We start from the raw sequence: 56954 nt of genomic DNA, 5'->3' as shown, positions 1-56954 counted from the left end.
ATAAGAACAACTACATCCACCAAAACATCCAGATTTAGATCGTTATGATGAGCTACAGATTATAGATTCTTTCTAAAATAATGAAAATCTATAATAAATTAGAACAAGAAATGAATAATTTAGAAAGACACAGGCAGCCCAACTCATCAAGCTGGATGAGCATGTAAAATGCTCTTTGTCCTCTTCATTGAATACCCTAAATTTAGTGATCTTAACTAGGAAGTAAAATAGGTTAGAAAGATTTACCAAGAAAAAAGTTCTCCATAGTATGAATTTCTGAGGTTTTAGTTGGTTTTATTGTTTGTTTTTGATATTTTGAAACTTTTTAAATAAAATTTATATCTATAAAAAAAATCTCCATTTTTAAAGGCATTTCCCTATCTGTGAACTAACTTCTATAACAGGAAAGATAGAAACTTAAGTCTACATAACAAACGTCATTTTTTACCTTTTTCTCCTTAACTCCTTTTATCAGAAAAAAATTATGTTTTTATCCAAGTTTGGTATCTTTGAGTTGAAATTTTTCTACCTTGTTTCCCTTAGTAAGAATGATACTTCAGAAGTGTCAATTTAGGGCTACTGATTATTTAGGGTAATGAAGAAGAATGATAGCCTTAAGAGGGAGGAAAACTATTTGGAAAAGGAAATGAAGAATCTAAATAAATGTTATAAGAAGATCTTTATTGTCTGTTTGCATTTTGATTATGTTATAACTACACATGTGTTGATTTTCTGTAGATGTGTTTGTATATTGTGTATGTGGTATCAAATTGCCTTAGAAATAAATAAGTACTCATAAATCCAATAAACCCAAATACTTTTCAAATTTTACATAACTTGGTATAATCATAAGTAAATAACGCCTAGTATTTCTCTAAAAAACTGATGTATCTTGTCATCAAGAAAACACCAATTTATTTAACTTTATTGTACTTTTCTAACATCCACATACTGTTAAAATGGTAAATAGGGAAAAACACTTTAGATGATAGCTAGGTAACAGCACATAATGTCTCAAAATTTTGAAGAGCAATTCAGATATAATTGTTAAGAACAAGTAAATTGTTAAGAACAAGTAAAATAACAAATGTAAATGGAATAAACATTTATAAATGAATTCTCTGTAGTTTTCAAAAAAAAATTTTCAGTAACTTAAAATGTTATGGATTGGATATCCCTCCAAATCTCACATGTGAAATAATGCAAGAAAGTTTAGAGGAGAAATAATGGGTTATAAAGAGTCTTTTTTTTTTCTTTGCTTTTCTTTCTTTCCTTTTCTCTTTTTTTTTTTTTATTGGTCGTTCATAACATTACATAGCTCTTAATACATCATATTACACTGTTTGATTCAAGTGGATTATGAACTCCCCCTTTTACCCCGTATACAAATTGCTGTATCACATCAGTTTCCCTTCCATTGATTGACATATTGCCTTTCTAGTGTCTGATGTATTCTGCTGTCTGTCCTATTCTCTACTATCCCCCCTCCCCTCCCCTCCCCTCCCCTTTTCTCTCTCTACCCCTTCTACTGTAAATCATTTCTTCCATTTGTATTATCTTGTCTTACCCCTCCTTTCCTCTTATATGACATTTTGTATAACCCTGAGGATCGCCTTCCATTACCATGCAATTTCCCTTCTCACTCCCTTTCCCTCCCACCTCTCATCCCTGTTTAATGTAAATCTTCTTCTCAAGCTCTTCGTCCCTACCCTGTCCTTGTTTACTCCCCTTATATCAAAGGAGTCATTTGGTATTTGTTTTTTAAAGATTGACTAGCTTCACTTAGCATAATCTGCTCTAATGCCATCCATTTCCCTCCAAATTCTATGATTTTGTCATTTTTTAATGCAGAATAATACTCCATAGTATATAAATGCCACATTTTTTTTATCCATTCATCTATTGAAGGGCATCTAGGCTGGTTCCACAGTCTTGCTATCGTGAATTGAGCTGCTATGAACATCGATGTAGCAGTGTCCCTGTAGCATGCTCTTGTTAGGGCTTTAGGGAATAGACCGAGAAGGGGAATAGCTGGGTCGAATGGTGGTTCCATTCCCAGCTTTCCGAGAAATCTCCATACTGCTTTCCAAATTGGCTGCACCAATTTGCAGTCCCACCAGCAATGAACAAGAGTGCCCTTTTCCCCGAATCCTCTCCAGCACTTATTGTTGTTTGACTTCCTAATGGCTGCCAGTCTTACTGGAGTGAGATGGTATCTTAGGGTAGTTTTGATTTGCATTTCTCTGACTGCTAGCGATGGTGAGCATTTTTTCATGTACTTGTTGATTGATTGTATGTCCTCCTCTGAGAAGTGTCTGTTCAGGTCCTTGGCCCATTTATTGATTGGGTTATTTGTTATCTTATTGTCTAATTTTTGGAGTTCTTTTTATATTCTGGTTATTAGGGCTCTATCTGAAGTGTGTGGAGTAAAGATTTGTTCCCAGGATGTAGGCTCCCTGTTTATCTCTCTTATTGTTTCTTTTGCTGAGAAAAAACTTTTTAGTTTGAGTAAGTCCCATTTGTTGATTCTATTTGTTAACTCTAGTGCTATGGGTGTCCTATTGAGTCAAACCAGCAGCTGCCAGAGCCATATTCGCTTTGGGGAAATTTCCTCATTTTTTTCTGCCCAGATTGAGCCAGGAGGATATAGACAACCTAAACAGACCAATAACAATAGAGGAAATAGAAGAAACCATCAAAAGATTACCAACTAAGAAAAGCCCAGGACCGGATGGGTATACAGCAGAGTTTTACAAAACCTTTAAAGAGGAACTAACACCAATACTTTTCAAGCTATTTCAGGAAATAGAAAAAGAGGGAGAACTTCCAAATTCATTCTACGAGGCCAACATCACCCTGATTCCGAAACCAGACAAAGACACTTCAAAGAAAGAAAACTACAGACCAATATCTCTAATGAACCTTGATGCAAAAATCCTCAATAAAATTCTGGCGAATCGGATTCAAATACATATCAAAAAAATTATACACCATGATCAAGTAGGATTCATCCCTGGTATGCAAGGTTGGTTCAATATACGGAAATCAATAAATGTTATCCACCACATCAATAGACTTAAAAATAAGAACCATATGATCATCTCGATAGATGCAGAAAAAGCTTTCGACAAAGTACAGCATTCCTTTATGTTCAAAACTCTAGAAAAATTAGGGATAACTGGATCATACCTCAACATTGTAAAAGCAATCTATGATAAGCCACAGGCCAGCATCATTCTGAATGGAGAAAAATTGAAGGCATTCCCTCTAAGATCTGGTACAAGACAGGGATGCCCTCTCTCACCACTTCTGTTCAACATAGTCCTCGAAACACTGGCCAGAGCAATTAGGCAGACGAAAGAAATTAAAGGCATAAAAATAGGAAAAGAAGAACTTAAATTATCACTATTTGCAGATGATATGATTCTATACCTAGCAGACCCAAAAGGGTCTACAAAGAAGCTATTAGAGCTAATAAATGAATTCAGCAAAGTGGCAGGATATAAGATCAACACGCATAAATCAAAGGCATTCCTGTATATCAGCGACAAATCCTCTGAAACGGAAATGAGGACAACTACTCCATTCACAATATCCCCCCAAAAAATAAAATACTTGGGAATCAACCTAACAAAAGAGGTGAAAGATTTATACAATGAAAATTACAGAACCCTAAAGAAAGACATAGAAGAAGACCTTAGAAGATGGAAAAATATACCCTGCTCATGGATAGGCAGAACTAACATCATCAAAATGGCGATATTACCAAAAGTCCTATATAAGTTCAATGCAATGCCAATCAAAATCCCAACAGCATATCTTGTAGAAATCAATAAAAGAATCATGAAATTCATATGGAATAATAAAAGACCCAGAATAGCAAAAACAATACTAAGCAGGAAGTGTGAATCAGGCGGTATAGCGATACCAGACTTCAAACTATACTACAGAGCAATAGTAACAAAAACAGCATGGTACTGGTACCAAAACAGGCGGGTGGACCAATGGTACAGAATAGAGGACACAGTAACCAATCCACAAAACTACAACTATCTTATTTTTGATAAAGGGGCTAAAAGCATGCAATGGAGGAAGGATAGCATCTTCAACAAATGGTGCTGGGAAAACTGGAAATCCATTTGCACCAAAATGAATCTGAATCCCTATCTCTCGCCGTGCACAAAAGTTAACTCAAAATGGATCAAGGAGCTTGATATTAAATCAGAGACATGGCATCTTATAGAAGAAAAAGTTGGTTATGATCTACACGCTGTGGGATCGGGCTCCAAATTATAAAGAGTCTTAACCCAATTTATGAATTAATTAGGGATTAACTGAGTGGTAATTAAAGTAGTAGAGTGTGGCTGGAGGGGGTGGGAATTGGGAAATGGCTTTGAGGTATATATTTGTATCTGGGGAGAACAGACTCTCTCTCTGCTCCTGATTGTCATGTGAGCTGCTTCCCTCTGCCACACTCTTTCTCCATGATGTTCTTCCTCACCTACAACCCCAAGAATGGAACCTATTGTCTGTGGACTGAAACCCCTGAAACAATGAGTTCTTAAATAAATATTTCCTCCTCTAAAATTATTCTGGTGGGGTCTTTTTAGTCACATCAGTTGAAAGCTGACTAAAACATGTTATATTATAAATTGTACAGGTATATTCAACAGATGGTTAGCTCATTTTTCAGGAGAAGGTGTGATACTGGGGTTTGAACTCAGGGGCACTCTACCACTAAACCACATCCTCACCTCTATTTAGTATGTTTTAGAGACAGGTTCTCACTGAGTTGCTTAGCACCTCACTTTTGCTGAGGCTGGCTTTGAACTTTCGATCCTCCTGCCTCAGGTTCCCAAGCCACTGGGATTACAGACATGCACCACTGTGCCCAGCTGTTAAGTCATTTTTAATTCAAAATACTAAATCATCAACTATTTAAACTATGATTTAAAGAAAAGAAGCTAAATATATTTGGATCTATTTCTACATTTAAAAAGTTCATAAGGAGGAATTACATATTTATACAATTTATTATTCTATAAAATTTAAATTGCTAAGAATCAATAGCAAAAACTAAAATCACAAAGGTAAAATGAGGTAGAATAGAAAAGATAAGCCTAGGTAGATAGGAGAATAACATAAAAGAACTAGAAATGTAAAAACTCATGAACACTTTTACTCCCCAAGCATGAATTCTTAAAACAACCTAGCACAATGTAAGTTCAGATAATGAGTGCCGATATATTTTAATTTATAGAACATATTTTTAGATAATTAAATTAAGCCTAGGGAAAGACATTGTCAAAACCCATGAGATGCTATCTTATGATAGTATCAAATCTAAAGATTTTGCAATGAACCAGATGATTTTACATGCTGTATGCTCCAAAAACAGAAGAATTAAATTCATTAAGCTGACACTACCCTACAAACCTCTCATATTCACAATTTACAAAGTTTCTTTCAAAGGAATCCTGAGACTCCAAAAGCTTGTTTCATTTTTAAGCACCTACAATCCCTCTCCCTTTGATTGTGTATCCTGCTGTATTGTTTGCTTTCCTGAATAAATTTTCTTGCTTTCCTAAATAAATCTCTGCTTGTGCCTCTTTTGATACAACCCAAAATTCATTCAGGGCTGAGGTAAGGTCATAATCTTCCTTCTGGAAGACCTTCTCAGGCTTCATCCTATGACATTTCTGTAATGAGACAGCCAAGAGGTAAATTGAGGCACAATCTTTGGTTTACAATATTGCTTCTCCTTCTGCTTTGTGTTTTGGCTCTGACTTATTATATTTTAACACCTGTACACTTCCCCTCTCTCTCTCTCTCTCTCTCTCTCTCTCTCTCTCTCTCTCTCTCTCTCTCTCTTCCTTCACGTTCAAAGACTAAAGAGTATAAAATCCTAGAGTAGGATTTTCATAGAGACTACTACACTCATGTCCATAATATGAATACTGACCTCATAGTGAGTTTTTTTTGGAAAAAAGAGTTCTAATAATTTTGACACTAATATTGAGATAAGAAAAAAATATATTTAACAGGTGCAATGTGAAGTTTTGTTATCATGATATTATATGCAGGTACACAGACATGAAAATTTCTCTCTGTCATTTACTCCTTTCCTTGAAGAATCCCTCAGTCATTGTACACACTGAAGATGATTCAGGAAGAAATATTAATTTCTAACAGAACTAGCACAAAAATATTAAGCAGGTATTTAAAATAGACTAAATTTCCTCTTGCATTTTAGGCTACCTATGGAATCTCACCCTCTTTACTCACCCTAATTACAGAATAGGGGACTTCAGTGTGCCTGTTCAAGTCCCCACCCAGCCATACAGATTAAGAGAAAGAAAATATCAGCCTCCCCCTTTGGATTGGATTCTCCTAATGTCTAAAGTGGAAAGATGTAAGAGAATGGTGGGGATGGGTTTCTATCTTTGTGGTGAATCTAATGCATTTTAAAATGTGATCGTTATGGTTTAGTATGAGGTGTCTTCCCAAAGCTCATGTGTTAGACAATGTAAGGATTTTCAAAGGTGAAATGATTGGGTTATGAGAGTCTTAATTTATCAGTGGATTCACCTACTGATATAAATTAACTGGGTGGTAACTCTAGGCAGGTAGGACTTGGCTGGTCACTGAGGGTGGGTCTTTGGGATTTATATTTTGTTCCTGATCAACAGAGTTCTTCTTCCTGGTACCATAAACTTAGCTGCTTTCCATTCTATGCTTTTCTTCCATGATGTTGTGCCTAACCTTGGTTAGACCCAGAGCTAAAGAGTCAGCTGCTGATGGACTGAGGACTCTGAAACTGAGTCACAATAAACTTTTCCTCCCTAGTTATTCCTGTAAAGTCTTTTTATCACAAAGATGTCAAAGCTGGCTAAAATTTACAGTAGGCAACAAGGACTTTGCTTCCAACCCACAAGACTAATACCTCCTCCCAATTGAGGAAGGAAAGGGGAAATAGAAAGGAGTCAAACAGAAGTAATCTTTAAATGGGAAAATTCCCCCATCCATAAAATATAGTATTACTAATTTTCCACTTTGTATAAATATTTTTTGAGTATTTATGTACTACTGAACCTAGAATAGTTTCCTATCAGATATAGTTTTATTGTAATCACTTATGCTAATTATTAGCTCATAACCTGAGGATATTTTTATCATTCACACAATAAGTAGAAATTAATTGCATATAAATGTTTCTCAAATTTATGAGAATTGCTTGGGAATTCCAAAATCAAAACCTTTTTTTTTTTTTTTTGTAACTGGGCAGGGAATGGTTTGGCAATAGTAAACCATATTAATCTGTGCTATAAATCTTTATAGTAATTTGTGGAAGAGGAAATAGTTGATGGAACAAAGTTCAGTACCACTACAATTTTCTTCTTCTTCTCTCTCTCTCTCCCTCTCTCTCTCTCTCTCTCTCTCTCTCTCTCTCTCTCTCTCTGGCATCCGTGAAGAATTTCCAAGCTTAGAAATAATAGTAATAATCTAAACTCCTTTTGAAAATGCCACTTGAAATTTTTCATGGAAATAGTGTTAATAACTTGTAATTTAATAAAAGAGATATGTTAAGTGCTAAGTAAAATTGATTTCTCATGAAGAATTGATTACGTAAACTTTTTTGAATAACAAAAAATGTGACACTTAAAACAATAATTTGTAGAATAAAGAAATATATGTAAACTCATTTTATTTAAAAGTGAAAATATTAATATTGAACTTGGAAGATGGGAGCAAGTACAGTAAACATATAAAATATAAAGATACAAACTATTAATAATTTGTTATTTTTGCAAGAAAATTATGATTGGAAAACAATTTCTTAAACCCTTGAATTTATTATTTATTTTCTATTTTTGCCCAAGTCACTCTGTGTGAAAAATATATTGCATTTTACCTGATTAAATGGGGGAAATAAGTAAAGAATTCATAAGTGCTTTATTTTTCTCTGTTTTTTACTAGTTCTCGTTGCTTAATCACTCTTGTCCTCATTTCCTCATGTTGTGTGTTTAATAATCATGTAACTAAATGATCTCTGAAAACATTTTGGAATTCTAATATGCTGAAATTTGACATTTGATTAATATAATAAAGTATTGTCTCTCCCTAAAATTTCTTTGGAGATTTGACAGTAGGAATCCAGATACGTAGGATACTATTCTCAGGTGTACAATGGGGATCCCTCAGAATGAGCTACTTGCTGAACCTTTGGAAGTAAATCCTGAAAATCTTAGTAACAGTCAATAAGGTGGATAATGATTCAATAGGTAATAATCTAACTGGTAACTTATTATTAAAATACTAAATTTTAGAACCAAACTTCTTTATGTTTATTTTAGAGTCCTAAGAAAATTTCATTACACCTTCATTATTCTTTATGGTCAAAGAATCTTTATTTCAATCAGTTACCTTTCACACAGAATTTTCCAAAATTACCTAGATTGCATCCCTGTGCCATAAGTGTATTTCAAGTGCCACTGAGAGATAACACCTTTGTTTTATTATGAATGACTATATTTTCCATGGGGAAAAATAACAGAATCTTTATCATGAAGTGATAACACACTTTCTCTGATCCCAAGACCTCTCTTTGCTATCTTGAATAACCTTCATATCAGGCCTAGTGATTATACTATTTTTTTTTCTTTCCACATTTTTTGCACTCTTTATTTTAGAAAAGAAGTTCTAACAACTACATAGTCTTTCTTTGGCCCATGGCTTCTTTAGTCTGTTGTTTGCTCTTTCTATTTGTTCCCCTATTAATCATGGGTTCATTGTCAAATCTCCAGTCATACACTGTGTGATATATGGCCTTCATGTATATCTCCATTGGAGTTGGTGCTGTTTGCACTGAGATTAAAAATATTTAAATGCAGTTTCATGGATGCAATATTATTTGTCTAGACAATACTGCCCCTTTTAGTGTCTCATATTATGCAATTCTCATTTTATGTCTAAGATTTATTTAAGTGAAAGAGATTAAAATTAAGATAAGCACAGATTTGTTGAATGCACTCAAGATTGAGTCACGAACAATAAAACCTTCATGGGTGTAACTGTGTTTTTTAACTACATTGTATTTATAGATTAATTCTCACCTGAAGGCCAAGGGGGCTGCAGTGAATTTGAATGTGAACCTAATGATGAGAACATATTCACTTAATAGTAGATGAAAACCATCAGTATTGTGTTACCTGTCTTTTTCAGTGGTTTGTCAGAGGTTTAAGTCCACTGTAAATGTTTTTAATAATTAATAAAGGGAATTAAGAGGAATCATTGAAAGTGGCTACAGAATGATTACAATGAAGCATTAGGGAAACTTTGAAACACAAAAATATGAATGTTGTAAAAGTACTAATGTTCAGTTTGGTTATAACTTTCAGCAAGAGAACTCATCATTATTTTGTAAATTTTATTGTGTATTTTAAGGTATATAACACAAAGCTTTGGAATACATATAGAAAGTAAAAACTTACTATAGTGAAGTAAATTAACATATTTATAATCTCATTTAAATGTGTTCAATTTTAATACTTTTCTAAAATGGTTTAATTTCATTAAATCATTAAGATGTAGTCAATCTCCAGTTCCTGTGACATTTAAATCTTCCCAAATTTGTTATGCTCATATTTTCAGCCCAGCAGTGATAAATGGTAAATGATTCTTGTTTTCAAATTTGCTTAGTTAAAACCATTGGAGGTAAAGAGGCCTCTATTTATACATGTGGGTATATTTTTAGTGCTTATGATTGTGGTTGTTTTTGTTTCATTTAAAGAATTGCAAAATCAAAAAATAATTGCCATGTATAAGATAGGTTGGAATGTTTCTATATAATAGACAAAACTTGCGAGTGAGAAAGATTTGGTCCCCAAATTATGTTAGAGGTATATTAATTTGTTATGCTATTATCATTATAACTTAATATTATTAATATTGTGTATACATTTTCTCCTTTCATAATGACTTTCAATGAAAATAAAGCTTTTGGGGGGGGCGAAGTGTTAGTTTGCTTTCCATTATTGTAACAAAATACCCAAAATAAAAAAGGTAAAGAAGGAAGTCTTATTTTAGGTCACAATTTCAGAGGTAGAGTCCATAGTAAAATATTAATTTGTTATGCTACAATCATTACAATCTTAGTATTATTAATATTCTGCATATATTTCCCCCTATCATAATGTCTTTAAATGAAAATAAAGCTTTTGGGGGGGAAGCAGTGTTAGAGTGTTTTTCATTACTGTAACATATCTGAAATAAACAAGGTTTAAGAAGGACAGTTTTATTTTAGCTCACAATTTCAGAGGTCTAGCCCATGGCCAATTGTTCCTGATGATTTTGGACCTGTGGCAATGCAGCACATTTTGACAGGGTTTATATGATAGACAAAAAAAAAAAAAAAAAAAAAGTTATTCACCCTATGGTAGTCAAGAAGCAAAAAGAGAGAAGGAAAAAGTGTAAGATCCCACTATTCACCAGAAGGTGTCACCTGAAGTGACCTAGGTTTCTTCCATTAGGCTTTACTTAAAGTCTGTACCACCTCCCAAATGTACCACAGTCTGACAACTAGAGTCTTTTAACACCTGGACCTTGGGGGACATTTAGTCAAACCATAGATTTCTTTTCTAGGTCCCCAAAGGCTCATTTTCATCTCATTATGAATGATGTATCTAGTCCTAATCCAAGAGTCCCCAAACAATTAATTATTTCACAATTGCACAAAAGTCCAATTCCAATGTCTCTTCTAAGATTAAAAGCAAATTTATCTGTGTGCCCTTATAAAACTTAAAAACATAAATAAATAAATTATTTACACACTTTCAAGATACCATGGTACAGGGTAAACCTTCCCACCAAAAACAGAATCTGTTTTTTTTTTTTTTTTTATATAGAAAATAAAATGCATGAGGAAAAAAGCAAGACAAAAATTCAGCAAGGCAAACATTAAATCCTTAATCATCATATCCACTATCTGGGACACATGGTGACAGAATGTGAGATTCTAATATCATGGGCAGCCCTGTCCCTGTGGCCTTGCTGGATGCAACCCATATGGTCACACTTTTATGGCTCTGCTCCTGCCCTGCAGTTTCCCTTGGCAAATGTTCCAGGTTCCTGGCATCTTAGCTTCCTGGGGTCTCCATTGCAGCATAGGTTTCATTCTGACAGCTTCATATATTGCATATAAATGGTTGCTTGCAGGACCGTCAATACTGCCACTTACTACCTAGCCTTCCAGGATTTTCACTGAAGTCTCTGTGAAAACCTCCGTGAGCATACAACTCTTACATTCTGTGTACACACAACCAGCATCATGTGGATGATGATAAGATCTACTGCATGTATGAGTTGTATCAAGCCTGGTTGAATTATGGTTGTAGTGGCCTCAGAATTCTTTGATGAGCTAAACACAGAGAAGGAAATCCAGCAGGAATAAGTGACCCTGTGCAAGCAGGCATCCCAGGGATCTCTTTCTCAAGTGAAAGTCTTAGAAATGAAAAGTAATACTTTCTGTGAATCCTGTGATGAGTGGGGTCTTGCTGATTCCTGACATGCCCTCAAAGCACATCTTTCCTATTTTCCCAGTTAAAAGTATTTGTTTGGTGTTTTTGTTGTTGTTGTTGTTTGTTTGTTTATTTTTAATGGAGTTTGTCTCATTAGCATCTTAATCCTCCTTGGCAAAAGCCTTAGAAGCTCTTCTTTTCTCACCAAAATGTGAATTATTAAAATCTTTCTGTTATCTTTTTTTGCTACTGATTCTCACCTTAAATATGGCTTAACACATCTGGAAATTTCATGTCAGAGCCTAAATGCTTTGCTTCCTTGAAATTTTCTCTACCAGATTAACTATTCTATCAACTTTAGAAAAGCTCTCACTGTCTCAGGTTATGGACAAATCAAAGTTTTGTTTTATTTTGTTTGTTTCTTTCATGATATAGAAAATGGAAATCCTGTAGTCCATTTCAAAATGAACCCATTAATTCCATCTGAAACTCGTGGGCATATCCTTTACTGTCCACATGTCTATCAGCATTTTGGTCTTATGGGTTCTCACGAGAATCACCCATTACATTATACTACACTTATAGTATTTTAGGGTTTTACTAGCCTGCCTCTCCAAACTCCTTCTGCAAACCAAGTCCAAAGACTTATCCAAATCATCATAGGAATTGTCACAGCAATGTTCAAACTTTCTAACAGTATTTTTCTGTTCTTCAGTTTTCTCTTACTCTAATAAAATATCTGAGACAAATAACTTGTAAGAATGAAAGTTTCATTTTGGTCCATGGTTTAAGAAGTTTATAGTATATAGTGGTTGGCTCCATTGCATTTGGGTCAAAGGCAAAATGGTACATCATGGCAGATGGGCCAAAACTGCTCACATCACGATGGACAGGAAAAAGAAAGAGAGAAATAGGTGGGGTTCCCAAAGTTTGCTTCAAGGGAATCCCCACAATAACCTAACTTCCTCTCCCTTCTTAAAGGCTCCTCCATTTCACAGTGGTTGGTGTCCAAATCTTTAACAATGTGTTTTTGGGGAATGCTTATTCAAAATATAGCAGGAGTATATTGATAGTAATAACACAGGAGAAAATCATGTTTTAAAAGCAATGCTGTTTTAATTTTAGTACAGCTATTCTTCATCCTAAAGAATATTGTGTCAAGAATATATTCTGTTTATTTTATTTTATTTTGAAAAATAATATATCTTTCATATGATGTTTTAAGATATTGAGCTCTCTCAGAATCTAATATTATGATATTGAGTAGGAAAACAGCAACAAGGATAGCAAACATTTATTGAGAGGCGATAGCTAACATTTATTGAGAGGCTACCAAATATTATAAACAATTCAAAATATTCTAAGGATTAATATAATATTGTTCATGATGATCAGCAAAGAAAGCCACTCTTCCTAGACATTGCATTAAACAATGAACAACTAGAAACAATTTTATAAAAGGACAAGAAGTAAGTGTCAGAGTCAGGATTGAATCTGCTTTCATTGTTTTAATCACTAATCCATGCACAAAATTTCAATACCAGTTTCAGATCAATACAATCTCTTTATTATCTTTCAGACACATATCTGAAAGTAGCCATGGAGTTGCCTCCTATCTACAAATTGTGATGCTCTTTGGACCCTGTACACATAGTCCATTAATAGTTGTTTACTAGATAATTTGAGCTCTGCATGATCAAATGATAGATTTGTTGTTCAGGTTCATTTTGACTTTCAAATGTAACTAATCTAATCTGTACTTTAGAAAGTACTTCAGCTCTCCCATCTTTTTTCTTCATTTCTAAATCCTATGTGTTGAAGAATTTCCAGCATATATACTACAATTTTTGGAATTATAATTGAAGAAAATAATTTATTTCCCTTCCATGTTTTTTGCACTTGTTTTCCCACATATACAAAAATTTCATGTCTATCTTTGATATTTTATGAATCTATCTCTACTGATTTTCCTTTAGCTATAAAGAGAATGCTATATGTTTATCAACCATTCACAGCAACCAGTCTATGAAAACCTTGGACTGATCATGTTTGATATGACCCACAAAGGAGTCAAATACCTGTGGCCACCTGCTCATCACATCACCTGGTTTCAGTACTACTCTCTGGATCAGTCACTAAGTCCTAAAGGCCCTGTGTGGCAACTGCTACTTTCTTGTCATAAAATTTCTATTATCAAAAGTTTATGAAGACAGGTAAAAGAAAAAGACAGAGTAGAATTATTGAGATCTAAGGTCAGTGTGCATGATAGGCAGACTGTCCCATTTAATTCAGCCACTCTGAATTAAGGTGTGGCAAGATTATGCTCCATGTTCTACAAGATTTTTGCCTACCTGATTTACCTATTTATTTTCTTCCTCATTAAACATTAATGATTATATAATTCTAGTTTCAAAACTCCTTAAAAATTCTACCTTATTACTATCTTGTATATCATCATAACTGAAAAGAAATGAGACCATGGAAACCTTAGCTTATTGATTTAAGAATAATGGGAAACCGGATTATTTTTTATTATGCATTTTTAGGAATATCCTTTGTTTGAATAAAATGCAATCAAATGTACCATTTGTGTGTCTGTCACAACAAACCAGAGCCAGAACTTTGCTAAAGGTGGACAGACCTAATTTATTTAGACTACTGGCATAAGGGAAAGAGATTACACTATAAACTGAGCTCAACTCCTAGTAAGGCAAAGATGACTGTGTTTTCATAGAAGGGAATCTGGGGAGGAACCTGTTATGAGTAGAAGGACCAAAGAGGACTATTAAGCTACATGTAAATGGAAAATTACAGAAGAAGAAGTGGAAAATTACTGAAAATGGCCTAGCAAAGAGGATTAAGCAATATGTACTTTGAGGCTTGAGAGAACTACATTTTCATGAGCAAAGACATATCATGGAGGTTAAGGTCACCTGTAAGGACACAACCCATGAATTACTACAGATGGAAGCCAAGCTAATTTTGTTCAAGTCTCTTAACACATTGTTAAAGAAAGCCCTCTGTGCTACATGAGAATTTACATTATACATCCTCATGACATAAAAAATATTTCAATGTGGAACTTTCTTTGCCTCAAAAATTTTGGGTGATTTTCTTTTTTTGTAGTGCTAGGGATTGAACCAGGGCCTTATGCATGTGAGGCAAGCACTCTACCAATTGAGCTATGTCCCCAGCTTTCTGGATGATCTTAACAAGCTTCTTACTTGAAACTATGCAACTTGGTAAACTCTTTGGTTAGAAAGACATAATGTCATTTCCACACAAGGCCTTGAATATTCTTAAATTTCTATTTTTACTTTGTTGTTGATCCTATACCATTTAGTCACAATACAGAAAATAAAAGGAGTTACTATTCCCTTTTGTTAAGAATGAGAGTTGGGCTGGGAATGTGGCTCATGTGGTCTAGGGCTTTCCTGGCATGCAGGAGGCACTGGGTTCGATCCTCAACACCACATAAAAATACAATAAAGATATTGTTTCCACCTAAAACTAAAAAATAATTTTTAAAAAAATAATTTTTTTTAAAAAAAGAATGAGAGTTGAAGATTTGCATGTTTAGTTCAGTTTCAGATTATAATGTAGTTTTCCCTCCTGCTACAATAAGATCTCCCATTTCTTGCCTTACTTCTCTAATTAGATTATTTTAGCTACTTTAATATCCAGAGTAGTGAGGATGTGAAAAAACAGAAATTTGTATTTTCTTTTTATTTATTTTTCTCCAACAATGCATAGAAAAATAAATCAAAAATTGAATAAAGAACCAAGATAAATTGAAATTTGATTAAATTAGAATTCAGTAAAAAACCAATATTGTGTGAAACAATTTTTAAAGCCTTTGCAAGACTTCAAATCTTGCCTTTGAATATAGGCAAATATTGTCTTTAAAGTCAGTTTGCAGGTGCCAGGGTTGTGGCTCAATGATAGAGAACTTATCTAGCATGCATGAGTCAGTCATTGGATTCAGTCCCAGCATCACATAAAAATAAAAACAAATAAAATAAAGGTAATGTGTCCATCTACAACTGAAGAAAATAAATTTAAAAAGAAATAAATATATTCAGTTTGCAAAGTAAACAACAGAGAGAAAAGCAATTAAGTTAAGAGCAGTTCTTCTGCCTGACAACAGATAAGTTTAAATAGTTGGATGAAAGAGAGGCATAATTATCACTTTTGACAAATGAAAAAGATTTTTAAGACACTATTTTTTGTTGAAAATTTTGGAATAATTGTTAATGAAGCTAATTATCATAATAATGTTCAGACAAATAGGCAAGTAATTATTTTCTTATTAAATATACCATCATATTAATAAAAAGGAAAAGTCAAATAAATGATAAAAAACAAAAAAGGGAAAAGTAATGCATTATATTAATGCATTGAAAAAATACAGTAATGTACTTTCAAAAATGGGAAACCATGTATATATATCATTCTAAGGCAAATGAGGCTCTTTTTTCAGATAAAGCAATGTTTACACACTAGGAAATACGCAAACATGAAGTCAGACTTAACAGAGTCATATAAATCCAATGTTATCCATGTGATTGTTTCTTCAATATTGAATCTTACAGATTCTAAATCTCTCAGCAATCAAAAATATAAGTACAAAAATTCTGAGTGGTCATTTATAAAGACAGAATTTGAAAATGCTTCATCTTCAAAATCTCTGGGATAGTCTTATTATTTTAATTATAACATTTAAGATAGGGTTTTACAAGCATGACAGAGATTGGAAACAAGCACCAAATAATCATGAGTTTTATTTTGAAAATAACATAAGTAGCAGAGTTACCTTTCCCAGGGACTAATTGTTTAGGAGTTTTCTGAATTAATTTCAATGTCAAAATGCAATGTTTATTAAAAGAAAAGTAATACAAATAGACCAGCTAAAAGTTTTCTTCCTACATTTCTCAAGTATAACCTATAATTCTAAAATATATCCTATAACAAACATATTTATAAAACCCAACAATGACCACAAATATTACTGAATAATGGTTAAGAAAAGTGGACATTGGGGGCTGGGGATGTGGCTCAAGCAGTAGCGAGCTCACCTGCCATGCACGAGGCGCTGGGTTCTATCCTTAGCACCACATACAAATAAAGATGTTGTGTCCACAAAAAACTAAAAATAAATATTAAAATTTCCTCTCCCCCCCCCCACCTCTCTCTCTCTCTCCCCCTCTCTCTCTCTCTTAAAAAAAAATAGTGGACATTGGAGTGATCTGTTTTGCTGCTGCTATACAACCATCCTGAGTAATTCCATTTTTCTTCTATTGACAGAGCTCAGCATTCAGTCATCTGGTAAAAGAGAAACATTTTGCAGCACATAGATTCAAACTCTGTCTGAATTAAATGAAATGATACAGCAAATAACAAAATTTCAAATTTTTCATTTATTAGTATTTGAGTAAGAACTGACTGCATCACGGTGAAATTCCCATGAGAGACATAGCATTCTTCTGAAAATGAAGTTCTCAAATGAGGGAGCACATAGAGGTTCTGACAAAGATGAGATTAGAGTTGGCCCATTGAATCTTCAGCCACACTGGTGGTCACTTCCTGATGCCTAAACATATGATAATGGACAGATTATCTGCATTGGATTTGTGGTTTCTGTAGTAACTAGCTAAACCTTGGTTAGAGAGAGTCTATGCTGTTGTGCACATTTGTACCCTTCAAACAGAACCACTGCATCTGTACCACCATCAAACCATCACTGGAGTAGCCAGTTATTTGGTGCCTCACTATGGTGGACAAATATAATTCCCAGTACAAAGTATATGTAAATATATCATTAATTTTCTTGGAAAAGTCTGCTTGGCCATTTTTTTAAGTTTATAATTCATTCTGGGTTTTTTGTTGTTGTTGTTGTTGTTGTTTTTGTTAGCATTATGTAGTTATCTTGTGAAGTTTTTCTACTGGCTTTCCTTGGTATAGAAGAGTTAGATAGAGTAACTGGGAAAAGAGTTGAAATCCTGAGTCATGATGACAGGGCAGTGGGGGCAGTCAGGTGTGTGACTAAAATTGAAATCAATATAGATTAGATAAGATGGAAAAAATTAACTAGAAATTATAGGTCAGAGAAGATGTGTTATGCAAGCATCTAATAAGTATACACACATTGCAAGAGTTAAGCTAAAATGAAATAAAAATCGAGATGAACACATTGAATAAGTTAACAAGTACTTCAATAACATATAAGATGGATGGTTTTGGAAAAGAAAATTAGAAACATGACAATTTTAGTCCTAAATCAGGAATGCAATGGGCCATAATAGAGGGTGCTTAAAATATCACACTTTCAATCAGTTAATTTACAATTCCTAAAGCACATACAAGACTCCTATTGGAGGTTCTAACAGTCAAGTTACACACAGAAAAACAAAAAACTCACTAACTCTCTCCACTGCTGATCTTGCTCATTCTTGTGTTCATCCATGCTAATCCATTTTATTTCATATGTTCATTTTTGTTTCATGTTTGTGAATATGTGCTCTATTTTAGCGAACAATCCTTCAGAACAGTGGATTGCTTCTGCTTTAGCCTACAGAGATCTTCAGTTCCAAAATGTGTTCTACTTTTTTAAGCAGAAAGTCACTGCACCCCATATAGAGTAAAATATTTTCCCTACAGTTAAGGCCTATGTTTTATTTGGATTCCAAGAACACACTAATCATCAGTGAATATATTTCTTGATTACATATTTTGCTGTTGTATACTGCTTTTTCTTTAGGATATGTGTTTTGGGAGCAGAAATAGTGAGAAAGTATTGAGTCATTTATGAACAATTTAGTCCACTGCAATAAATGGAACCACAAATGTAAGTATTTAAGAGTAGATGGGGTACATTCCCTTTTACTTCCATTGATTTTTTTAGTTTTATTCAATTATAATCAGATTTATCTCATATAAAAACTTCAAATTTGTTCAGATTTTAATCTGTGACCTTACCTGAGAACTCTTTTATAAAAGTTTCATGTGCACTTGAAAATAGTATATGTAATTTCAAGAAATTCTCTTCAACTTTGCAAGACAAATTATGTTGTTTGACTTTAATACTCATCTGCCTGCTGTTCTCCATTTTCTGTTAATGGACATGGCAAAATTACCAGCTCACTTCATTTCTCAATGGAATACTCATAGAATTAGAAGTACCTCAATCAGCTTTCTATAGCTTTGAGCTATCTGGAAAAGTCTTGGTTCCACTAACTATTTTTTCCCCCTCTGAGACTTTATAAAGATTTACCTGGTTGATTTCATTCTCATATTTAAATATCGAAAGTAAATAGAATGTCTTGAATTGTAGGTTTTGATAACATATAACCTGTAGTGTAATAGGACATAGTCAATTTACATTCTTCCACAGAGACAAGTAAACATATATGCTCATTTCTTTCAGGAGACAACACAATACCATGCAACTACCTTACAGATATTCTGTGATGTTAAATGTGTTTGGAGAGGAGTGTTTAACAGAATGGAAGTTGTTCTATATGGCCATGCTTTAGTGACCATTCCTCCTCATTACTTCTTTTTCCTCATGAGACTCTTGCTTCATTTTCTCATAACCCCAAAATAGAAATATTAAATATTCTTCATGGCTGAAAATAATTATAATGGCCATTTCATTTTAGACCTGGACATATTCTGGTTTACCATAATCAGTAACAACAGTAAAACAACAACAAAAACTATCAAAAATCTATGAAAACTTGACAGATAAAATGAAAGAGATTCTGAAGATCCTCCTGAATACTGCACATCATGGAAGCTCTTTAAAATTAAAATAGTCTAGCTTAGGAACAATCTATTAGTCTTTATGGGCAAAGAGAACATTATCTAAGGCGATATATATATATATTCTCCAGCCTAAGGCATGTTTTTGTCATAAAAATAAAACTTCAATGGTAGGGAAAGTACAGGAATAGTTTTTAACAGATTTTTCCAAGCAACTTGTTTAAATAATTAACACAGTTTTAAAGAAAAATTGGGTCAATATAGTACAATTGAGGATAGTAACATTAAATCATGGACATACATATGAACTAATTTTCATCAAACTTATACTGTAACAAATGTATCAAAAGAATAGTGTTCATTGTGTGATGAGCATGAATGCAAATCATCAGTCAAAAAGATAAGTAGTTCAATGTGAAAATATATGCAGGATATAAGGAGGCAGTTCAGAACTAAAAATATTCAATATCATATAAGATGAAAGAAGTCATTGATACTTTGAGAAATAGAAATTATGTCAATAAATTGTTTCCCCACAGAAGACTTTCAAACTTTAGGAGTCTATGAGAGTTATTTCTGAGGCCCTGTGATGTGATAAAATCTTTTTATGTAAAATTTAAATATTCTGTGTCATCCTAGAATTCTACATCTAAACATTTGTCATGGAAAAAATACTTGAACACGAGCATTTGAATGTATGGACATTTCCAACTGCACAAATGGCTTCAAGTCAATGAACTTAGAGCTACGTGAAGGGATACAGAAAATATAGCAATTATCAGGAATTAATAGATTAGAGGCAATATCATTGAAAGTTCTTCTTGTCATATTAGTACCAACATGTCAACTTCCAGAAAAATAAAAATAAGCTGTGATGAATTTCTGTAATCACAGAGGCTCAGGAGACAGGAGGATTGCAAGTTCAATGCCCTAAAAACTTAGAAGAAAAAGAGTATAAAAGTCTCAGTAGTAAAGTACTCCTGGTTAAATCCCCAGTATGTATATCTTTAGAAATAAATAGAATATATGAAAACTGTGGAAAAACAGGGGAGTCAGTCCTGATGAATACACAAAATTTCAAGGACTGGAATTTTAAATATTACCCTATGTAATTTTACAGTGCTAAACTTTTCACAATAATGTTTTACATATTATGTGAGTTGAAAAATTAATTGGTGAAATAAGCAAATTGATTCATGATAGCAGGTTCCAAGAACTGATATATTGTCAGTTCTTTAGTGTCATTTAGAATATTTCAATTGACCAAGAATCTGGCACATAAATATTTGATCCATTAAGGGCCTGTTTTTAACACACTCATTTCATATTTAAAATATGTATGAATAAATTCTTTACAATGTTTATTAAAAATTATGATATTTATGAAATTCTGAGTTCAAATAACTTTATTGATTTTATTGTTTTAATGTCAATATTTACAGCTGCTTAATGACTTCCACTGAATAATTCAACAATTATATTTTGTTGAGAGCTATCCATGGGCTGTGTGTGGAGTGTCCCTCCTGGAAACCTAATGAATAGAAGAATCAGGTGTTTGGGAACTTCCTCTGGTTGACTGCCCAGACACACTGTGAGTCCTATTGAGCTCTTCCCAGGTCTCACACAGCATTGGAGATGGTGTGACCTGCTGTGCACAGACTCTCTGAGTTGAGTGTGACCTTCCAAGATGCCAATCAACCTGCTGACTGCAAACATCACAAAGCAAGACTCTGTCAAGGTAACCTTATTCCTGCTTTAGTGTACCCCCTTAAATAAACCACAGTAGCTATTTTCTAATTGTCTACTTCCAGCTCCTCTGTAGGCTGGACCTATCAGGGGCTCCAACATTTTGAAACTATCTTTCTAACTTTGTCTTTTGTTATTCACTAATTATTATAAACTTTAATTTCTTAGAAGAATTATCCCTCTAAGCAGGCAAGAATTCCCTGGCAAGGTGCTGGCCACCCCACATTAATATTTGTGGATTTTTTAAAAATGTAAACTTTCTATTGCAATATAACATACATATAAAAAGTATACAACATTAAGTGTACAACTTGATGACATTTTCATTAAGTAAATCCATTTATGTACCCACATTTGGATCAAGAAACAACATTATTGACTTCATGTTATAAAATCTAAAAGAGCTTCCTATTTTTTAGGGGTCTTGAGATGGGAATATACATTTATTCACAGTCTTTCCATCATACGTGTTCCCTCCTCTTCCACTTGGTAGTCTTGTGTGGCTCTCTTAATCAACACAACATCTGATTATAACATAGCTTAATTTCCAAAACTCAATAACAAAAAGCTATTTTGTCTTCCTCTTTGTTTAAATCTGTCCCTGTCTCTCTCACTCTCTCTTGAGACATTCTGGAGCCTTGTGCCATACTCAAAGTCTTGCTGATCAATGATGATTTGATGGAGAGTTAAAAAACAAATATGCCTGAAAAGTCACGGTTATTCAGCCAGTAGATGCCATTCACCAGGTATATGAGTGAATGACTCTCAGATGATAACAGTCCCAGCAACCATAGGACTGAAACCACTTAAAAAAAAACCTATACAAAAACCACATCACTGACCCCAGCCCACACCTGGATTTCAAGAGTTATGATTAAATGATTATTGATGTCTTAAGCATAGTTGAAGACGGCTTGTTATAAAGTGATGGGTAACTACAACAATATTTTCAAGCTTTTTATTTAAAGTATGCATTTGTGATAATATAAAATGGATAGAGAGCTATAAAAATGGAAACTATATATGCTATATTTTGAAAATAACTGGAACCTAGAAAGTATGGTGGTTAAGCCTGGAGCACATACCTTGGATTCACATCCTTGCAGTTACACTACAGAATCATGTGAGGTTCAGCAACCTATCCTCTGTGTCAGCTTTTCCACCAGTGAAATGGTGATGAGGAAACATCATTGCCTATCTCAATGGTTTAAGAAAATGAGTGACAGATATCTTAATTTGGTAACACCTTAAGAACAGTCCTTCAACATAGCAAATTAAATATTCATTAACTGTAATCAGTATTAAGTGGATAGAAAAATTTCCAAAATGATTGCAGTTCTCACCTAATTTACTTAAAATGTTGTGAAAAATAACATGTTTAATCCAGTTGCAGTGCTGCACATCTGTAACCCCAGTGGCTTGAAGGATGAGGCAGAGGGATCATGAGTTCAAACCCAGCCTCAGCTGCTTAGCAAGTCCTAAGTAACTCAATGAGACCCTATCTCTCAGCAAAATGTAAAAAAAAAAAAAAAAAAAAAAAAAAAAAAATTGGGTATATGACTCAGTGGTTAAGTACCCCTGGGTTCAATCCAGAGTATCTAATAATAGTAATAATAATAATAGTAATAGCAATAGTAATAAAGATAAGATGTTTAAGATGTAAATGATAAAAATAAAAGTATTTGCTATTTTGAATATGTAGGAATTAATTTATGGTACAAGCTATAAATAATAAATTGGGGCCTCGGGCCAAATATGGCCAGTAATTTATTTTTTTAATAATGAAGTAAAAAATAACATTTTACATTTTAAGCATTTTAAATTAATAAGTGTATTTAACAATTCACAGTGTTGTGCAACTATTACTACATTCTGTATTAAAAGCATTTGAATCACCACAAAGATGTCTATCAGTACTTTCCCATTCCCCAGCTTCCAGCCATGGATTACTAACTGGAGTCATTCTACTGCTTATTAAGTAATTAAACAAACAAAATCCTCCAAAATCAGATATACAAATCTATAACTTCAAATGGATTTCTTTTTTAATTTTCACATGTCCTCTTTTTTCTTAAATTGCAACTTCCTGATATATAAAATTTTCCTCTTAACTCCCTAATTGTTTTGTTTTGTCCTTCAATATCTATAGGAATTAGAGATATTTTACAGGAAACTTTTTCACCAGCCATTTTTTTCATGTGGCAGCATGAGGAGGAGCTCCCTGGACTAGCTCCCAAGAATAAAAGAAGTTGTAATAAGAATCTAATATCTAACATTGAAGATACAAATAGTGATAGTTATTCTATTCCTTAAAAGAATCAAAAGAAAATATTAAAATTGAAAATTACTATATTGAAATTAAAAAGTTCATCATAAGGGACCCAATTGTAGACCTGAAACAGCAGCTGATAAAAGTCAGTCAACATAACAGGTTGGTAAACAGTAATTATATGATCCAAAGAATAGAGAGACTAAAAACATGAAGAAAAAATGAGTGAGCCCTACAGAATTATGGAGCACACTTAAACACACCAACATATGTGAAGTGGGGGTATAAGAAGAAAAGAGAATGATCTGAAAAAAGACCTTTTAAAAAATACTTGAAAACTTTTAATGTATGATGAAAGACATTGATTTATAAAATCCAGAAGTACAATGAATTCCAAGTAAGACACACACAGAGGTCCAATCACAGACACATCAAAGTAAAAGGTAATTAGTAAAGAGAGAAAATTGTGAAGTAGCAAGAGAAAAACGCTTCATGACATATGAGGCACTCCATAGAATAAAAACTAGGATTAAAATATACAAATTTCAAAGTAGGATGGGGAGTATAAATGAATCCCATTTTATTTTTTATACTTTTTCGCAATTTTCTGAATTTCCTCAAATTGAGTTTGTACTATTTTCATAAGGATGTCACATAATTAGAGAAAACACATGTTGATAATTAGTTCACCAACATAGGTTATACTACTCTACCTTTATCATGTAATATTATCTACAGCATGGATAGCTTTGGACTACAAACTAGTGAGACAGAGATTGAACATTAGTTTACAATTATTGGATACACAAAGTACCTTGATGCCCCATGTGAATCACAGAGATAACTCTCCCTACAGAAACCTACAGACTCTCCCTACAGAAACCAGTATCATCCAGTTAAAAATTATAATTTTGAAGAGTGCTCTGGATAATGTACAGTCTGCATGGTCAATATTTCGAAATTTTTTATCTTGTTTATCTCTTGTTTAAAAATTATTTTAAATATATGCTTTATATTACAAAATATATATTTTATATTCAAAAGTTTGTCATATTTATACAATGGGAAAATAATAAATTATTCATTAAAAAAAATTCAATGAAGGAGGGCTTGGGATTTGGCTTTGTAGTAGAGCACTTGCCTAGCATGTGTGGGGCCCTGGGTTTGATTCTCAGTAGCACATGTAATAAATGAATAAAAAAAAAAAAAAGGTCCACCAATATCTAAAATAACTTTTTTTTTAATTCAATGAAGGTAAAAAAAATGCTAGTATATGGTTTTAAAGACACAAGTAGTGACATTTTGTCTCCTCTACGTTTTCTTACTTTTGGGGAGAGAGGCGTTTATACTTTGGATCTTGAATGTGTCCCAAAGGCCCATGTGTTGAAGGATTGATCCATAGTCCAAGGCAACACTGGGAGGTGGTAGAATTTTTAGATCTAGGCCTAGTGGAAGAAATTCATGTAATTAAGGGTATGCCCTTGAAAGGTCTAAATTGGAATTTAGACCCCTTCTCTTCTTTTCTCTCTCTTTTTTAACTCCCAGCCAGTTTCTCTGTCACAGGATCCTACCATTAGCCTCTTCACCATTAGCCTCCAAAACTGTGAGCCAAAACAAAATTTATTTCCTTATCACTTCATTATCTTGGGTATTTTTTTAGCATAACACAAAGTTGACTAACACACAACACACAGGGGAGAGTAAATTGAATGATATGGGATTGCTATTTTTTTTAGATAGTAATTTAGCTGTAGATATGTATTGGTGATCTTAAGTAAGAATAATTCTGAAACAATTCCAACCAAACATGTCTTTATCAGGAGCTTTCTAAAAGTTGAAGTGATTTGATCAAAAGTTTGATCCGATCTCCACTGAAGAAATGCCTGTTGAACCTCTTTGTGGTACAAGTTCTCTCTGTAGGATACAGAAAGGTGATGAGGAGGGCCCCTCATACCCAGTTATACATAGCACATTCTACCAGAGTATCAACTTGAGAACAGAACAAAATATGTCATATAGAAACAATGACCTAAGAAATATGATAACTTAAACATATAACTATACCTATATACTCCTAGATTATAAATAGGACATTTGGAACAATTTCATTGAAATTCTAAACCATAGCACCATAACCCCAAAAAAATCAGCATTTCTTAACCTTATTATAGAAGTTATTTAAGAGGGAGTGATTGGAAAATTCCAACAAACTTTAAGATAAGCTACACAGGAACACAGAGCTGACAGAAAGTGATATAAAGTAATTTCATCTATGACTAACTACTTTTTACTACCCTTAAATTGAAAGACAAAATAACTAAAATGATTCTCCAGATAACTTGCACAGAATACCTTTTTTAGTAAAACAATAATAATAAGTAGCTAAATATGAGTTAAGTTCCTATGGATTGTCTTCTTCCAAGAACATTAAAAATAATAACATCATAAGTGATAAACCTGAAGAAAATGTTTTCTCACTAATGTTAAAGCAAAATATTAGCAATACCTGTTAATAACAGTAAGGTGGACTTCATTCAAGACCATCACAACCAGTGTCTGCATCACTGAATATATATTTTTAGTAGGGAATTTGTGTGTTTGAATAGAGCTTGTCACTTCCTACCTTTGTATTTAGGTTTGGTTGCTAAGGTAACAGTATTGAGAGGTATGGTGACCTTAAAAGGTGATTATTTTAGACAACTCTTTCATCACTGTGACCAATATACCTAAGAATAACTTAAATGAATATTTAAAATATTTATGGGGTCTTGTGGTTTCAGAGATCTCTGTCCATTGATGGCCAACACTATTGCTCTTGGCCCAAGATGAATAGTACATCATGGGGAAAGGACATAGCAAAGAAAAGATGTTCAGCTCATGTCAAGGAGTGAAAGGAGAGAGAGAGAGAGAGAGAGAGAGAGAGAGAGAGACACTGAGACTCCACAGGGCAAATGCACCCCCAACAACCCACCTCCACCAGCCAAGCTCCACCTGCCTAGAGTTACACCCACTCAGTGCACTCTAGTTTGGACTAATTAGGTTTCAGTTCTCATAATCTAATAACGATTTTACCTTTGAATAGTCGTGCATCAACAGAAGTTCTGGAGGGAAACCTTATTTTCAGACCATAGCAATGATTAAGACTTTAATAAGGATTAATATGTCTATTGAAGGACTGGATTACTTGCTGCAAAAGACAGTTGGTATAAAACGAGGTCACTCCAATTGCTTGACTTCTTGGGTACATATCCAATTCCCATTTTATTTTTCTGCCATGTTGTGACATAGCCAGAGTGTGGTAAACAGTGTCCTAATCAGATACCAATCCAGGCAGTAGAATCATGGTCAAAATGAATCTTTTATTTATAATATCCCCCTGACTTAGGTATTTTGTTATAGGAATATAAAATGGAATAAACCCAGAAGAAAAATTGGATTTAAATTCATAAATAATAAGATTTCACAATTCTATGCATATATTAGGAAACATTGAATCATACATTTTAAATTGGTGAATTGTAGAGTATCCATAAATATCGAGAATATTTAAAAATTACCTTTGAATCAGGTAATCAAAGAAATGCTATGTCACTTGTATTATTATTTGATACATATAAAGAGATCCTCTCAGTTGCCACTGTTTTTGATATCACTCTAAAACACAAGACATTAGACAGGTATTGAATATATGAGAGATCATTAAATCTTAGCTGGAAAATATCACTTAGAAAAATAAAGAAGTTTAAAAAAAGTTTTTATAACCTTTAGGTACTCTACCTTGTGTTTGTTCTCCTATCGATCAACCTATTAACACTATGATTGTACTTTGAAGTGCAGGAGTTATACTTTAACTTTGGATTGCTTTGTCCTGAGATATAAGTCTGAGAAATTGAAGAAAAGAAGAGCTGATAATGTAAAAGAAGAATTACATTGTACCAAGATGTCTGTGAAATGGAACTCGGTTCTTCTGCTGATACAACTCATGTGTTATTTTAGTTCTGGAAGCTGTGGAAAAGTGCTGGTGTGGCCCACAGAATACAGCCATTGGATGAACATAAAGACAATCCTGGATGAACTTCTCCAGAGAGGTCATGAGGTGACTGTTCTGACATCAACAGCTTCCATTCTTATTAATCCCAACACAACATCTGCTATTAATTTTGAGGTTTACCCTGCACCTTCAAATGAACAATATTTGGAAGAACATTTCTCCAAATGGATCAATGAATGGATTTATAATATTTCAAAAGATGACTTTTGGGAATTTTATTCATTAGTGCAAAAAATTTTCAAGGACTATTCTAATACAATTGAACAACTCTGCAGAAATGTAGTTTTAAACAAGAAACTTATGATGAAACTACACAAATCAAAATTTGATGTCGTTCTTGCAGATGCTGTTGGTCCCTGTGGTGAGCTGCTAGCTGAGCTACTTAAAATACCATTTGTATACACTCTCCGCTGCACATTTGGCTACACATATGAAAAGTACAGTGGGGGACTTACAATCCCTCCCTCCTATGTGCCCATTACTATGTCAGAATTAAGTGATCAAATGACATTCATGGAGAGGGTTAAAAATACAGTGTATATGCTTTATTTTGATTTTTGGTTCCAGACATTTGATGTGAAGAAATGGAATCAGTTTTACAGTGAAACTCTAGGTAAGTTGATTCTTTAATTATTACTTGAAATCCTAATTTTTCTGTGACTTTGAAGCTGAGCTTTCATAAATATAAAATCAGAAGAATTTTATTTTCTGTAAATAAAAGGATGGGATGAAAATAAAAGAGGGACAAAGAGTCTCACCAATAAAAAAGGGCTTTTACATTGTAGGACCAATTAGAAACCAGTGGCAATCACTTGTACAGAATGCTCTAGGAAGCCATAACTTGCAAATTGATTCATGAAAGATTTCTCTGCATTTAACAACTCTTTTCATCTTTAATGACAGTCATTATTAATTTCACTAAATGTTTTAATGATGATAGACATGAAATTAATAACATACATATGTATTACTAGCACAACCATATGTATGAACCATGGAGGAAATTGTTTATTTTTTAATAGCTTTGTTTTCTCCTTAGAAATTAAAATATTTATCTGAATTACCTTAAGTAATCCTTCACAGTTAAGTAAATAGTGTGCCTATCTCAGATACAGAGAGCTATAAATTGAGCTATTTCTTATTTCATTCCTTTAATAAAAACAAATCATGTCTTAAGGCCTAAAACTTTTATGCAGAGTGGAACCACACCTTATTAGTGTATATTTTTAAAGCATAATATTTACCATTTAAGACAATATGAACTAAAGTAAGCATGAGAACAAATCTCTATTGTAATGATTTGTAAAACTTTCTGGCTGTTATTTTCAAATATATAAATTTTACCAAGTTAATATTACTAACTTCTTAATATGAGGCAATTGCAGTAGTGGTCACTAGGAATTCAGGCATACTCACTGACCATTACAGTTCACTTGTAGAATCAAGAATCAAGGGAATGGTTTGTTCAATTGTGAGAATTAGACTGAGGACTCCTGGAAAAGATGTCTTTACAGTTATGGGAACACTGATTGGTTATGGAGCTCACAAAGATTTTAAAAATTTAGGTTACTTTTGCAGTTTTAGAGAGAGAATGAACTTCATGTTGACTTCTGTGCTGGCTTATGTTAGTAATTATTTGTGATTGTATATATACTGATGGAACATTGGAAAGTACCCACACAATTAGTTTATGTACATATTAACATCTAAAACATATCAATCATAGTACAAAACACACACTATAAAACATCAATTGAAGGATGCAAACACACACATATGTACACACATGCACTTTAAGCCTCTTGCCTACACTAATCCAGTTCATTTTATGAAAATTATATGAAGCCTTCAAGATACACGTCTCTCATTATCTTTTCTTCTTTTGCTTTCTTTTTTCTTTTCTCCATTCAGGGAGACCCACTACAATATATGAGACAATGGGAAAAGCTGATTTTTGGCTCATTCGAACCTATTGGGATTTAGAATTTCCTCGTCCATTCTTACCAAATTTTGACTTTGTTGGAGGACTCCACTGTAAACCTGCCAAACCCCTCCCTAAGGTAAATCTTCTCCTGTTTGTTTTGTTCTGTTTGATTAACATTTTTGGTAGAAATGGGTCTGCATTCTTAATTCAGAGTGTTTAACTCAGAGATATGAAAAGCAAGATAAAGAGTTCTGCCAATTATAGACCCAGGCATTTCTATGTCATCACATGTAATGGCATTTCATATTGTCACAGAAGAAAGTAGAATATTGGGTATCCTTTGAGAGTAGTCAGGAAAATTAAGGCCTTCATTATGTAATACATAACAAAGAATCATTTATTCTAATAAATACAAAGAATATTTATTAAGTGACTGTCATATACCAGAGATAAGTGCTGGATATACAGACATATAAAGTTGACACAGTTTATGCATCAGCCAGACCTTATATTCCATCTGGGTACTGAGACTGTAACAAATAATAAATTTGTATAATACTAATGAAACCTCCAGCGGAGATCATAAAAAAAATCCTAAAATCCTTAATAACTAAAGTGAATTCTAAAGAATCCACAGGATAGGAAAAGGGGTTGAGGGACAGAGGAAGACACAAAAGGAAAAGCACATACAATAGTAAGGAAAACTCCGAAGAACTTCAAGAATAGTTCAGCAGGAGAAGGCTCAGCAAAGTGCAGATGATGCTAGAGAGGTAAGTGAAAGCCGGATAATTAGTAGGAGTTTAAAATATCTGTGAAGCACATTGGGTAGCCATTGGAAAGAGTTAAGCATAAGAGAAATGTGAATAAAGTTTCTGTTTTGAAAAATCTCAAAATGCAGTCACCAAGTTGGATTTTAGAGGGAAAGACAATGCAGAGGAACCACTCAGGAAGTTGTTGCAAGATTGCAGATAACAAATGATGTAAACATGGATGAGGTTGTTCTTACATGTGACAATGCTTACTTATCTGTTAATAGTTCAATTTCATATTGTGTTACATGGAAAAAGTAGATAATACTAATGATACACAATGTCCTTGGTACAAACATAGGATCCATAGCAATATTCGCTATTGTAATTATTCCTTTTTTGTTTCTATGAAACAATTTTTTCTTTTTAATAACTGAACTTTGTTATCTACTTTTAAAGACCCTAATTATACCAAAAAGGTAGGATTAATACTTAGAAATAGTAATATTTGGGGTTTTCTACATTTAATTCATTTTAGCATACCCTAAACACTGCTATGTATATAGATTTGGATTCTATTCAAATTGAGAGATAGAAACTCACAATATGGCTTAAACAAACTACCACAGATTTTCTCTTGTAAATGTATCCAGTTCAGATCTCGCATGGTAACTCTATTACTAATAATATCAATTAGCTAATATGTGACAAGCACAGTGGATATAATTACACACAATATAAACTAGTTTTATTATTCTAATTTGTTATATAAGCAGAATGCATTACAATACATATTACACAGATAGAGCACAATTTTTCATATATCTGGTTGTACACGAAGTAGAGTCACACCATTCATGTCTTTATGTGTGTGTGTGTGTGTGTGTGTGTGTATATATATATATATATATATATATATATATATATATTTGTGGTGATGTGGATTGAAACCAGGGCTTTGTGCATGTAAAGCAAGCACTCTACCAACTGAGCTATATCCCCAGCCCCTCATGTCTTCATACTTGTACTTAGAATAATGATGGCCATCTTGTTCCACTGTCTTTCTACACAAGCCCTTGCCCTCCCACACCTTTGCCCTATCTACAGTTGATCTATTCCTCTCATGCCCCCCACAATGTCCATTATGAATCAGCCCCCTTATATCAGAGAAAAGATTCAGCATTTGTTTTTTCACTTACCATTATTTTCTCCAATGCCATCCATTTACCTGCAAATGCCATGGTTTTATTCTCTTCTATTGCTGAGTAATATTCCATTGTGTATATATGCCACATTTTTTTCATCCATTCATCTATAGAGGCACATCTAGGTTGGTTCCACACTTTAGCTATTGTGAATTGTGCTACCATAAACACTGATGTGGCTGAGTGCCTGCAGTATGCTGTTTTTAAGTCTTTTGGTTATAGACAGAGAAGTGGGATAGCTGGGTTAAATGGTGATTCCATTCCCTGTTTTCCAAGGAATCTCCATATTACCTTCCATATTAGCTGCACCAATCTGCAGTTCCATCAGCAATGTATGAGTGTGCCTTTTTCCCCACATGCTCACCAACAGTTATTGTTGTTTGTAGTTTAAGTAGCTGTCATTCTGACTGGAATGAGATGAAACCTTAGAGTAGCATTTCTCTAATTGCTGGAGATGTCAAACAGTTTTTCATATATTTGTTGATTGATTGTGTATAATGTTCTGAGAAGTGTGTGTTCTCTTCCTTGGCCCAGTTATTGATTTTTTGTGTGTGTGTTTAGATTTTTGAGTTCTTTATATATCCTAGAGATTAGTGCTCTGTCTGATGTGCATGTGGTAAAAATTTGCTCCCAAAATGTAGGCCCTCTGTTTACCTTACTGGTTGCTTCTTTTGCTGAGAAGAAGCCTTTTCATTTGAATTCATTGCATTTATTGATTCTTGATTTTAATTCTTGTGCTATAGGAGTCTTATTAAGGAAGTCGGGCCTATTCCAACATGATGGAGATTTGGCCTATTTTTCTTCTATTAGATGCACTGTCTGTGGTTTAATTCCAAGGTCCCTAATCCACTTTGAGTTGAATTTTGTGCCTGGTGAGAGATACGGGTTTCATTACATTTTTGTTGCATATGAATTTCCAGTTTTCCCAGCATCACTTGTTGAAGAGGTATGGTTCCTCCAACGTATGTCCTTGGCACCTTTGTCTAATATAGGAAACTGTAATTCTGTGGGTTTGAATCTGTGTTATCTATTCTATACCATTGGTCTACAAGTCTATTTTGGTGCCAATACCATGCTGTTTTTGTTACTATTGCTCTGTAGTCTAGTGTAAGATCTGTTATAATGATGCCACCTGCTTCACTCTACTTGCTAAGGATTGCTTTAGCTATTCAGGGTCTCTTATTTTTCCAGATGAATTTGATGACAGCTTGTTCTATTTCTATGAGAGATGTCATTGGGATTTTGATTGAAATTGCATTAAATCGGTGTAGTGCTTTGGTAGTATGGTCATTTTGACAATATTAACTCTGCCTATCCAAGAACAGGGGAGATCTTTCCAGCTTTTAGGGTCTTCTTTCATTTCTTTCTTTAGTGTGCTATAGTTTTTGTTGTAGAGTTCTTTCATGTCTTTCACTAAATTGATTCCCAAGTATTTTATTTTATTTTTTTAAGCTATTGGAAATGGGGTACTTTTCCTTGTTTACCTTTTAGAGGATTTGTCACTGATATACAGAAATGCATTTGATTTATGGGTGTTGATTTTATATACTGCTACTTTGCTGATTTCATTTACTAGTTCTAGAAGTTTTCTGGTGGAATTTTTTGGGACTTCTAAGTATAGAATCATATTGTTGGCAAATAGTGCTAATATGAGTTATTTTCTTATATCTATCCCTTTAGTTTCTTTTATCTGTCTACTTGCTCTGGCCAGTGTTTCAATAACTATGTTAAACAGAAGTGGTGAAAGAGGGCATACCTGTCTTGTTCCAGTTTTTAGAGAAAATGATTTCAATTTTTCTCCATTTAGAATGATGTTGACTTTGGGCTTAGCATAGATAGCTTTTACAACATTGAGATATGTTCCTGTTATTCCCAGTTTTTCTAATGTTTTGAACATGAAGGGGTGCTGTAGTTTCTTAAATGCTTTTTCTGAATCTATTGAGATGATCATATGGTTCTTATATTAAAGTATATTGATTTGATGAATTACATTTATTGATTTCCATATGTTGAATCAACCTTGCATCCCTAGAATGAACCCCACTTGATCATTGTGCAGTATCTTTTTGATTAAATTTTTAATTTGATTTGCCAGAATTTTATTGGGAAATTTTGCACATCTTTTCATTTAAGATATTGGTCTAAAGTTTTCTTTCTTTGATGTGTCTTTGCCTGGTTTTGGAATCAGGATGATATTGGCCTCATAGAATGAGTTTGGAAATGCTTTTCTTTTTTGCTATTTCATGAAATAACTTGAAGAGTATTGATATTACTTCTTCTCTGAAGGTTTTGTAGAACTCAGTTACGTATCTATCTGGTCCTGGGGTTTTCTTGGTTGATAGGCTTCTGATGGTGTCTTCTATTTCATTGCTTGAAACTGATCTGTTTAAATTGTATGTAGCATTCTGATTTAATTTGGACAAATCATAGAACTCAAGTAATTTATGGATGCCTTAGATATTTTCTATTTTATTGAAATACAAGTTTTCAAAATAATTTCTAATTATCTTCTGTTTTTCTGTAGTGTCTGTTGTGATATTTTATTTTTATCACATATGTTAGTTATTTGAGTTTTCTCTCTCCTTCTCTTTGTTATTATGGCTAAGGATTTGTCAATTTTATTTATTTCTTCAAAGAACCAACTTCTGTTATGTCAATTTTTTGTTATGTCAAAATTATTTATTTTGTCTCCATTTCATTGATTTCAGCTCAGATTTTAATTATGTCTTGACTTCTACTGCTTTTGGTGTTGATTTCTTCTTCTTTTTCTAGGACTTTGGGATGTAATGTTAAGTCCTTTATTTGTTGACTTTTTCTTCTTTTAAGGAATGAACTCCATGCAATGAATTTTCCTCTTACTACTGGGTTCATAGTGTCCCAGAGATTTTGATATGTTGTATCTGTTATCTCATCTGCCTCTAAGAATTTTTAATCTCCTCCTTGATATCTTTTGCAACCTGTTATTCATTCAGGAGTATATTATTCAGTCTCCAAGTGTTGGAGTAACTATTAATTTTTTATTTTAGCATTGATTTGTGCTTTCATTCCATTATGAGCTCATAGAATTAGGGTTAGTATCTCTACTTCTTTGTATTTGCTAAGAGTTACTTTGTGGCATAATACATGGTCTATTTTAGAAAAGAATCCATGTGCTGCTGAGAAGAAAGTGTATACACTTGTTGAAGGATGAAATATTCTATATATGTTAGTTAAGTCTAAGTTATTGATTGTATTATTGAGTTCTAGAGTTACTTTGTTTAGCTTTTATTTGGAAGATCTATCCAGTCGTGAAAGAGGTGTGTTAAAGTCACCCAGAATTATTGTGTTGTGATCTATTTGACTCTTGAACTTGAGAAGAGTTTGTTTGATGAACATGAGTGCTTCATTGTATGGGGCATATATACTTATAATTGTTATGTCTTGTTGGTGTATTGTTCTGTTGTGCAGCATGAAATGTCATCCCTTGTCCCTTTTGATTAACTTTAGCTTGAAGTCTATTTTATTTAATATAAGGATGAAATCCCTTGCTTGCTTCCACAGTCCCTGTGAGGTGTATGATTTTTTCCAGCCTTCCACCTTAAGTCTGTGGATGTCTTTTCCTATGATATAAGTCTCTTGGAGGCAGTATATGGTTGGCTCTTTTAAAAAAATCCAATATGCCAGTCTATGTCTTTGGATTGGTGAGTTTAGGTCATTAACATTCAGGGTTATTATTTCAGATTATTTGCATTTCCAGCCATTTTTGTTTATTTTTTATATTTAACTTGGTTTCTCCTTTGATTAGTTTTTTCCTTTAGTGTAATACCTTCCTCTGCTGATTTTCATTCCGTCTTCATGGAATATTTTGCCAAGGCTGTTCTGTAGTGCAGACTTTCTACTTGTAAATTTTTTTAACTTTTGTTTATCATGGAAGTTTTGAATCTAAAGCTTAATTTTTTTTTTTGATATAAGATTCTTGATTGGCATCCTTTTTTTTTCCCCAGAGCTGGGTTTATGCTGTTCCAGGATCTTCTAGCTTTCAGGGTCTGGGTTGAAAGCTGTGCAGATATCCTAATTCATTTCCCCCTCTAAATAATCTGATTCCTTTCTCTTGTGGCTTTTAAAATTCTCTCCTTATTCTCTGTGCTAGGCATTTTTGTTATAATGTGACTTGGTGTGGATCTGTTGTGATTTTGTACATTTGGCATTCTGTAAGCCCCTTGTATTTGGTTTTCCAATTCATTCTTCATGTTTGGAAAATTTTCTGATATTATTTCATTGAACAGATTGTTCATGACTTTGATTTTGAGCTCTTTGCTTTCTTCTATCCCAATAACTCTTAAATTTTGGTCTTTGTATGCTATCCTGTAAATCTTGAATGTTCTGTTCATTATTTCTTACCATCTTCACTGTGGTGTGTGTGTGTGTGTGTGTGTGTGTGTGTGTGTATAAAACCTCTATCTCCCTATTGAAATAATCATTTGCTTCTTGTACTTGCTTATGCAGCTCTTTATCTAAATGATCTTTTGCTGCCTGTATTTCCTCTCTTATATTATTCTTCATTTTACAGAACATTTTCATTATGTATATCCTGACTCCTTCTCTGTAATTTCTTCTGCTATGCTGGCCATGGATTCTAATAATGTAGTATCCTGATTTGTTTTGGGCACTTTCTTCCCTTGTTTTTTCATGTTGTATCTGAGGCATTAGTATTTTATTCTATAGGCTTATAGTGCCCCTGGAGGATTCAAATACCTCTTCTTTGAGGGGAAGAACAATGTTAACAGGTCCCAATACATACAATATACATATAACCTTACACCAAATAGTTGCTATTAAGATGTTTACAGTTTGGTTACAATATACAGAAATGGCGAATTCAATTATTATCTACAATATAAACAGCAGGTTTGCAAAAGGATTTTCTGATTATAGACAAAGAACCAGGGGTGTGGTGTAGGATGATATGCTGAGGAGAAAGGAGGTGAGGCTACAGAGTTATTATATCATAGGAAGTGTCAAGGGGAATCTATAAAAAAGGTTAGTAACAGGAGAACAAAGAGGAAGTAATTTGGGTGAGTGGGAACACAGAGGAGTACATAAAAAACCACACATGAATATTAAGAAAAATAAAAAATGCAAAAATTATAAAAATAGGAGAAAAAGGATATATGACACAACTGTGATATACTATTCAGACATCCTAGTCCTCAGTATCCTAATTCATACAAAATACTTGGTTTCACAATGTTGGGGATGTGTGGGTAGGAGGATAGAGAAGGAGAAAAGAAAAAAATCTTAAAATAACAAATAGGGATTGTTTTAGTTGGAGATTAGTATATTTCCTCTTCACTTCTCATCCAGTAGATGGGGTTGTCTGTTGTTAGCTAGTATCTCTGCCCTCATGGTGGTGAAGGTTATCAGGGTGGGAGGGTTGTTCTTGGGTACAGGCCACCTGAAAGTTGCATACAATACCTGCCTGTCCCTGATGGGAAACTGCACTTCAAGGATCTCCTTTGGGGCCCACCTGTGTGATGTGGGCACCTGGTCTTATCTCCTTATCTCACTTGTAGACCTCACAGTTCCTGGTCTCTAAATCAGTCTCTAAACTGTATCTCACACACCCTCTCCCTTACTACTTCCTAATCAGCGACCTTTTGTATGTTGTGCTCAGTGGGATGCATACCTGTCACAGAGAGTTATTTTGTACTGGGCAGTCACTGTGCCAGGTTAGTGGCTGCCAGGAGAGGGTGGTGTTGGTATTAGAAACTATGGGTACTTGGCTAGCCCATTTTCTGAACTGAGAGTTTTCCTAACCAAAGATAGTGATGAAGTTGACCCAAGATAGAGGTGGTTTCCTTCAGCAATGGGGTGTTGGGTTAGGTGTCAGGAGCCAGGCAATGGTGTTGGGCAATGTGTTCAGAGATGAGCTCTGTGGCTTGCAGAGTTGTGACTCTCAACTGTCTTCAGAACCTGTATAATGTCCTCAGGTCCAGGCAGGCTGCCATATGTGAGGGGCTAAGGCAGTGGCTGCAGAGTCCCAAGATGGAGGTGACTAGGGAGCCGTGCATTGGTAGATGAGGGTCCACATGGGAGTGGCTGCCAGAATTCCTGAGTGTGGGTAGCAGCTGGTGTCCTGCTGGAAATGGCATCCTGGAATTCTGCATGAGTGGGTGGCCCAGAGTTCTGCATGGGTGCTAATACCAGTCGTCCTGTTCTGGCACTTGGAAGTCCTGCGTGGGTGAGTAGTCAGAGTTTCTGCTCTGATGCTGAGGCCTGGATCCCTGAGTGGGCACAGCAGCTCTTATTTCTGCATGTGAGCAACTATATGTGGAGGGGTTCTATCTCATGCAGAGAAGCAGTACTCCAACTACTTGAGTCCCAGGTCATGGAGCAACACAGAATCCTGCCTCCCTCTGGCCTGCCATCTTGGATGCCCTCTCCAGAAACTCATTTTCTGAAAGATCAACATATTATTCTCAACCAAAGTCCTAGAGAACAGATATTCTGTCAACTGGCTTAAAGGCAAATTAATGAGTTTACATTCTTTTTTTAATATTTTTTTTTGGTTGTAACTGGACACAATATCTTTATTTTATTTATTTATTTTTATGTGGTGCTGAAGATCGGACCCAGGGCCTTCCACGTACTAGGCAAGCACTCTACAGCTGAGTCCCAATCCCAGGCCCCTCCCTACATTCTTAAAGGCATCAATATATTGAGACCTTACTCAAGCCTTATATTTAATAGAATTACAGTGTTGCTTATAGTAAGTTCCACACAGTTCAAAAAGAAAATAAAAGTTAGTGACTAAACACTGAGACAGGGTTACTGTAAGTGTTAATGAATTAACCCTTGATAATGAAAGATTCCCCCATTCAGAATAAGAGAGAGTGACTGTGTCAATAACAAGAGAAAGAGAGCAGAAGGAAGCAGAGGGCAATGAGAAGAGAGATAGGAATGTGATTATGATAAGTAGTAATAGTAGCAGGTTTTATTAATTACATAAAAAAGATTTGAACACAGGTCAATATCAGAAACACTGTCTTATTTATTATATAAAACAATGCTTCCTCAAATGACTTGCTTTTCCAGTAATGATTAGATTCTCAGACAATTTCTGTATTGTTTAAGCAGGCATAACACTTTTGTCAAATGACAAAAAGCCAAATATATCAATACTCTTAAAAATGCAAATAGTCATGCACCTCACAGTATATCAATGGAAATTATTCAAACAGAAAAAGTCCAATGAATGTAATGTGTGTTCATTAAAGTTACTTATAGAATACATATTGGAAAAAAGTTGAATGTCACACATTAAGGAAAGATTTTAAAACTTATTCCAGTATATACCAAATCATTACAATTATTTTATTTATTTATTGCATTTTATTTTTATTTCTTCTTTTTGGTATCAAGGAGTGAACTCAGAGGAACTCAACCATTGAACCACATCCCCAGCTATTTTGTATTTTATTGAGAGACAGGGTCTTGTGGAGTTACTTAGAGCCTTGCCATTGCTGAGGCTGGCTTTGAACTTGAGATCCTCTGCCTCAGCCTCCTGAGCTGCTGAGATTATAGGCATGCACCACCCCACCTGCCACAATTACTGTGCAAATAAATGCTTAACTACATTAATTCACAACGTAAGTTTAGCTGGAAACCAAAAGGGAAACTATTGAATATAATAATATCACTATTTTGTGAGAAGAAAAAAATACAAAAAAATTTCAATTTTTCACTTATATTTTATATGTGTATGTATCTGTTCATGTAGTTACATGAACACACAAAAAAGACCACAATGATGAAGAAAGCTCTGGGTTCAATCTCTAGCATCGCAAAAAAAAAAAAAAAAAAAAAAAATTAAAAAAGAGAGAGAGACCACAATGAAAGTATTCAAATTTTAAACCAAGGAAATCTGTGCATGAACCAAAGATCATCTAGGAGAATCTTTTTACATATATTTTCATGTTTTTCTGAATTTTTATATGATAAACATTTTTCCTTTAAAAATAATGTTGCATAATGACAGTCATTTGTCTATTTCAGGGATTAATTTTTTATAGGGTATATTTATAAAATAGTAGTAGAAAATTTTTGTACAGCACACATATGAAGAACATTTGAGCTGTGAGAAAATAGATTGAATATATTGCTTAACATGTTGTTCTATCTTATTGCAATCACAAAATAACTGGATATGTCACAAGGTCCAAGGAGTAGTGCAGTGACTGCTACATTAAAACTCATTTTATCAATTTATCTATATCAGTGCTTTGGAAAATTTATTTTATTTTTTCCTTTTTCCAGAAGAGTTGGTGCAAAACAAGATTAGGAATAGAACATGTGCTTTTTAGTTTGGAAGAATTTGGTCATTCTTTTACAGAGAGAATCATGAAAATAATATATTTAAAATGGAATGAAAAAGGATGAGTTTATGATTATGGTTTGAACAAGATATTCAAAAAACTTTTGATGGGACAGTATTCCTATATATAAAGAAATTAATTGCATAACTTGTTATGGAGTAGGAACCACTAAAACTCTACTTCTTAAACATTCTAGACAAACATATATTTCCTACAAATTTTTCATAATGTGAGTGAACTACTCAACAACTTGGCCAGTTCAATAAAAGGTCCAGAGGAACACCCACCAGGGTGCAACAATTCCCATTGGTCATATGAGGTGGTGATAAGGGTTCTTCACAACTACTTACACACAGTTCATTCTTGTGAAACTTCAATATCATTAACAAATTTCAGGGCAAAACATGATACTTATAAACAACCCAAATATATGATCACTCAGATATATGTATCATTCTAATGCAGTGAAAATGCTGATTGTGGATCAATATAGTTCTGAAATGAACAAGTAGAGAACTGTTAGGATTCTTAGAATTATGTAGAAAAAACTCCAAACCACACTATTTATCTTCTGAATGTCAGTGATTTTTAACCTTCAGTTTTTATGGAATGTTACAGAGGAAAGCATTGGGAAACTCTCACAAATTATAAAGTGAGAAATGAAGTATTATAGACATAATAAATATAAACATGTAAAACAATCCCAGTTATAAGTAACTTTTGTTCAGTGCTCACTAGGAGAGAAATAAGTACTAATAATTTCAAATTAAAAAATTATCCAGATAACCTGCCTAAAATAAACCTAAGTTATTTACTAGAAATGTAACAATGAGAATTGAAGACAAGTAAAGTTCTAGCTATAGTGTCTAACCAAAAAATTGACCTTAGTAATGAGTAAAGTTATGAGTTAAGAATCAACATATAATAATTTCGAACATCACCTTTCAAATTACTGTTTAATGGCTCTAGGTCATTCTTCATGACACATAGACAAAAGCACACACAGGGAGACATATTATAAAGTAAGCCTAGTAAAACTTTTAGGTCATAATGCACATCTCTTTCCAAAGAAACTGAGTGTTTGGGTCAATTTAAGAATGGCCATTGACACCAAATTTCTAATAATACATGATTTTTCTCCTCTTAGTTTATATATCAATCATTTCTAGTGTTTTCTGTTTGTCTTTTTTTCCAAAATTTTTGTTGGTGCATTATAATTGTACTTAATGATTGGATTTTATGTTACATATTCATATATTTACACATTATAACAATACAATTTGGCCAACATAACTTCCCAGAAATTCCCATTTTACTCCACCTCCCTCCCATTGGTCCCTTTCTCAATAGATCTCCCTTTGATTTTCATGAGATCCATCCCAACTTTCTTTTTTTTTTTCCTCTCTAGCTTTCACATATGAGAGAAAACATACAACTTTGAACTTAGGAGTTTAGTTCTTTTTGCTAAATAAAACTCCATTGTGTATATATACCACATTTTCTTTATTCAGTCATCCATTGGCAGACACTTACACTAGTTCCATAGTTTGCCCATTATGAATTACACTGTTAGAAAATGGGTATGCATGTATCACTGTAATAAGATGACTTTAATTATTTAGGATAAATACTGAGAAGTGGTATACCTGGGTGATATGATGGTTCTATGCTTACTCTTTTGATGAATCTCTCCATATTGATTTCCATGGTGTTTGTAGTAATTTACGATGCCTTCTCCAACTGTGAAAAACTACTCCTTTTTCTCCATATCCTCTCCAGCATTTATTATTCTTTTTATCCTTGATGACAACTATTTTGACTAGTATATGATGAAATCTCAGTATAGTTTTGATTTTTCTAATTGCTAATGATATTAAACATTTTATCATATTTTTGTTGACTATTTATATTTAATCTTCTGCAAAGCATCTGTTTAATTTATTTTCCCACTTATTAATTGGGTTGTTTGATTTTTTAGTGTAAAGTTTTTTAAATTCTTTATATATTCTAGATATTAATCCTTTGTAAATGGTAGATAGCAAATATTTTCTTTTATTCCATAAGATCTCTCTTCACAAATCTTATTGTTTCCTTTGGTGTGCAGAAACTATTTAATTTGATGCCTTCCCACTTGTTTTCTGACCTTTAGGGGTCTTATTTGATAAAGTCATTGTATGTGCCTATATGCTGGAAAGTTGACCCTATGTTTTCTTCTAGGAGTTGTATTGTATTTACTCTAATTGTATTTCTAGGTCTTTGATTAATTTTAAGTTGGTTTTTGTGCAGGATGAGAGATAAGGGACTAGATTAATTCTTCTGCAGTTTTGCAGTATTTCCATCATCATTTATTAAAAAGGCAATCTTTACTCCGATGTATGTTTTTCGCACCATTGTCAAGGATCAGATGACTGTACATGTATGGGATTTTCTCTGTCTTCTATTCTGTACTACAAATCAATGTGTCTGGTTTTACGCCAGTAACAAGCAGTTTTTGTTAGTATAAAAGTGGTATGCCTGGGTGATATGATGGCTCCATGCTCTGTAGTATAATTTGAAGACAGATGTTCTGAGGCCTCCAGGATTGCTTTTTGAATTTAGATTTGCATTCACTATTCTGGTATTTGAGTTTTCCAAATGAATTTTAGGAGTGTTTATTCTAATACTGTGAAGGACATCATTGGTATTTTCATTGAATCTGTATATAGCTTTGAATAGTTGGCAATTTTAACAATATCAATTCTACGTATCCATGAACATGGGAGGCCTTTACATATTCTTGTGTGTCTTCTTTAATTTCTTTATTTGTAGATGTCTTTCAACTCTCTTGATAGATTTATTCTCAGGGGTTTTTAGTGTGTTTGTTTTGTATTGAGGATATTGTAAATGGAATTATTCTCCTGAATTTTGTCTCTGAAGATTCATTGTTGGTTTATAGGAAAGCTATTAATTTTGTATGTTGATTTGTAATCAGCTATTTTTGTCAGATTTGTTTATTAGCTCTAGTTTTTTGGTGGAGTCCTTTGGATATTCTATGTATAGAATTATATCAATTACAAATTATTCAATATAATTATAGTTATATTCATATAACTATTCAATATAATTACAAAGGGATATTTATTAATTCACTTATTTCTTTCCTACTTTTCTCTCTCATATTTATTTCTCTTTTCTAATTGCTCTTCTATTGGTTTTGGAATTGGTTTGTTCTTCTTTTTCAAGAACCTTGAAATGAATAACTTTTTTATGTGGAATCATTATGATTTTTTTTTATACAGGCACTCAGCTATAACTTTCCTCTTTAAACTCCCTTCATACTAATCCAGAGGTTCTCACATGTTGTATTACTACTCTCATTTGAGTCTAAGAATATTTAAATTTCTCTCTTGATTTCTTCTATAATCTAATTGTTTTGGTTGTTTGTTTAATTCAAGACAGTAGTTTTAATCTCCATATATTTACATAGTTTTAGTATGATTCTGTCATGTTGATTTTCCATTTTATTCATTATGTTCTGATAGGATATAATAAATTATATCAATTGTTCTGCATTTGAGGAGAGTTGCTTTGTCATCTTAAATATGGCCTATTTTAGAGATGGTTCCATGAGATGATAAGAAGAAAGTGTATTATTAATATGATGTTGAATAAAACAGTCTATAGATATCTTTAAGTCCATTTGACTCATAATATTTTTCAGTAAAAAGTCTTTACTGATTTTACATTTGAATGACCTTGATAAACAAACTGTATTGAAAATCACCCAGTATTTATGTCTATCAGAGGCTTCAACTTGAGTAGTGTCTCCTTTATGTAATTAGTTAGACCCATGTTTGTGACTTAAATATTTATAATTGCTATATCTCCTTGTTAAATTATATCCTTTACCAATAGGAAGTGACCATATCCATTGCTTCTGATTAATTTTGATTTGAAGTCTTCTTTGTCAGATATGAGATTAGTTAATCCTGATTATTTTGTGTTTCCCTTTGCATTATGTATCATTTTTATCCTTTGCTTCAGCCTGTGTCTGCTTTTATCTGTAAGGTGCATATTTTACAAACAACATATCATTGGATCTTTTATTATAATCCATTCTGACAGACTGTATGTTTAAATTGGAGAATTGAGACCATTTATATTCAATTTAATAACAAAAGGATATTTATTAATTTGTGTCATTTTGATTTATTTATGTTTAATTTGGTCCTGTTCTCATTTGCTTAGTTACTTTTCAAATCAGATTTGTTTATTTTTGAACTCTGGGGTTTGTTTTTTATTTCTTCCATAAGAATCATTTTATTAAATATGCTCTGTATTGCTGGTTTAGTTGTTTTGAATTCTTTTACTTTTTATCTTTTTTATCTAGGAAAGATTATATTTCAATTTGATTTTGAAGAATAGCTTTGTTATATATAGCAGTCTTGGTTGACAGTTATTTTCTTTTAGGACTTTAAACTTATTGTTCCAAGATCTCTTGGTTTTTAGAGTTTGTGATAAGATATGAGAAATGATTCTGATTGTCTTGCCTCTAAACATGACCTGACAATTTTCTCTTAAGGATTTTAAAATTCTATTTTTGTTCTGTATGTTAGGCATTTTAATTATAATGTGCTCTTTTTTGATCCTGTGTATTTGGGGTCCATATCTGGATATATCCCTCTGTATCTGGATATCTGTCTCATTCTCAAGGTTTGGAAAATTATTTATTATTATTTCCCTTACAGGCTATCAATTTCTCTTAGCCTTCCTCTCACAACCCTCCTCAATTCCAATGGTTCTTACATTTAATCTCTTAATGTTGTCCTAACATTCTTATATATTCTGATCATGGTTACTTATTTTCTTTACTTTAAAACTGTCTGAATGTTCAAGGATGACCACTTTTTCTTTTATATCTGAGATTCTGTTCTCAGTATTGTCTACTGTTTTATACAGATTTTCAACTGGACATTTTCTTTGATTTATTTTGTCTTTCATTTCCATGATTCATGTTTGATTCTCTTTCAATATTTCTATCTCATTTAATTTTTTATTTATATTCTGTAGTAACTTCCTTAGTTTAATCAATTGTTTTTCTATGATCTTTAGGAATTCATTGATCATTTTTATAATGAGTTTTTTAACTCTTCATCTGATATTTTATATATTACAATAACTTTGGGGTCAGTTGTTGGTAAATTATGAACTCTATGTGGTTTAATCTTGTTTTTACATATTTCTTTTTTTACATAGTTTACATATTTCTTGTAGACTTGTGTTGGGTTTTATACATCTATTAGGGGGAAATATCTCTTCCACTCTATATAGAGCATTGTCTTTACTTTCCAAAGTGTCCTAGAATGATTTTGATTTCGAACCACTTGTAGGTGTGGTATTCACAGCCTTTGCATTAATTCTCTCTGTTTTTGCTGTGGCAATGGATTTCCATAGGTAGAAGATATGAGCCCACCCCCAGCAGTTTCTAATTAAGGTCTTATCAATAGTGTGTATTTTAATCTTTGCATTAAAGTATAAGAAGAGACTGAGTGCCATTAATTTGTATGTGGAACAAGGTGAACTATATTTTGGTTGAATTTATTTTAGCTGGAGACTTCTCCACCCTGTGAACTTGTAGTAACACTATAGATTTCCAGTTACTCACAGAATAGGGGGAAACAAACAATAGGAACAAAACAAGCAATATACAGCATTAAAATAAATATTTGGATTCTATTATGGCTTCTATAACATCAATTGCTTAAAAAAATAAAAAAATAAATGGTGAGATCATCAATTGCCAATAACAACAACAACAACAATAAAGTGTATAACCATACTAGATCTGGCATTAAATCAAGAAACAGGTATCAACAATGTCATCCACGTAAGTAATAATTTCAAGAGTGTTAATGGTGGGAGCAGGAGATATATAAACCAGTTCATTCTGAAAGATGGTAAAAATGCAGTTAATTAAGAGGAAATGAAGTGTGATAGGAAGGAAGAAAAAGGGTTTGCAATTTTCAAAAGTGAATAGAGAGAATGTTGTAGAAATGTCGCAGATGACAGTTATGAGGATGGAGGAGAAAATAGGAGGAAAAAAGTAAAGGAAGAGAGAAAGAGAAAATAGACTCTGGCTATCAGCAGGAGAATAAAAGAGAGAAAGAGAAACAAACAAATAAAAACAATGAAAATGAAACAAATATATACAGATCAAAAAATCCTAACCCTCAAAAGACAAGGCAAAGAAAAATAACTACATTTAAAAAAATACTAAGAAAAAAATGTATATAAATATATGTCCATGAATCAAAGAGCACTGAAAGAACACACACACACACACGCAGAGAGAGAGAGAGAGAGAGAGAGAGAGGGAGAGAGAGAATAAGAAAATGTAAAAATATTATTAATGATAAATGAAAGAATTGTTTCCACTGAAGTGGTCAAAACAGTCAGCAAAATGGATGATCACCAACTAGGCCCAACTGTCTTTCTTTCATTTCTTCTTAAGCTATGTAAGGAGAGCCAGAGCAAAGAATGGGTTTTGTTATCCCCTTTCTCCTTTGTTTCTCTCTGAGCTACCAGTTGGAGTGGCCTAAGACTAAAGCTGTTTTAAATAAGTCTCAGCTTCCCTTCTTACCGGTATGACATAGGATAAAATGGGAAGAACTATCAGTTGGAGCTTTGCCTGCACAGACAGATCTATGCACACCAGGATTGGTTGCTTCAGTGTTCTATGAGGGGAATTCTGATGAAGGAGGCTTAGGTCTAATCACCTTTGTTGGGTGTCTGTTCTGAAAAGAGTAGATGGACACACACCGAGGGCCTGGCACTTGCTGATCTCTGTAAGAAATCTGAATCTCAGTAGCCTCCCAAGAATTCTATTCATTTGGCCATGTTAAGGTGCTATTTCAAAATCCCAAATGAAACCCTTTGTGTCTTTGAAGAAAAGACACAGGATTTATTCTGGTCAGGGCCAAGAGAGAAGAAAGCAGATAGTCCTACATCCCAAGACACTGAACACTGGTGCAGAGGGGACAGCTTAAAAACAGAAAACCACAAAGAATGGGGGTGGGAGAGGCAAGTAATAGGACACAATTCATAAAGTGGAAAGCACCAAGTTCTCAGAATCGGCACCTTTTTATACATAATCAGGAAGCAAGCTTGCATTAGTTCCAGAGTTGAAATACATTGTAGTCAGTGTGCAAGTGGGTGAGGATAGAGATTTCAGCTCTGTGTGAGTGGGCTCATGCAGAAAGGGGGACAAGTTCTGCACAGGGTGAGATGTCTGAGAAAAATGCACTCAGCCTGATTTAATTTTCAAATTAGCCCATAACAGAAGGCGAGGTGATCCTCCACACATTCTGAGGGCCCCCAGCACAGCTTTCCTGGGCTTAGTCCCTGCGTGTTTCCACACCTGCATTTTCAGATTCTCTACCCACTGAAGTGGTCACATGAACCACCAGTCTCAAAGGAAAAGTAAGTTGTGCTCCCATTTTGCTTTTGTGACTTGATTCCCCTGGAGTAAAATCTTCTCTGTGCCTGTTTTACTCACATTTAGCTAGGTACACACTAGGCCACACACAGTAGGCATTGCAGCATTGTTTGCTCTGATCTCCCAGTTCTAGCAGCAGCTGAAGTATGGCCATTTCAAGATCACTGCACCTCATCTCTCCCCAGCGAGTAAAGAAACGTAATTTTTCAATTATCAGTGCACAGTGCAGCCTCTGGATCAGCTAAGTTCAGGTTGCTTTTCTGACCTCAGCTTTTTTTATATCAAATATGTCCACTGTATTTCTCTCTGTGTTTTTCTTTCTACCGAGAGCAAACACCATTAGTACTACTACAGCCACTTCCACAAACACTTTGGTTCCAATATAGTCTTCTTTGATTAATGAATACAAACTTCTGAGTCTCTGAGGTTCTCTGATTATACAATCTTGAATTTTAGTGAAATCCTCCTTTCACCCATCTCACTAAGAAGCAGTATTCTCCCTGTTTGTATTTTGATCCTTGAAGGACTTAGGAATACAGCCTTCCTCTAATCTGCCCTCTTAAATCCCCTCCCTTTTGAACTTTTTTGATGGAGCAAATGTTTTATTCACAGGAAATGGAAGAATTTGTACAGAGTTCTGGAGAAAATGGTATCGTGGTATTTTCTCTGGGGTCGATGGTTTCTAACATGCCAGAAGAGAAAGCTAATATAATTGCATTTGCCCTTGCACAGATTCCACAAAAGGTAAGAAAAAGGTGCCCTCTTAGTGAAACAACTATGTAAAAGTCTGTTTGATTAATGAAGCATCCTTTGTGAAACATAACCTATCATAATAATATAATTCATCTCAGAAACCATGTTTTAAACAAAAATATGTGTGGTAATTTTAAACAGTAGAAAGTGTTTAATTCATGTTAACATTAACATTATGATCATAAAGAATATATTTTAAAAGTCTGTTATGAAATTTTCATTGTAAGGGTATCACACCATTTACACAGATACCACATTCTTCCCTGCCACTTCTTCCTTTTCCTTGCAGGATTCCTGAGGGCACCATATACATAGCAAATGTTATCAGAAAGCTATAAAAAGTTAACTCATAACTGGACCACCAATATTAATATTAAGCAGGTATTGAAAAAGGCTAAATTTTATCATGATTCTAGATATCCTATGCAATACCTTGTTCTTTTCTTACCCTTATTTAAGAAGAAGCTTCTTGGAATCATATTCTACCTCATCTCTGGCTCAGAGCATTGGAATCTGCCAAACATGTGCTGAACCTCTGAAACTATGAGTTCAAAATACCCCCATAAAAAAGCATATTCTTTAATGAACTGAGTTTTGAAGAGAAAGGCTAACCAGAGTTGAACAAGCCTGAAACCCTGACTCCATATTCACAATATGTCACATTATTTGTAGAAAAAGGAAAAAAAAAAAAAAACAGGTTGCACTAACGGACAAGATCCTGATAATTTTTGAAGAAGGAAAATATTAAAGAAAGTGTAGAAATTTGTTCCTTCCCTCAAAGTGGACCCTTATGAAATGTGCCCCAAAGGATTTTGCTTCTAAAATATCAGATTAACACATTCAAAGGAGAAAGAAGACACTATCAGGAAGAGTCAAGCAGAAGCAAGCCTAGCATGGGGTGGAATTCAGGAGATGCAGCTCCATAAAATGCTTTAATACCACATTTTCTACATACAGAATACTCTTGTGGTCTTTGTGTGTTTGCCGTATAGTTTGTAGTTTTCTATCTGATATAGTCTTCTCCTAATCACTCAAGTGTTTTTCTTTTCTGCAGAACTAAAGTTACTTTGCTATTCTCATTGCATATAGAAGTTAAACACGTAGAAATTATACTCCAGTTCATGAATTCTGCTTTCAATTTCCAAAGTCAGCTCCTTGTTTTGGTTCTAGGCATAAAAATATCTTGAATCTGTATGAGATTACCACCAAGACTTTGTAGTACATCATTAAATAACAAACAGTTTTTAAAAATCTAGGGACATCAAAATTTTGCACTTTATTTCAAAACCCATGTAATTATTTACAAGTTGCTAATAAATTTTTCCTTTTAAAACTTAAAGAATTTCCAAATCCACCAATATTGATAAAAGCGTAGGTTAAATTGATAAAGTGTGGGTTACAGTTCACATGTGCCAGTGAAATGATTCTTGTAGTTAGTGTTTAGTAAAATGCCATTTAAAACAATTTAGCTGTAATTCCTAGTTAGAATTCATTTATTTCTCACAGGTAGCTGACTGTATTGTTTTGCTTTTGTGTATTAAAAAGACAAAATGCCAAACTGAAATAAGTACCTTAAAGAACTAATGAATATATATAATATACAATCTATGTCACTCAAAAGAAATAAACATGATGATATTAATTTTGAAAAATGAAAGCTAGGGTAGAATACATTAAACAAAAAAATATGGAATTTAAATTTAAATTTTAGGAATTCTCATTGTTTAAAATTGTTTGTATTCATTTTGTTATGTGTAAAATATTGAACCAGATGATCTCTTAAATTTTTAGAATTCAAACATACTCTAATCTTTAAATCATAGAATAAGGTACTTTGTTTACCAAACAGGTCATATGGAGATTTAATGGCAAGAAGCCAGATAAATTAGGACCCAACACTCAGATATACGAATGGATCCCCCAGAATGACCTTCTTGGTAAGACTCTGAGATAACTCCTGAAAACATGAGTACAGTCAATATGGATGCTCACAGTTCAACAGAAAACATTTAGTGAATACTTGTTACTGTAAAAAAAAAATGAACAAAATGTTCAACATTTTTTTTAAAAGAGAGAGAGAGAGAGAGAGAGAGAGAGAGAGATTTTTAATATTTATTTTTCAATTTTCGATGGACACAACATCTTTATTTTATTTTTATGTGGTGCTGAGGATCGAACCTAGTGCCCCGAACATGCCAGGCGCTTAAGCCACATCCCCAGCCCCTCAACTTTTTTTTTTTTTAATTATTTTCCAGACCCAGGGATGGTTTGGAAAAGCAAAGTAAAAAAGATGCAGTTTTATTATACACAGTCATTATATACAGAATCCAAGTTATCTTTATTTATGATGCAATTACCTTTGCAAGAATTTTTCAGTTTCTGGATTGTCTCTCTGTCTTGTTTTATATCTGTTTTTAAAATATATTTTAGTTGTAGATGGACATAATACCTTTATTTATTTTTTATGCTGCGGATTGAACCCAGTGGTTCACATTTACAAGGTGAGCACTCTACCACTGAGTCACAACCCCAGCCCCTTATTTTATAACTTTCACTCATTCTTTCCCTTCTTGCAGGAATATTTCAAATACCACTTGAATATAACCTCCAGGTTGTTTTTGTTGTTGTTTTAGTTCTTTTTTTATTTAACAGCTATTCTTTCATTCTCTATAGAAATGAAAGCACAATCTTCATTATGAAGTAATGACACATTTCATAATGAAGTGTGGTCTCTCTTTTCTCTGATTTCAGTACCATCATCATTCTACTTCCTGCTGCTTTGGACATGCTACATAGCAAACTTAGTGACTTCAGTTTTTGGGGGGTTTTTTAATGAGAAAATGTGCTAACATGTCCTTCATGACTATATTTTTCATTAGTACATGTTGATTCCTTTACTCAAAACAAGTTCTATTTTTTTACCACCTATAATCTTGTGTTCAATTATCAAGTTGCAAGTCATATATTCCCTCTTTCCTGTAGTTTTCATTTATTACCCCAGTAGACATAGGTGCTTGTTCCTCTAAGATATGAAAAAAATAATTCAGTGCAGGTTAATAATTCAAGATTATAATAATCTGTTATCTAAAATACACTGCTCCTTCTAATGTCTTATAATACACATTTCTCATTTCATTTCTAAGATTTTTAATTAATATTTTTTCTGACATTGACTCAATCCTAGGTCATCCAAAAACAAAAGCTTTTATAACTCATGGTGGAGCCAATGGCATCTATGAGGCAATCTACCATGGGATCCCTATGGTGGGAATTCCCTTGTTTGGAGATCAAGCTGACAACATTGCTCATATGAAGGCCAAGGGAGCAGCTATTAGGTTGGACTACAGAACACTGTCAAGTGCTGATCTTCTCAAGGCCTTGAGGATGGTTATTAATGACCCTTTGTAAGTACAACTTTGACATTGGGTGGGTAGTATTCATAGAAGGATTGTCTTCTCATCAATGAGTATAAGTTTTATCCCGTTTCGAGGATGGTATTTTTGAAAGAATTTAAAAGATTTAATCCATGTTAAATCTCATTTATTTCCAACCAGTTTAATCAGTACCATTTCAGATTTGTAGACAACTTCAGATATAAGTATGCATTCACAGTAATTTATCAATTCATCAGTTTATGGACATTTTTGTTGTTTTCAATTTTGATTATTATGAACAATGTGTACAATTTTGTACGAACATAAGTATTCATTTCTTCTGGTAATTACTAGTAGAACTGCTGGGTCATATGGTAATTTTATGTGTACTAAGACCTTCAAAACTGTTTTACAAACTAGTTGCAAAATTTTTTGCAACATCCAAGCAACCTTTTTTTGCCAATTACTGGGAGTTTATTATGGAGTAGATCTGAATATACATTTAATCTTCACAATAATTCTATGATTTATTATTATTATCCCGTCTATCGGCTGAAGAATGAGTCTCAGAAAGGTTAAAAAAGTTGTCCAAGGTCACAGAGCAAAGGACTTATCTGGATTTTCATATGCACCCAGTCTGTGAGGACCCAAAGCCCAGGTATTTCTCACTGAGCTTTGGGTCACCCAGGAATCTAGGGGGTGAAGGTCCTGTAGTGAAGTTGCTCTACCTCAGAAATGAGGCCTTAGAGCCGGAGCCGATTCTGAGTTCGAACCTAAGTAACCTCGTTTTCTCTGCCTCTTGGCAGGGTCCTTAATTCTTTTGAGACTCTTTCCCCAGTTGTATAACAAAGGTAAAAAAGAAAAAAAAAAAAAAATCATGCCTTTCTCTTAGGATCATTGTGGGCACCAAGGGGCGCAGTAGAGCCCGGTGTTGCGCACACAGTGAGCACCTAGAACTGGAAGTCACTGGCATCTGTGAGACCTTGGATCACCCCTGCAAAGCAGAGCCCCACGAGGGCAGCGGTCAGACTCGTACGCTCCCCACTTCTCGCCTCCCAATCGGAACCTTTCGGGCTGAGTTCAGTTGAAAATGAACCTGTGGCCTTGAAAGCCATGTTTGAGTTGCTCCAAAACCGGCCAGGGGACGAGACTTGACCCTAAACCCAATATCCCTGCATCCTTTGCCACCAATTATTGTTATTTGGCTTCCTGATGATAGACATTCTGACTGGGCTGAGATGGAATCTAAGTGTAGTATTATTTTGCATTGGTTAAAGATGTTGAACATTTTTTAAAATATATTGTATTAGTCAGATTTTGTTGCTGTGACAAAAATACATGACAGGGAGAACCTAACTTAGACAAGGAAAACTTTATTTTGGATCATGGTTTTAGAAGTTCAGTCCACAATCAGCCAACTTCATTACTGTAGGCCTGAGATGAGGTTGAAAATCACAGCTGAACAGCATGGCAGAGGAAAGCTGCTCAGCTCATGGCAATCGGGAATCAGAGAGAGGGAGTGACAGGGATTCAGGGACAAAATATAATTCCCAAGTTCACACTCCTAGTGATCTACTTCTTCCAGCTACATACTGGCTACAGTTATCACTAAGTAATACATTCACTTCCATTCAAATGTGTTAGTCCACTGATGAGACTTTATCTCACTTTGAACATTCCTGTGATGTCACATGAGCAATGGGGGGGGGTTATCTATATTCAAACCATAACATGTCTGTTCAGCTCATTTACCTATTTATTGATTGGTTTACTTGGAGAATATTATGGTATTAAGCCTTTTGAGTTCCTGCCTTTTGATTTCCTTATACATTTGGAATATTAATCCTATCTGAAGAGGAGAGGGCAAATACTTATCCTATTCTGTAGGCTGCTTCTACACTGTGATGATTATTTTATTCATTATGCAGAAGCATTTTAACTTGGTGCAGTCCCATTTGTTGATGCTTCCTGTAACTTTCAGAATTATAGGAGTTCTATTTGAAAAGTTATTGCCTCTGCCTATGTCATGAAGTATTTCTTCATGTAGTTTCAGTGTTTTAGTTCTCATACTTAGGTCATTGATCCATTTTGTGTTTATTCTTGTACAGGGTCAGAGTTAGGGATCAACTTGCAGTCTTCTACATATGGCTCTTCAGTTTTACCAGCACCATTTTGAGAAAAGGCTATCATTTCTCCAGCATACATTTTTTGCATCTTTCTCAAGAATCAGATGGTTATAACACCATGGGTTTATTTCTTGGGTCTCTATTGTATTCCATTGGTGTAATATTGTAATTTTATAATTACAATATTATTTTTATTACTATGGCTCTCTAGGCAATATGAAATTGGATATTGCTATACTTCTAGTATTTTTCCTTTTGCTCAAAATATTTTTTGGCTATTCAGAGTATTTTGTACTTCCATATGGATTTTATGATTGTTTTTCTTAGTTCTGTGAAGACTTCCATTTATATTTTGACAGGAATTTTATCAAATCACTAGATTGGTTTCAGTCAGATGGCCATTTCAACAGTATTCGTTCTGCTGATTCATGAACCAAAGAAGTCTTTTCATATTATAGTATCTTCATTCATCCATATTCCATAATTTTTATTTAGAAGATTTTCACCTCCATATTAGGTTTACTCCTAGTGATTTGTCTTTGGAACTATTGCTAAAGAAATTTCTTTTCTGATTTCTTTCTCAATGAGTTTGCTGTTTATGTATTAGACAAGTTATTGAGTTTGGTGTGGTGATTTGTATCCTATTTATTTTCTGAATTTGTGTTTCATCATCAGATCTAAGTCTTCTAGTGGATTCTTTAGGATCTTCTAAATGGCAGATCATATCACGTGCAAACCCTATGTCATTGATCCAACTAGTGGGTACATTGGTGTCTTCACTTCATATACCTTCATGTTAATTATGATATTTCCAGGTGATCACTTAGGATATGTGTATTTATCTTCTATTGTTGGGGGGCTTATTAGAGAAAATATAATGTGTTGTAAAAGAGAAATGTATTTAAAACAATGAAAATAATAGAAAAATGCCTAGGGCTGCTATGCTAATATGGTCAGGAAAAGCACCTCTGAGGGGTGACATGAGGGCCAAGACCTCAACCATGAAATATAAGCAGGCCTTGTGGGGTTGTAGGAAAGGATGCTCAAGGAAAAGCCAGACAAGATTAAAAGTATGAAGGTGCCAAGTGGAGAACACATTTGGTGACACTGGGGAAGAGGAAGAATGCACATGAGCCTAAACTATTAAAAACTATAAATGAAACCACAATAGATTATCCCACTCCTCAGTATATATCCAAAAGATCTGAAATCAGTATACTATAGAAATTCAACCACATCAATCTTTATAGCAGCACAGTTCATATTAAACAAGTTATAAAACCAATGTAGGTGCCCTTCAACAAATGAATGGATAAAAAAATGTGATATATATTCATAATGGAGTATTAGTTATAAAGGATGACATTTTGGCATTAGCTAGTAAAGAGATGGAACAAGAGACTGTCATGCCAAGTGAAATGAGTCAGTCTCAAAAACTCAAAGGTCAAAAGTTTTCCCTTATAAACACAAGTTATCCAAAATACCATGGAATGGGACAGGGAGGAGAAAGGAATAAAAGAAAAAGGTGAAGAGAGAATTTTATCAAAATAGAGGAAAAATCAATCGAATAAACAAAGGGGATTGAGGACAAGGAATGAGGGAAAGGAAAAGGGAAGAAGAATGGAATGAATCTGACCAAATTTTCATATGTATATACCTGAATATAATACAGTGAATCCCAATATCAAGTATATACAAAAAAACACTTATTAAAAAAACTAAATTAAAGAAAGATCAGTGGAATAGAAAGAGTGAAGTAAAGAGAGGGTATGAGGAGGGGAGTGTTCTGGGGGCTGAGTTAGAGAAAATTATATTCCATTTCTTTGCAATTATATAAAAATATATTCTAATGTTATATATATTTTTTAAAAAGCATTAACAATAAAATAAAGAAGACACATATACCTAGACAGAATAAGCAATCGAAAATTATATCAGAAAACATGGCCAGTGTCTAACCCATTAGAATCCACTAGTACAAGAACAGACTTGGATTTTATTTCACTTGTGATGAGAAGGCAAATGAAAATTTTGAGCAGACAACTTCATAATTAGATGTGTATATTTTAAAAATATCATTCTAGCTACCAGTTGGAAAAGAGACAATAGAAGGTAGAAATGAAGAGGAGAAACAGAGAATGGTTAGGAAGCATTGGAGCAACATGATATGATTCCTCTTTAAAAGCTTCAAGGTAATCTTTCACAAAGCGTATGCCTTCTCTCTCACTTATTAGACTCAGAATTACTTATAATTATTTCCTCTGATGGAAAGAATTTTCCTCACCTCTCTGAAATTCCATAGGGACTTTTGAGATATTTATACATCAGAACATTCCAATTTAAACCAAACATAATATGGATGGTGATAAAAGCAAAAATATACCATATACAGGGCAAGTCTCTGATATTTATTTTAAATCATCCATATGGCACTTGTGATAAACTTTCATTGACTTCATGTGCTGAGACAGATTAACTTACTTTCAATGTTGATCCTTTTATGTTTCACCTTTAGATATAAAGAGAATGCTATGAAGTTATCAAGAATTCAACATGATCAGCCAGTGAAACCTCTGGATCGAGCTGTCTTCTGGATTGAGTTTGTCATGCGCCACAAAGGAGCTAAACACCTGCGGGTTGCTGCCCATGACCTCTCCTGGTTCCAGTACTACTCTTTGGATGTGATTGGGTTCCTACTGGCCTGTGTGGCAACTGGGATATTCATCATCAGTAAATGCTGTCTGTTTTGTTTCCAGATGTTTTTTAAATCTGGAAAGAAGAAAAAAAGGGAGTAATTGTACCTAGGCCTGAAGCTGGGAATCCTAAAAGGTGGCTCCTCCTGTTAACTTCCACAGGAGGAGGCTATATTGCCAGGTTTCTACCTATGCTAACAACTTTTCACAGATCACTTTGTCAAATCAAATTTTGTCTTCATAAAATTCACTCCCTGTGTAAAATACAGAAGTATTTCAGCTCAAGGAACAACTATTAGAGAAAATAAAATTAAACCGAAAGTTTATATTGCTATTTATGATTCTAGTTTTGTAGTTTATTCTCTGAATAAAGCGTACACTAATTATAGTGTTGTGACAAGATTTGCCCTTCCATTTCTTTTTTTTTTTTTTTTTGAGACTGGTAATGTTGTTTGCCTTTCACTGTACATCCAGCCTCAGCATCCCTTCTTTCCTAAAAGATGTAGGAAGGCAAAGTCATTTGTCAGTGGCTTTAGAAATGTAATGATGCCTACCTTGGTTTCTATTATCAAATTGGAAAACATTTGGTGTCATGAGATCACTCACTTTTGCTCTTAGTCCTTTAAAAAATTTCACCTAGATGGTCTAAGTTTCATTTCTGCTTTGATTATACATATATATAGTCTCAGTTTTTTTAATTTTCACTCTCCCCCATCCCATCCAGAACCTCTTCTAGTTCCTGTACATATTTTTGGATGTGGTTGGGTTCCTGCAGGCCTGTGTGGCAACTGTGCTATTCATCACAATTAAATGTTATCTGCTTTGTTTCCCTTTTCTGAAACATTAATATTAACACTGCAAAATTCAATATCTATGATGAAATATATGACTTATGTTATTAAATTTCCATCACTGTGCATTGTAGATTCACACAATTTTTATGATGTAAATTTGGATTT

The 56954-nt window shown here is 33.8% G+C and overlaps 1 protein-coding gene across 3 annotated transcripts; it reads left to right on the top strand.

Annotated features, from left to right (window-relative positions):
* Positions 1–27232: 27232 nt before the first annotated feature.
* On the top strand, positions 27233–56097 carry LOC113176223 (UDP-glucuronosyltransferase 2B17-like). 3 transcript variants are annotated; one of them, XM_026380653.1, is made up of 6 exons: positions 27233–27704; positions 29255–29403; positions 47662–47793; positions 49652–49739; positions 50987–51206; positions 55818–56097. In XM_026380653.1, the coding sequence occupies exons 1-6, from the start codon at positions 27233–27235 to the stop codon at positions 56095–56097; spliced, it is 1341 nt and encodes a 446-aa protein (XP_026236438.1). The 3 variants fall into 3 exon arrangements, with proteins under 3 accessions (XP_026236438.1, XP_026236437.2, XP_026236441.2); XM_026380652.2 differs by having other exon boundaries at positions 27233–27956; XM_026380656.2 differs by lacking the exon at positions 50987–51206 and having other exon boundaries at positions 27233–27956; positions 55818–55837.
* Positions 56098–56954: the final 857 nt, after the last annotated feature.

The sequence above is a fragment of the Urocitellus parryii genome, chromosome 10 (assembly GCF_045843805.1).
Source record: "Urocitellus parryii isolate mUroPar1 chromosome 10, mUroPar1.hap1, whole genome shotgun sequence".
Classification (NCBI taxonomy): Eukaryota; Metazoa; Chordata; class Mammalia; order Rodentia; family Sciuridae; genus Urocitellus; species Urocitellus parryii.
Note: the sequence above shows the minus strand (reverse complement) of the source record. Positions and strands in the feature narration are given on the sequence as shown.

Excerpts from the sequence above, each read along its gene's own strand:
- LOC113176223 (XM_026380652.2), top strand. The coding sequence starts at position 27,233 with ATGTCTGTGAAATGGAACTCGGTTCTTCTGCTGATACAACTCATGTGT. Across the intron at positions 27,957-29,254 it reads GTTTTACAGTGAAACTCTAG|GGAGACCCACTACAATATAT; the intron begins GTAAGTTGATTC and ends TTCTCCATTCAG. Across the intron at positions 29,404-47,661 it reads CTGCCAAACCCCTCCCTAAG|GAAATGGAAGAATTTGTACA; the intron begins GTAAATCTTCTC and ends TTTTATTCACAG.